This window comes from Gymnoscopelus braueri (genome assembly GCF_963280865.1).
Source record: "Gymnoscopelus braueri genome assembly, chromosome: 9".
In the NCBI taxonomy this organism is placed as follows: Eukaryota; Metazoa; Chordata; class Actinopteri; order Myctophiformes; family Myctophidae; genus Gymnoscopelus; species Gymnoscopelus braueri.
In genome coordinates, this window is record NC_137610.1 from 39,934,896 (window position 1) to 40,006,984 (window position 72,089).

A 72,089-nucleotide genomic window follows, 5' to 3' on the forward strand; every position below is an offset into this window, starting at 1 on the left:
GAAAAATGTCACTTCTAACCCTTTAGCAGCCCAGCCTAAGTAGAGTAAAGGAATAAACACACTCCACAGCAGGGCCACTGTCATCTATATAAGGCCTACCGGCCACTGCAACTGTTGCTTACGGCCATACCACCCTGAACACGCCCGATCTCGTCCGATCTCGGAAGCTAAGCAGGGTCAGGCCTGGTTAGTACTTGGATGGGAGACCGCCTGGGAATACCAGGTGCTGTAAGCTTTTTTTCATTTGGCAGACTGAATGAGCAATCGTCATGTTTATTATGAATGCAGCACTAACTAACAAAATGTCACTGCTGAAAAATGTCACTTCTAACCCTTTAGCAGCCCAGCCTAAGTAGAGTAAAGGAATAAACACACTCCACAGCAGGGCCACTGTCATCTATATAAGGCCTACCGGCCACTGCAACTGTTGCTTACGGCCATACCACCCTGAACACGCCCGATCTCGTCCGATCTCGGAAGCTAAGCAGGGTCGGGCCTGGTTAGTACTTGGATGGGAGACCGCCTGGGAATACCAGGTGCTGTAAGCTTTTTTTCATTTGGCAGACTGAATGAGCAATCGTCATGTTTATTATGAATGCAGCACTAACTAACAAAATGTCACTGCTGAAAAATGTCACTTCTAACCCTTTAGCAGCCCAGCCTAAGTAGAGTAAAGGAATAAACACACTCCACAGCAGGGCCACTGTCATCTATATAAGGCCTACCGGTCACTTGGCAGGAGGTATAGACTCGGGCAGCAAAATCATATCCAACATATTAGCCAGGTTATTGACAGACCGGGGATGCAGGTGTAGGGTGGCTCACAGCCTCTGCACAAAAAGAGCCTAACATCCCCTTTATGCTAGTGGTTGACGTTTGGCTTTAGTGTCCCTTCCCATGCAGGAGACACAGGTTAGAATCCCAGGTGTTACACAAGGGTCGACACGGTTCATTTATTTAGCAAAATGTAAACATAGAACATATGAAGCCAGGTCATGCGACACTACTGTACATTTACTATCGACTTCACTCTGTACTAACAGGCTACTGAGATGATAGTCATCACATGCACACTCTGAACTACAACTCTTGGTGGGTACAGAATGACAGACCAGAACCTAATGAACCGGTGAAATTCATTCAGAAACAATGTTTTGTTTTTCAAATGACGGACTCAAACCCGGACGACTCGAGAAATTGGTTCCGAGATCCGAGTGGACCCGACATAATGGTGGCACCATCTGGTATTACATTTACCAACTGACTGTTACATTCTTCTCACCTCGTTGTCTTAGTTCATTTCTGCTGTCTGTTTTGGAGACTTCAGTGTTGTCCGGTTCTTGTGTACGGTTTTGAAAGAGACACATTGTATCATGCTGAGTGAAACAGCTCCAGGTATAAGACTGAGAAATAACTCAACTTAATAAAGAGTTTCTTACCTCATGGTCTCTGTTAATGTCTGTGTTTTGTCCTCTGTTCTAACCAAGGCCACAGGAAATAGGAGTACTGAGGGTACCCCCTGGTGGACGATATAAGACCTGCATATTCACAACTCTAAATAAAAGAATAAATGATTATTATTTTTTTGCCATTGTTCATATTGCAATTATATTTTTATTTCAGCAAGTGGTTAATAGTGCATCTTAGGTTCCACATTTGCAGACCGGTTGTTGGAGAAGTCACTATGTTTAGGCCTTCTGTAGGTATCACGTGATGCTGTTGCAAACAGGCACGGAGCAGCATGAGAGAGTCCATGGCCTCGCAAAAGCAAATGTCTTATTTCTTTATGAATCCATTAAAAAGAACAAGACATAGACATAGGCTCACATTCAGAACTGAACTGACAGCACAGGTATGATAGCAAAGGTTTGTAAATAATGTCTATTTGCACACCTATTTTCACTGGCCAGGTGTGTAGGAGAGGAACAGTTAATGCTAAAAAAGTAGTCTCGCACATTGAAAAATGAGGGCCAGTGTCTGATGATGAAAAGTTGCAGAACACTTGGGAGTGGAGGTACTTTCCATGCGTTGCCACAGTACAGAAGGCCTAAATTCATATTAATTAACAATTAGTTTGTTTATCCATGGTCTAATTCCAGTGGTTCCAAAACTGGGGGTCACCGAATTATTTTGGGGGGTCCCCAGATGATTAGCTTAATGTGCTTTTGTTTTCTCACTCAACAGTAAACAAACCAACATACAGTATACCGGTACATGTATAGAGAGTATCTGCACATTTCTAATGTTAACAACTTTAAGACCTTGTTAATACCAAATTGACAAATATTACATAAGAAAGAGGCAAACATTGTGAAAACAGCCGATCTACAAGCTTGTAGGCTATTTTCAAAATCTTCGGCTATTTTCATAATATTTATCTGTGGAAGCGAGTCAAACTAAATGTAATGCTTACAATTCCAAGTGCTTGTCAGGGTGGGGGGGTCCCCAGTTCAATTAGGATTATTTTGGGGGGTCGCAGCCTGAAAAGTTTGGATACCCTTGGTCAAATAAACAAGATATTTTGGAAAGCTGACTTTCAGAGCAGCCAATTCATAGCTGTTGTATGATGTTTGTCTATAATTTGTTCTACCCTTAGAATGGCTGATATTACCCATCATTTATTTTTGCAATTTTCCAGTTTACATTTAGACAACAGACTACAACAACAACAGACTACAACAACAGACTAAAACAGACTCAGACCTACATACAAAACAGAAAGGGGGACCATACCTCCAAAAACACCTCTGCCTTATCCTGCATTTCATATTTAAGCCTCTCCAGAGGTAACAGAGACATTATTTGGGTCATCCACAAATGTTCATTTGGGATATTATCGGTCTTCCATAAGATTAGAATACATTTCTTTGCCAAAAATCTAAACACATCACACAATTTCCTATGTGGAGAGCTCATGATTACGTTTAGGTCAACTCCTAAAAGATACAAAAGAGGAGATTTCCTCAATGGCTGATATTACATACATTGCAGACCTTAATATCAGCTCAGTTTGTGCCTGCTAACAGATCATTGTCTGCTTTGAGAGTAAATAATAGTGTCCGAGGTTTTATCATTGTTAATTGTGTCAATCTGGCTTTCCTGCTAGCCAGTGCCCAGCCACTGTTGTGTGCGGCCTATATTTTGTGTAGGTTGCCTTACATGATTACTATTCCGTTCATAGACAAATATTATATTCCCATCACACTATACTTCTTTGTTCAGGTTATTAATCCCCCCCCCCCCCACCCCCTCATACCCGAAATATGGTCCTACAGCAAGGGTTTTGGGGACTTCAGCGTTGTGCAGGCAGAGCGGACTGCTTTGAAAGAGAGACAAATTGTATCATGCAGAGTGAAAGACGTTCAGGTATTAACACCGACTGTGAAATAACGTGAGGTGCAGTAAGTGATGTGTTTTGGTCGTTTATTTGTATTTGTTAAAAAGGTTAAAGCTCTATATTGTGATGCTAGTCATCGCTATTGAGCGTTTGTTCAGTAACAGGGGTCACCCCATCTGTCCAGCTCTTACTAGTAAACAGAAAATACATGGGAACCCATTCTTCAGCTTCAATTGTAGTGTAATTCTAAATGTGTCTGTTCATTTTGTGTAGTTGTTGCTCCACCACTTGTACATGTTTATTCTATATCCTGTATGAGTTCTCTCTCCTGATTGGATGAGACATGTTCGACTTAATAAAGAGATGGACTGTTGTATATAACCCTCACACTGAACAAACTCCACTGTATAACAATGGTTACTATGGGAATAGAGCTTCTTTAATTAAAACAGTTAAAACAAAAAAAATACTTATGTAAAAGTATCAATACTGCAATATACAAATACTCTGTTACAATTAGAAGTCCCGTATTCAAAATGTACTTGAGTACCGTAGTATACAAAAGTATTGACATCATTATGCAGAATGTCCCATTTCAAGTTCTCAAATGTATAAAAATCTTTTGAAAATAGCCGATCTACAAGCTCACAAGGCATCACGATGCAACTCATTGTGAGCTTGTAGATCGGCTATATACAAATGGCCAAAATGTATCGGGCTGAAGTGGTTAATGTATGTTTTGTAATAATAATCACAATCTTCAAAGTAACCAGCAACTGTTGATTACGGCCATACCACCCTGAACACGCCCGATCTCGTCCGATCTCGGAAGCTAAGCAGGGTCGGGCCTGGTTAGTACTTGGATGGGAGACCGCCTGGGAATACCAGGTGCTGTAAGCTTTTTTTCATTTGGCAGACTGAATGAGCAATCGTCATGTTTATTATGAATGCAGCACTAACTAACAAAATGTCACTGCTGAAAAATGTCACTTCTAACCCTTTAGCAGCCCAGCCTAAGTAGAGTAAAGGAATAAACACACTCCACAGCAGGGCCACTGTCATCTATATAAGGCCTACCGGCCACTGCAACTGTTGCTTACGGCCATACCACCCTGAACACGCCCGATCTCGTCCGATCTCGGAAGCTAAGCAGGGTCGGGCCTGGTTAGTACTTGGATGGGAGACCGCCTGGGAATACCAGGTGCTGTAAGCTTTTTTTCATTTGGCAGACTGAATGAGCAATCGTCATGTTTATTATGAATGCAGCACTAACTAACAAAATGTCACTGCTGAAAAATGTCACTTCTAACCCTTTAGCAGCCCAGCCTAAGTAGAGTAAAGGAATAAACACACTCCACAGCAGGGCCACTGTCATCTATATAAGGCGTACCGGCCACTGCAACTGTTGCTTACGGCCATACCACCCTGAACACGCCCGATCTCGTCCGATCTCGGAAGCTTAGCAGGGTCGGGCCTGGTTAGTACTTGGATGGGAGACCGCCTGGGAATACCAGGTGCTGTAAGCTTTTTTTCATTTGACTGAATGAGCAATCGTCATGTTTATTATGAATGCAGCACTAACTAACAAAATGTCACTGCTGAAAAATGTCACTTCTAACCCTTTAGCAGCCCAGCCTAAGTAGAGTAAAGGAATAAACACACTCCACAGCAGGGCCACTGTCATCTATATAAGGCCTACCGGCCACTGCAACTGTTGCTTACGGCCATACCACCCTGAACACGCCCGATCTCGTCCGATCTCGGAAGCTAAGCAGGGTCGGGCCTGGTTAGTACTTGGATGGGAGACCGCCTGGGAATACCAGGTGCTGTAAGCTTTTTTTCATTTGACTGAATGAGCAATCGTCATTAGCAGCCCAGCCTAAGTAGAGTAAAGGAATAAACACACTCCACAGCAGGGCCACTGTCATCTATATAAGGCCTACCGGCCACTGCAACTGTTGCTTACGGCCATACCACCCTGAACACGCCCGATCTCGTCCGATCTCGGAAGCTAAGCAGGGTCAGGCCTGGTTAGTACTTGGATGGGAGACCGCCTGGGAATACCAGGTGCTGTAAGCTTTTTTTCATTTGGCAGACTGAATGAGCAATCGTCATGTTTATTATGAATGCAGCACTAACTAACAAAATGTCACTGCTGAAAAATGTCACTTCTAACCCTTTAGCAGCCCAGCCTAAGTAGAGTAAAGGAATAAACACACTCCACAGCAGGGCCACTGTCATCTATATAAGGCCTACCGGCCACTGCAACTGTTGCTTACGGCCATACCACCCTGAACACGCCCGATCTCGTCCGATCTCGGAAGCTAAGCAGGGTCGGGCCTGGTTAGTACTTGGATGGGAGACCGCCTGGGAATACCAGGTGCTGTAAGCTTTTTTTCATTTGGCAGACTGAATGAGCAATCGTCATGTTTATTATGAATGCAGCACTAACTAACAAAATGTCACTGCTGAAAAATGTCACTTCTAACCCTTTAGCAGCCCAGCCTAAGTAGAGTAAAGGAATAAACACACTCCACAGCAGGGCCACTGTCATCTATATAAGGCCTACCGGCCACTTGGCAGGAGGTATAGACTCGGGCAGCAAAATCATATCCAACATATTAGCCAGGTTATTGACAGACCGGGGATGCAGGTGTAGGGTGGCTCACAGCCTCTGCACAAAAAGAGCCTAACATCCCCTTTATGCTAGTGGTTGACGTTTGGCTTTAGTGTCCCTTCCCATGCAGGAGACACAGGTTAGAATCCCAGGTGTTACACAAGGGTCGACACGGTTCATTTATTTAGCAAAATGTAAACATAGAACATATGAAGCCAGGTCATGCGACACTACTGTACATTTACTATCGACTTCACTCTGTACTAACAGGCTACTGAGATGATAGTCATCACATGCACACTCTGAACTACAACTCTTGGTGGGTACAGAATGACAGACCAGAACCTAATGAACCGGTGAAATTCATTCAGAAACAATGTTTTGTTTTTCAAATGACGGACTCAAACCCGGACGACTCGAGAAATTGGTTCCGAGATCCGAGTGGACCCGACATAATGGTGGCACCATCTGGTATTACATTTACCAACTGACTGTTACATTCTTCTCACCTCGTTGTCTTAGTTCATTTCTGCTGTCTGTTTTGGAGACTTCAGTGTTGTCCGGTTCTTGTGTACGGTTTTGAAAGAGACACATTGTATCATGCTGAGTGAAACAGCTCCAGGTATAAGACTGAGAAATAACTCAACTTAATAAAGAGTTTCTTACCTCATGGTCTCTGTTAATGTCTGTGTTTTGTCCTCTGTTCTAACCAAGGCCACAGGAAATAGGAGTACTGAGGGTACCCCCTGGTGGACGATATAAGACCTGCATATTCACAACTCTAAATAAAAGAATAAATGATTATTATTTTTTTGCCATTGTTCATATTGCAATTATATTTTTATTTCAGCAAGTGGTTAATAGTGCATCTTAGGTTCCACATTTGCAGACCGGTTGTTGGAGAAGTCACTATGTTTAGGCCTTCTGTAGGTATCACGTGATGCTGTTGCAAACAGGCACGGAGCAGCATGAGAGAGTCCATGGCCTCGCAAAAGCAAATGTCTTATTTCTTTATGAATCCATTAAAAAGAACAAGACATAGACATAGGCTCACATTCAGAACTGAACTGACAGCACAGGTATGATAGCAAAGGTTTGTAAATAATGTCTATTTGCACACCTATTTTCACTGGCCAGGTGTGTAGGAGAGGAACAGTTAATGCTAAAAAAGTAGTCTCGCACATTGAAAAATGAGGGCCAGTGTCTGATGATGAAAAGTTGCAGAACACTTGGGAGTGGAGGTACTTTCCATGCGTTGCCACAGTACAGAAGGCCTAAATTCATATTAATTAACAATTAGTTTGTTTATCCATGGTCTAATTCCAGTGGTTCCAAAACTGGGGGTCACCGAATTATTTTGGGGGGTCCCCAGATGATTAGCTTAATGTGCTTTTGTTTTCTCACTCAACAGTAAACAAACCAACATACAGTATACCGGTACATGTATAGAGAGTATCTGCACATTTCTAATGTTAACAACTTTAAGACCTTGTTAATACCAAATTGACAAATATTACATAAGAAAGAGGCAAACATTGTGAAAACAGCCGATCTACAAGCTTGTAGGCTATTTTCAAAATCTTCGGCTATTTTCATAATATTTATCTGTGGAAGCGAGTCAAACTAAATGTAATGCTTACAATTCCAAGTGCTTGTCAGGGTGGGGGGGTCCCCAGTTCAATTAGGATTATTTTGGGGGGTCGCAGCCTGAAAAGTTTGGATACCCTTGGTCAAATAAACAAGATATTTTGGAAAGCTGACTTTCAGAGCAGCCAATTCATAGCTGTTGTATGATGTTTGTCTATAATTTGTTCTACCCTTAGAATGGCTGATATTACCCATCATTTATTTTTGCAATTTTCCAGTTTACATTTAGACAACAGACTACAACAACAACAGACTACAACAACAGACTAAAACAGACTCAGACCTACATACAAAACAGAAAGGGGGACCATACCTCCAAAAACACCTCTGCCTTATCCTGCATTTCATATTTAAGCCTCTCCAGAGGTAACAGAGACATTATTTGGGTCATCCACAAATGTTCATTTGGGATATTATCGGTCTTCCATAAGATTAGAATACATTTCTTTGCCAAAAATCTAAACACATCACACAATTTCCTATGTGGAGAGCTCATGATTACGTTTAGGTCAACTCCTAAAAGATACAAAAGAGGAGATTTCCTCAATGGCTGATATTACATACATTGCAGACCTTAATATCAGCTCAGTTTGTGCCTGCTAACAGATCATTGTCTGCTTTGAGAGTAAATAATAGTGTCCGAGGTTTTATCATTGTTAATTGTGTCAATCTGGCTTTCCTGCTAGCCAGTGCCCAGCCACTGTTGTGTGCGGCCTATATTTTGTGTAGGTTGCCTTACATGATTACTATTCCGTTCATAGACAAATATTATATTCCCATCACACTATACTTCTTTGTTCAGGTTATTAATCCCCCCCCCCCCCCACCCCCTCATACCCGAAATATGGTCCTACAGCAAGGGTTTTGGGGACTTCAGCGTTGTGCAGGCAGAGCGGACTGCTTTGAAAGAGAGACAAATTGTATCATGCAGAGTGAAAGACGTTCAGGTATTAACACCGACTGTGAAATAACGTGAGGTGCAGTAAGTGATGTGTTTTGGTCGTTTATTTGTATTTGTTAAAAAGGTTAAAGCTCTATATTGTGATGCTAGTCATCGCTATTGAGCGTTTGTTCAGTAACAGGGGTCACCCCATCTGTCCAGCTCTTACTAGTAAACAGAAAATACATGGGAACCCATTCTTCAGCTTCAATTGTAGTGTAATTCTAAATGTGTCTGTTCATTTTGTGTAGTTGTTGCTCCACCACTTGTACATGTTTATTCTATATCCTGTATGAGTTCTCTCTCCTGATTGGATGAGACATGTTCGACTTAATAAAGAGATGGACTGTTGTATATAACCCTCACACTGAACAAACTCCACTGTATAACAATGGTTACTATGGGAATAGAGCTTCTTTAATTAAAACAGTTAAAACAAAAAAAATACTTATGTAAAAGTATCAATACTGCAATATACAAATACTCTGTTACAATTAGAAGTCCCGTATTCAAAATGTACTTGAGTACCGTAGTATACAAAAGTATTGACATCATTATGCAGAATGTCCCATTTCAAGTTCTCAAATGTATAAAAATCTTTTGAAAATAGCCGATCTACAAGCTCACAAGGCATCACGATGCAACTCATTGTGAGCTTGTAGATCGGCTATATACAAATGGCCAAAATGTATCGGGCTGAAGTGGTTAATGTATGTTTTGTAATAATAATCACAATCTTCAAAGTAACCAGTAAGACAGGTTTTCAAATAATTGTAGTCGAGTAAAAGTACAATATTTGCCTGATTGAGATGTAGTGGAGTAGAAGTAAAAAATACCTCAAAATTGTACTTAAGTACAGCACTTGAGTAAATATACTTAGTTACTTTACACACCACTTGTTAGAACACCTTTAGGAAGAGCTTCAGTTCAGTCTCACCTTATTGTCTCAAACTATTTGTCTCCTTACTGTGTTTCTCTCCTCTGTTTGGACTGTGAAATACATAATAACACATAATAATACATTATCTTCTGTCACGTCTCAAACTGTTGCTTACTTAAAGTAACAAGTAGCGTATCTAAGTTACTAGTAATGTGTTTTGATTGATTGATGTACTTTATTTAGTAAATAAGACATGAGAACAACAGTACAAATTCACAATACAAGGTCTACTAAACTGGAAGACTCATTAAGCACTGAGCTTGTTTAAATAGTGTCGAGATAGTTATTAGATAAAGTATTTATTTATCTAAGTAACGTTTTGAAGTAGTTTGATGTTAAAACGCTCTAGAATCACAAGGGGGATTATTTGAATGTTGCTCACATTCCGTTCACAACTGTCACTTGTCCTGTCCGACTTCAACCCGCGTCACCAGGCTTAAAGGGCAAGACCACTTTGGTAGAGGTTTGGGTTGTGTAGTTACCTTGCCATGATGTAACTCCAAAGGTGGGCAAGAAATAAAAAATAACTGCTCCATTGATTAGAAATTGATAATTCAAAATATGCTACTCATTGACTTACATTGTACGGTAAAACTGCTCTCAAAGTCACTCTTTTAGCACATAAATGAACCCAAACATAGCTGATTCAGACAATATAGAGCATCACCAAACCCAGTACTGTTTGTTTTTTTAATAAAAATGTCAACTTCCTGTTGATTTTACTATTTGAAGATCTGGATCCGGATCCGCCGATCCAGTCCGGGTTTTCTACTTATTAAAAATGGCAAAATCAACAGGAAGTTGACATTTTTATTTAAAAAGAAAACAGTACTGGGTTTGGTGATGTTCTATATTGTCTGAATCAACTTTGTTTGCGTTCGTTTTTGTGCTAAAAGAGTGACTTTGAGAGCTGTTTTACCGTACAATGTAAGTCAATGAGGAGCATAATTTGAATTATCAATTTCTAATCAATGGAGCAATTATTTTTTATTTCTTGCCCACCTTTGGAGTTACATCATGGCAAGGTAACTACACAACCCAAACCTCTACTAAAGTGGTCTTGCCCTTTAAGCTCCGAGTTCCAACCCAGTTTTAAAAAACTACCGCACGCACGCACGCACGCACGCACGCACGCACACACGCACGCACACACGCACACACGCACACACGCACACACGCACACACGCACACACACACACACACACACACACACACACACACACACACACACACACACACACACACACACACACACACTCGCGCATACACATTTCCGTATCCGCTGCAGACCGGATCAGCCATTCAAACGGCTAACTGAGCCAGTACAACACCGCCCATCTTAACAGTGTATAACCTGTATATCACTAGAGTAATTCAAATACATTTATGTTACCCAGTGTTCAGTATTGGCATCATACTTTATCAGTAGCTAATAGAAAGTTACCCAGTGATACAGTATTGGCATCATACTATACTTATAGGTAATATAATGTGAAGGGTTGTGATATTATAGTTATGCATTTTTTCATTAGTTTTTATTATTTTGATTGCATTTAAACTATATATATATTTATTTAAACTATATATATATATATATATATATACCTATAAGCATAGACTGTAATGGTATAAGTTATTTGAATGCTTTATACATATAAATAATGTACTATGATTATTTCTATAAAGCATTCTGAGTAGTATGTTTTCTTATAAATATAATTTCAGTGTTAAAATAATATTATAATTGTACGAATTCTGAGAGTGCATTATAGATTATTACTAATATATAATAATTAATTAATAATGAATAATTATTACTAACATATAATAGTAATAATAATAATAATTATTACCTCAATTATATAATAATAATAATTATTATTATTATTATTATTATTATTATTATTATTATTATTATTGTTATTAAAACATAGCAAGGGTCGGAATGGATATTATCAACATACTCTATAGATTATAGTGTCAGATAGCGCCCCCACCTGGCCGTTACGACGTGGCTAGACAGAAAACAGAAGTTAGTTGCTAACATATTAAATTATTCCGTATTGGACATGTTTACCTTAGTCTAAAATAAATATTACAACTTCATGAAGTGTCACTTTGATAGCAAGAGAATTGACAGTTTGTGAGGATCTCAACGTCTTGAGGGGAAAACAAGCCCAAAAGAAGCAATATGGCACTCTAGTCCATTATGAGCACTTTAATTAATCCCTTTGTGAATTGCACGTCAGTTTTAGCTTAGAGAAAATACACCTTCCTATAGTAACTTTATTTACACCTTATTTATGACCAGCTTAGTGAATCGGGGCCATGTTTCTACATTGCATTATTATTATTGATACTTTTACTGAAATAAAGAAATGTAGTAGCCTACTTCTTTCCACCACTAGAGTGTAACCTCGCGTCACCAGTCTTTCCACTGGAAGAGACTGCATGAACGTGATTACCTATTGATTACTCCTGTGTCTTTCTGCTGTTGCGGTTGGTTAACCCGTGTAACCTCTGCTCCTAAATCCTTCCTTGTCCTTCCTTTTGTCAACAGTAAGCTAACCTTTATATTCTTTCTGTTATACTAATTTGTTTGACAAAAGTCATAAAGTTGTATCACTTTACTGTTTATCCTTAGTATGATGTTTATTGACAATATGTGGTACTTTGTGTGCAGTGGTGGAAAAAGTCCCAAATGTTTTACTTCAGTAAAAGTATCAATACTGCAATGTAGAAATAGCTAGTAAAAGTCCGGAATTCAAAATGTACTTGATTAAAAGTACAAAAGTATTGGTATTAAAATGTACTTAAAGTACCAAAAGTAAAAGTACTGCTTAAGGTCCCATTTCACAGGCCATTTCACAAGTTATAAAAATTATACAACTTTTGAAAATAGCCGATCTACAAGCTCACAATGCATGCCGAATCTTGGCTGAAGTGGGTAATGTAAGTTGTATAATAATACTCAACATCTACAAAATAACTAGTAACTTAAGTTTTCAAAATTCTGTGGAGTAAAAGTATTTGACTCTGTAGTGGAGTAAAAGTAATAGAAAATCTGAAATACTCCAGTAAAGTAATACATACCTCAAAACTGTACTTAAGTACTGTACTTGAGTAAATATACTGAGTTACTTTACACCACTGATCATTGTTCTGTGTAACACATGTTGTTGTGTGTTGTTGTAGCCCTGATACATGACTGATGAACTTCAACATAGTGTTTGCACTTTCTCCATTTACGGTCCGTACATCTACATAAACATTCAGATTTCAAATATAAAGTGCCTACCTCATGGCCACGGATGTTACAACTATGTATGGGCCCTCAGAAGTACCCGTTTATTCCGTATTGTAAAATAAAAAGCATTTTAATCCAATCGGTGGCCATTTTCTCCGTATTTTCTTATGCTTTCAACGAGGTTAGGAGGTGTACTGCACTCTGATACATTATAACTATGAGGAAAATGGCCACCGATCGGATGCTTTTCATTGAACAATACGGAATATACGGGTACTTCTGAGGGTCCATACACAATTGTAACATCCGTGGCCATGAGGTAAGCACTTTATATTTTAAATGTGAACGTTAATGTAGATGTACGGGCCAAAAAGGGAGAGCAAATTAACACTGATGTTTAAGTCTATCCATGACGGTCATGAAAGACGACCGTCGTTTGGCCATTTGAAAATAGCAGATCTACAAGCTCACAATTGAGCTTGTAGAATTGCTATTTTCAAAGGGGTTTTCTACATTTTTTATGTATTTTGTAGAATTGTAGAATTGCTATTTTCAAAATGTTTTTCTACATTTTGTTATGTATTATGCAGAACTTTTTCAAAATGTATAAAAATCTTTTGAAAATAGCAGATCTACAAGCTCACAATGCGTGAGTTACTTTATACCACTGGGTAGGCCTATATGTTTCATTAGATGTATTGATGTCAATGTCAGTATCCGTGGTGTTGTGATATAGTAGTTGATATACTGTAATATTATCCTTCATTAATGTGTGTTGGCTCTGGTCTCGCATACAGGCTATATATTTATACTGTCTGTTAGTGAGCTTGTAGATTGCTAGGTTCTTTGTTTACCTGGTTCTCAAACTTTTTCATGTCAAGGACCCCCAAATTAATATATTTGCTATTTGGCCAGGGACCCCCATCTGAACAGATTTTGTGCCAGGAACCCCCCTAAAAGATTTGTGTTAAATAAGTGTTTTTTTTCCCCCCCAGATTTATTTAGCAGATCTACAAGCTCACATCGCGACATGTTGTGAACTTGTAGATCGTCTATTTTCCGATGCACTGTATATATAGTATAGGTTTAAAGTGGTTATAACAGATTGTGATGCTATATTAACTCATTTAGCTGGGGACATCCTGGAAACCCCTCAACGACCCCTGGTGGTCCCCGGACCCCACTTTGAGAACCAGTGTCTTATCTTATCAAATGTCCAGAATGTTTTTTAGATAGCATGTTGTTTAGGCCAGGGTTTTTCAACGTTTTACAGGCCAAGGACCCCCTAGCTGAAAGAGATGAAGCAGGGACCCCCATTACAATGTATACAACTGTGTTGCAGATTAAACTTTTTCATAGATTGCATAGATAGCTTTATAGACTTGTTTGACACACATTATCTTTTTTGTACGTGTTTCAGACAGTTAACCTTTTAAACCCTCAATACTTTGTCAACTTGACCGTTGGCTCTGCACTTGGTCTTTTTCCCTCTACACCAACTCTCTTCGCAGCTGGCGGAGGCAGATTTAGAGTTTCAAAAGACATCCTTGTGGTTGGGTGAGCTCCATAGTTTTTTGACCTGTTAATACTGTCTCATAATGTGATTGTGTCTACTGTATTTGATGTCATTTTGACATTTCTCTCCATGAATATTCTGATCATTAAAGATGACATACAAACAATCATTACCATTTATTCCATCCCCTCCTACTGTCATACAGGCTGCACTACATTCAGGAGAGATGGCTGGAACTATTCATGCCAGTGACATCGTACCACTATCGAGCGGTGAGGTTTTTATGGACCCCAACCATTACTGCGCCTTAACCGTGCCAGGTGTGACGTAATTCTGTGCTGCGGGGAACTGGAATTGCCCTGCCATCGATACGTCCTGGCCTCCTTTAGCACATACTTTGAGGTAAATACATACATTTATTGATCTGGTGTTGTTGAGAGTGACATTCAAATCTGCCATGGCTTTCACGTGAGCCGAACATCATGTGATATCATTTAATTGTTGACACAATGTAAATAAGAAAGGCCTAAGTCATGATCACTAAGCCAACCATTCACCTTTTCAACTTGCACAGCGTATGTTTACATCTCCCACGGTGAAACTCACATCAAAAAGGGTGACATTAACAGACGTGGATTCTGAGATGCTCACCCTTTTGATCAATTATGGCTACACTTCAAAGGTTTCCATCTCGAAGGAAAATGTGCAGGTAATGTATTCTCTTCATAAACTATTCTCTGTTTTTGTCCTATGTTGGTGCTTAACCTGTTAAAACCGGGAAAGCATCTGTCATTTAAAAAAATTTCGTTGGCTATTCAAAAATAGCAGATATACAAGCTTGCAGCGCGGCACAAAGCGATGCACTGCAAGCTTGAACATCTGCTGTTTTTGAACATTTGAACATTTTTGAAAGAGATCTACTACTGAGATCTACTGATTTAGAAGGCATTTGTAGAATCAGCCTCAGGTCTTAAAGCAGCACTATGTAGTTTGGGGTGTCAGTGACCACTTTGGACACAAATAACATGGCAGCCAACGTCTTTGACTTCATTACCCAGGAGTCTCTGCAAGCATGTCCGGCAAGGACGCGCTGTGATTGGCCAGTCTTCACTTTAACTGGCAGTTGGTGCCTTGGCATATGCCAGGATGAAACTCATTGACTTTATACATAGTAATACAGTCAAGCCCTTAGCAGGGACCCCCCCCCCTCTATACATTTATGGAAGGATGATTGTTATTGCTTAAACATGTAACTTTATAATTTTGTGGGACATAATATGCTATATATTTAAAAAAGTTACATAGTGCTGCTTTAATGGGCTAACAAACATTTTGTTTGTTTGGTCTAGGCCCTGCTAGCAGCATCACAGTTGTTGATGCCTGCTGGTGGTACTTGGTTCAGCACACTGATGAGCAGAACTGTGTGGGGATGTACTGCCTTGCTGAGGCCAACCCCTCTGGGCTGTTGGAACAGAACAGCAGGCAGTACATCCTAGACCACTTCCCTCAAATATACCCGCAGGTCAGTGACTAAGGCAGTGTACATTTCCCTGTGTTGTTTGTCTGCTGTTGGCTTTTCTTTGTTTTGTTTCTATTCAATCTGTCACAGGGTTGGGTGGTATGATTTCAAATTAATATCTTGTTTCTTTTTTTCAAACTTTTGCCTCACTTATAATTATTTTATACACTTTTTTTTACACAGCCATCATAGTGTAAATAGTATGATTTTTGTACGCCACCACTGTACAATGAAGTATACTAGATAAAGTGGTTAATCCGAGTAATTCACACAGACACACAGACACACACACACACACACACACACACACACACACTCTAAAGCTACAGTTAAGTTAAAAGTTCATTTCACCTCATCTTGACACTTTTTTTTTTTTTTTTTTTTTTACCAATATAGGACCAGTTAATCTCTCTCCCTTTGGAGAGATTCATACAGATTATTTCCCATGACCATCTTAATGTGACCACGGAGGAGATGGTATTTGAGACTGCCACACTGTGGTTGAACCACTGTTCTACCCGCAGAAAGAACTTTGAAAAGGTCAGTCATTTCTTAGTATCACATTGCAAGACGATCAAAGGTCTCTGCCTCCAATCCCACATTTCTTAAAAAACTAAACTAAAATCTAATTGAGGGCAGTTTTCCACCCATTAAATGTATGTAGCTCTAACTCAAACCAAGTAAATCCATGCAATTGATTATATTGTGTTAGTTAAATAGTTAATTTTGTTCATGAAACACGGCTAAAATATAATCGTTACTTTACTTGAGTGACGACGCGACCCCCCCCCCCATACGCATATTTGAACTGGGGACCCCCACCTTGACCAGCACTTGGAATTGTAGGAATTGAGGCATTACGTTTAGTTTGTCTCTGCACAGATCTCTTCCACAGATACATGTTGTGAAACAGCCGATGTACAAGCTCACAGCGCATTGTGAGCTTATAGATCGGCTATTTTCACTATTTGTCTCTTTCTTATGTAATATCTGACATTCGGCCAATATGGTATTAAAAAGGTCTTAAGTCATTACATTGTAAATGTAGATATGTACAGATACCCTGTATTCACTTATACTGTATGTTGGTTTGTTTACTGTTGAGTGAGAAATCATCTGGGGACCCCCCAAAATTTGGGGACCCCCCTGTATCCTGACCCCCAGTTTGGGAAACACTGTTTTAGAGGATACTGGTAACTGATGTAGTAGTGTTTGAGATGGTAGGAGAGCAGTTATGTGTAAGTCCTTATGTTTTTGGGCGGTGAAACCGCCCCTATATGTGAGGGTTGGATTTTGCACCCCCCCAACCCTGCGCTGTGATTGGCCACCAATGTACCCCCCTAACCCTGCACCGTGATTGGCCAATCACAGTCTATTCAGGACTGTGATTGGCTAGTGAAACATGACACATGTGCATAGTACATAGGACTATGCACTTAAAAAAAACACATTTATGTTTTTTTTTAAGTTAGGGGTGTACAATGGTTGGTCCACAATAGTACTTTTCTTTAAGTGAACTTCCATCACTGTGATGACCACTGTGACCACACCGCCCACTTCACACTGGGTGTGATTTTTAGTTTTATTGTTGTGCTTTGAAGACCCCCTTGAAAACAAGATACTGTATCTCAAGGCTGATCCTCTAGTTACATTTCTAAATAAAGTAAAACAAAAATAGGTTAAATTGAGTTACACTTGTCCAACTCAGACTCGTATTCAAATATTTTTTCATTACACACACATACAAACGAAATACATAAGACAAAACCTGGTTGAGAGAAGTTCAGAATGGTGTAAAGTAAACCCATCCCTCCATGACACTAGGGCTGCATTCTTTTGTAGATAACTGTATTTAATTTGTTGTTTTAAAGATATCATAAACAAACAGATGTATCAGAACATTTTGAACAAAACAAGTAAATATCAAAATGGAAATAATTTATGCGGTCAGTGATGGTCTCATTTCTCTCTCCATTTCTTCTTTAAGGTGCTACAGCATGTCCGGCTTCCTTTCATCACCCCCTCCTACCTCCGTGATGTGATTGAGGCTCTGGATGTGGTGAAAGAATCTCCGGCCTGTCAGAGGCTCATCTCATCGGCCAAGAAGCAGCATCTCCTGCCGCACAGCCAACGAGTACAACCACGCCAGACCAACGGTACCCTGCCTCACACATGCATGTTGCAACTGATGGTGGAAAAAATAAACATTCTAGTTGGGCTTTCGAGTGCAGAGACAAGTTTCTCACATGTGCAAACATACCTGGCAATAAAAAAAAATCAGATTTATGTTTGTTTCGGCGTGGCTTTTGGGGATTTTCAAGAGGTTGGCTTGCTATTTGTTCTGCATAAAAGGTTTGATTTAGATTTTTTGCACTTTTATGTGTAGTTGTAGTTAACTATAACTTTCAAATGTATACCAATTCTCTCCTGTATTCATTCAGTGAATGCAAATGTGTGCAATCACAACATTTCACATGCTCACACATTACTCTGCTGTGAGTACCCAGCCTCATTCCAGTGCCTGCTTCTGTTTTTATAAGAGATTCTGATGGTGGGGAGATTCAACGGCAAAAACGGGCTTGAAACATTTGAAAGCTTCGATCCCCTGACCAGTCAATGGAAGAATCTGGCAAGTCTGCCAATCACTGGAGTTGATTTTAGTCTGGTTATATCAGGTGAGGAGTACAATCAGATCAACTGGGTCAATCAATTTAGGATCTGTAATTAATTATGTTTTGTCCTTTAATTGAGCTGAAGCAGTATTATGGCTGGAAAGGCAATTCATGTTCTTGAAGGTTATTATTGTGGTGGTTCATTTATTTGGCCTTTAAAACTACTTTTTAAAGGTGCGGTAGGCAACTTTGGGGTAATAAGCAACAGTAACTCTAGTTTAACTATTGTTGCTTCGGTAGTCGGTACTGTCTTGATGCAAACATGCCATGTTTAGCTCTGTTTTTACAGGGTTCAGAAGTTTGGTTGAAACGCTGCTATCGTAAACAAAGGGGAAGCATTACTCTGAAGTCCAAACCAGTGGTTCTCAAACATGTTCGTGCCAACTGCCAAGGACCGCCAAATTGATATCTGTGCTGTCTGGCAGCAACCAGCTAACTCCAAAATGTTCATTTTTCAGGAAATGAAAAAAAAAAGAAAAAAAAGTAGAGTTAGGATGTTTTGTTCATCATTGATAAGAACAGTTAAATGGACCTCCAAGCTCACAATGAGGTTGGAGGTCAAAGGGGGGTGGAGCCTGGAGTCAGAAAAACCAGCTAACTCCACCTCCCTTAGTTAGCTGGTTTTGTCGGAAGCGCTTTTTAATGCTTTTCATTGGTTCAATATTTGTTTTACCAACACACAGACGTAAAGGGTGTTCAATGGCCCTGATTTATGGGAAAAAATGCAAAAGCGTTAAAATGGAGTCTGCCGGACATCAATGATATGTATTTGGCTGCAGACCACCATCTGTTGCAGGGACCCCCACAAGAGAAGATGTTTAAAAATATACTGTAAGAAGAAAAAAAGGTACAATTAAACAGATCTACAAGCCCCCAATGCATCACGATGCATTGTGATATTGTAGATATTTTCAAAGTCTAAAATAGGGTTATCGTGGTTATGTTTCCTCATTTTATTGAGGACCCCCTGGAAACCCGAGGGGTCCCTGGACCCCACTTTGAAAACCACTAGCCTAAATACTACAGCCAGTGATGAGCATGTGCAAATGATTGGCCAGCAGTCAACACTCACAGAACAATGTGATTGGTCGAGGGTTACTGGGAGCTGTGACATTTAGACATTTGAATTACTGATAGAAAACCAGACTGCACCTATTTGGTGAATTTCTGTGCATATTTTGGCTTGACAGGTGAACCATCACAATAAAATAAAAATACAGGCAAAACATTTTTTTTTATGAATGGTAGGTTGTGGCATCACTTCACACCTGTGAAGATCTTTCAAGTTGTTTATGCATAATATGCAATATTTATTTTCAGAGCTCAAGATACATCGTCATATTATGACGATGTATCTTGAGCTCTGAAAATAAATATTTCTTTAACAATCAAGGCATATCTTGTTTTAATTCTGCTCCTGTCCCACCATAGGTTCTTATCTGTACTTGGCTGGAGGACTCTTAACTGATCAGTCAGTAAGGATATGTGGCGTTATGACCCTTCACACAACTCATGGGTGAAGATGGCTTCCATGATTGAGGCACGCTGTTCAATCGGTAAGACTGTCAAACTATCAATTCAATTTACAGTAAATTTGTTTTGGAATAACCGCTATGGGTTGTTGCCTTTTAGTTTTTACCTAAGGCGAGGCTGTATATGGCCAAGGGCATCCGTTCTAATCACTTCCTTTCTTTCTTTCTTTCTCCCTGCACAATCCTACATGTTCCCTAGGCCTTGTGGCGCTGGGGGAGTATGTGTTTGCAGTGGGTAGCCAGGGGGTGGACATCCCAGTGAGCTCCGTGCAGCGATACGACCCGAACAGAGACACCTGGCAGCTGATGGATTCGGTCAAAATGCCACATGACCTGTCCAAACCTACTGTGCTCGCATTAGACGGACTGATCTATTATATTGGTATGGAACATGTTTGTTTCTGCAGTTTCAACCTGCTGGGTTTCGTCTGGATATTTCTTTTATGTAATATATATAAAGCAGGGGTCCTCAACGTTTTTCAGGCCAAGGACCCCTTTGCTGAGAGAGAGATGAAGCAGGGACCCCGACTACATATTGAATAAAATTGTATCGCTGATAAAATATTTTCGTACATTTCATTTCGTTACACATATTTTCTAGTAATATGTTAGATTAATTTATTTAATTTAACCACTTAAACTGTCAATACAAAACTTGACCATTGGCTCTGTGCTTGGATACTCTGGTCTTTTTTCCCTCTACACTAAACTATGTCACTGCATTTTTATTGAATGTTCCCCCCACAATAGGGATGCTATGTTAAGTAAAAAAATAAATAGAAATAAAGTTCTTATCATACAAAGATTTGGCGAACTCTGAGGACCCCCTAGGGGTCATGGACCCCCTGTTGAAGACCCCTGATTTAAAGCATAACTAACTGAAAATGTCAAGCCTTTGTTATGTCATGATCATCCATCTCCTGTTGACAATGAATGTTTTGTAATGTGTCCTCATGTTAGGTTGGGTCCATACATTCAAGTACAACCCTGACACATCTGAATGTACAGCAGTCGCTCCTAACCTGGTTCCACGACTAGATAAAGCTGCCTGTACATACAAGGGAAAGCTCTATGTTATAGGTACCATACCTGTGTTAATGGCTCTTAGTTCCATAATACACTCACTTCAGTTTCACTGTATCAGTCACTATCCTGTTAATTCCTGTTTATCACCTACAGGTGGTGTGTGTGTGGACAGTGGGCCCACAGACCAGGTGGAGCATTATGATCCCAAGACCAACCAGTGGACACTGTGTGCCCCCATGAAGAAAAGACGCGGCCAGCCTGGTGTGGCTGTGGTCCGTGGAAAGGTCTACGCTCTCGGAGGAGACGATGACGGGTAGGAGACTGCTATGATAGCCTAGAAAAAGGTGTCTGCTTGTTAACACTAGACGTTCTCTGATGGCTATTGCTCTCTCTTCATGTAGTAATGGCCACCTTTCCATCGAACGCTATGATGTGAAGACTGGTACGTGGGAAATAGTGGGGCAGATGCCCACCGGTCGCCACCTTTCCAGCTGTGTGTCTCTCTGGCTGCGGAAGGATACACAAGCACAGGTAGACATTAGTAATGAGTAAAATCCTGCCTGTAAATTTAACTCTGAGAGCCAAATGGACCCATACCGCTCTGTGGACCTACTGTACCATATGTAACCGCTTTCACACCTTATACTTAACTTGTGGTCGATGTAATGGTTCACAGAACCAACGGCTCAAAAAGGAATGCTGCAGGGTCCTAGCGCCCGAGGATATTTTACATAAGTACATAAATAAATGTGGTACATTTCCGGTGCCTCCTTCATTTTAGTGTTGGTGTGTAGGGGGCGGACACATTTTATGTGCAGTGGTTAAAGGAAAAAATATACCAGTGAAATATTGTATAAAAAACATTTATATCACTTTATTTCCAAACCTTTTTCAATTGTATTCATGCCAGACAACCTGACATTTATAAATAATACAATATTTATCAGAAATGCTTGTGATTGGTAGTGTATGTACTGTACACCATGGATATACAGTAAACTCCTTACGGGTCCATTTGGTTCCATTTGTGCACAGTTGGATTTGACTGTGTATACAGGTTTTCACTAGCCAAACACTAAAAGTATAGTAGTGATGTCACCACACTGGATCTGTAAAGTGTTTGAGTCCTTTAGGTTGTCTAAAATCATGCTGTTGAATAAGCCTTTTTTTCTTCTTTTAGGCATCGAATGTAGAGGAATCATCTGAGAAAATCACAATATCCTCTGGACCAGAGTCGTCATCATCTTCAGAATCATCATCAACGGCATCCTCAGAAACAGAGGAAGAGGTATGGGATGGAATCTCTATGATATGTACATTTCCAAAATATATAAATGGAATTATACATTCGCAACACTAACAAAATTATAAACACAACAATGAAGATGAAAAAAACAAGACAAGCAAACAAAAAAAGACAACTGTGTGTATTTGTGTGTGATTATATAGGTTTAAGAGGAATAAGGGTTATGGATGATGACCAGGCAAAGAGAATCACTGGGTTATGACATTACGATTGTAGATAAAGGAATCCGGACCAGATGGGGTGTGGATCTATTGTGTTAGTGTCCAGGGATATGTAGTCTGTTTGGTTTTTCCAGTTAGCAGTGTTTATGTTCCCTTTGATTTCCAGTTCATGAGGATAGTTTTCTTGCCGACAGTTAGGGCCACAAGGAATAGTCTATGTGTGCATTGTTTGGATCCATGTTTGATATATCACAGAGTAAGCATATTGACTGAGTTAGCGGGATGTGGCAGCCCAGGAAACGTGATAGAGATTGAATGACACTTTCCAAAACCGTGCTACTGGTGTGCAGTCCCAAGTGGCGTGAATGTAATTATCAGCTTTATGTTGCATGCACTGAGAACAGATTGGTGATGATGTGAATCCCATGGTGAACATTCTTTGGCCGGTGTAGTGAAATCTGTGGATTACTTTATACTGAATGAGTTGTAGATTTGCATTGTTAGTCATAGAATATATATTTTTGCATATTTGGGTCCAGTAGCTGGCATCAGGGGTGATAAGTAGCTCTTCTTGCCATTTTAGTGATGGTATGGATAATGATGCGTTTGATAATGATATTATTTTATACATTTTGGATAGATGTTTTACTGGAGAAGAGATGCTGATTAATTGTGTGGCTGGAGAAGGAAGTTTTAGGTTGACTGTTTGGATGTTTAGTTTTTTCTTAAGGTTAGATTTAAGTTTGAAATATATTTAAAAGTCTGCATCCCTGATGACATACTTCTGGACCAGGTGGGGAAGCGATTTCAGGGTGTTATTATAAAAGATGTTGAAGATGTGTGATGTCCTTTTCAGTCCATGTGCTGATGTGAAGTGTTTTCTTGTTAATTGTAAAGTCAGGGTTATTCAAAATTGGTGTGAATCGCCACGGTATGTTAAAAGAGGGTACGGTCATCTATCATCATCCAGTTTGCCTCCACTGCCTCCAATGTGTCAAACACTTCTGCCTTCAAGCGTCTTGGCGGCCCTTACTACTTTATCATTGCCCCAAAATGCACTCTGCAGTCAGGGCTGATGGAGGGGAAAGGAACTGGTTGGAATAACGTGTTCCTTCCACGCGCTACGTCCTGCCGGGGGAAACTCCCCCCTGCCAGGTGATAAGGTGGTCAGTTGGCTCTCATGCATTGAAGGAGGCATGAGCTCGGCTCTGGGCTCCCTAGGCTGGCGGGGGTAGTGTAGCGCCCAGGATCACTTAGACAATTGGCACTGGGTGAAAAGGGGTTGCAAAATTGTGGGATAAAATAAAAGGTAAATAAAAAATAATTGCGACTATCCGTTTTAGAACATTATTTAGTATTTTTTTCTTCTTCTTTTTCCTTATCAGACTGCACCTCGCCAAAAAGCCGCACAAGCAGCTAACAAGTCAGAGAGTGAAGATGAAGACTCAGATTCTGGTAAATAATTCTTCTTGTTTGAAAACATGTCTAACTGAAGCTGCTGTTCTTATGTGAATGGGTTAATGACTTTATCGTTGAGACTTTGTTGTTTATTATTATAGCCCAGGGTCCCTATTTTGGACTAAAATTAGGGGTGTTCGATATTGTGATAACTATCGTCGAGGCGATAGAATGTCCTCACGATATGCGTTTTCAGAGATATCATACATATCGTCAAAAAAAAAAAAACGAATTTCAGACATACAGGGAGTCACTTAGTCATAGAACGTGCAATCACTGTATATTTTATTAAGGCAAAATACTTGTCTAAAAGGTAAAAGAAAAGTCCTTGCGGTCTTGTTTCCATTGAGATCCTGTGAGTGCACAGTCTATGATTTGCAGTTCTATTCCTTCATTTATACTTCTGTAGTACGACGGTTTCGTTCGCCAAAAATAGCAGATCTACAAGCTAACAACGCGTCTCGACCGCACGTCCGGACCGCATAGATTGCTTGAAGATCTGTTGTGTTCATCACACACGCTCCCAAAGTCCCCGCCCCTTTCTTCTTGGCAGCGAGGCGATCGTCGCTCTTGTCTTGTCAGTCAGTCTGCACAACAGCAGTAATGGACGGAGAGTCAGGCTCATTTGGACATTCCAAAACCGACACGGTGCAAACTAAAGTTAATTGCAAAGTTTGCAATGTTCGAAAGTCACTCGATATAACTTTTAACCAAACGCGGGTGAAACAGCGAAGGTGTCCCGTCCCCGCATAAAGAGTGCACGCACGCACATGGACGGACTTCGCGTATCGATTAAAAACTATTCGTACCTCGCTTACAAAAGCTTATCAACACCATGAATTAACATAGGAATGACCGACCTGGCTGGATGCATATGCATATCAATGATCCATTGTGTGACCTGCTAGTCTACTGTTAGTAGTTAGGTAGGTGTAATACTAGGCTACTGTCAGCAGTGGTGGAAAAAGTACTTGAGTAAAAGTATCAGTACTGCAATGCAGAAATACTCACAAGCTCACAACGGGTCGCAAAGCGACGCGTTGTGAGCTTGTAGATCGGCTATTTTCAAATAGCCGAAGTATATAGGGATAAAGTGGTTAATGCGTGTTTTGTAATAACTTTGTAGTAACTAAATTGTAGTGGAGTAAAAGAACAATATTTGCCTCTGAGATGTAGTGGAGTAGAAGTAAAAGTACTGAAAATTTAAGATAATCCAGTAAAGTGAAAATTCCTCAATTTTGTACTTAAGTACATGTACTTAGTTACATTCCACCACTGACTGTCAGATGTTCTGTCTGAAGCAGTCTGTTACACTACTAACTCACCATCAAGCAGCCTACACTGAATGTCACATGATGCAACAGCTGGATAAAAAGGAATAGATATCTATCTATCAGCAGCATAAAAACTAATATTATCTATCTATCTATCAGCAGCATAAAAAACTAATATTATATCTACATCTATATCTATCAGCAGCATAAAAACTAATATTATATCTATATATCTATCTATCTATCAGCAGCATAAAAACGAATATTATATCTATCTATATCTATCTATCAGCAGCATAAAAACGAATATTATATCTATATCTATCTATCTATCAGCAGCATAAAAACGAATATTATATCCATCTATCTATCTATCTGTATGTAGCCTGTCTGTCTGTGAACACATTCATTAATAAGATATGATGATTCATTATATTATATAATATAATGATTGTACGTGCCCCATGATCATATCTTATAAAATGTTATAATCATATAATATAATTAATCATCATATATGTTATTAATAATCATAAAATAATAATAATCATAAAAACGAACAAACAAATTATGGTGATATATATCTTCTATCGTGATATTTCTTGAAAAATATCGTGATAGTATATTTTTCAATATCGAACACCCCTAGCTAAAATATGTATTTATATATTTTTAAATGTATGAATTATATCTACAACGGTGTTGCACAGCGAAAATAGCAGATCTACTGATCTGCAACAGTGAGTTGCAATGTGGTGTGTTTAGGAACCATCTTATCCACCTTATTCTGTAGAATTGTTGAGTGTTCAGGTTGTAGGTCATCAATGCTATGAGAAATTACCCTCCACCTGAGGTTAGACCTGACCCAGCTGGTTGCAAATTATTATTCAGATTCAGATTAAATAGAAGATTTTCAGAAAAAAACACATAACATATCATTTTACACACATTTGTTTGGATGTGTTGGATTATATTGAGGTCATTCTAACATGCAATTTGATAACATTCCTAAAAACTGTGCTTTAAGACCTAGTGTTCATGATATGAACTAGAAAAGTGTGCTCCTTGGAGCGAAAACCTCTGTCAGGTCGGGTTGCCTACCCAGGGCCTGCAAACTTTGGAAGTCAGTCACAGCCAACTGGAATGGAATATAAAAAATCTGACTGATATACCTTGACCACAAAACTCCTTTTACAAAGGGTTTAACCTGAGCCAGGCCATACAAGGAATCTGTATCAGGAAGGAAAAAACATTTCTACTGAAAACGTCAAAACAAACTTGGGTTGAAACACAACCATGTGACTCAACACTTGGGTTTCTTTGTTCATAGAACCTCCTGTTGCCCCTGCAAAGAGGAAGGCGGAGGCAAAGAAGGAAACACCCCCTGCCAAGAAGACTAAATTGGATGGTGCGCGTAAGACTGGATACAGGCTTCTCATTTTGTTAGCGCATACATATATTTGCACCAACAAACCATGCCACGTTTAAAGTCACTTAAATCGCCTTTCTTAACAGGTTTGTTAACAGAGTTAACAGGTCTGATGCTTGTTTAACTGCAGCAGATCGTCTTGAACACATATACTGGCCTAAATGCATTAATTTGCTGCCATGTGAGTGGCTGATTAGAACTTTGTGTTAACGTGCATTTGTCTAAAGTGGTCTGTCAGTCTACCTGTCTGTCCGTCCGTCCCACATTTTTCTCCCTCAATGGGTTGAGCAATTGATCTGAACTTCCACACAGGCATTCATCATTAGCATATGAACATAGTGACGTGCATGCGCAGCCGCTATGGGATCTGTTGTCATGGTTACAGTCCCCGCAGGCTATAGGATCTCTAACCGCTGGGTGGACTTGGCTGCGGGGCTACAGTATACACACACAGACAATGACCATGTTATAAAGGAGTTTGATTTAGCCGTGTTCACAGACATCCTTTTATGAGCTGAGGGCCACTTCGGATGTCATGTCCATAGAGCACTCACGCAGATTGACACACTTTGATGCCACACAGGATGACATGAGCACTGCTCCTCTCCAAAAGTGTAACTTTGCATACCGAGAAGAACCCAAAAGCCTGCATATGGTTTAGGTGTGCACAATCCCCAGGTATCATCCTTTCAGTTACTGTATTTTCTTTTTGAGCTAGCTGGGCTCAAAACTGGGTCTATAATCAATGTCATTTCCATGAGTAAATGCATGGACACATCTCACACAACTTCATTTAATTAATGACAATATGTGTCGTCTTAATCCAGAGTTTGAGTATTTATTCTTGTTTTGGCCAACAGGTCTTCCAAAACAGCTGTATGTCAAGGGTCTCTGTGAGGAAACAACAGATAGGAACCTCATGGATGCATTTGAAGGTGCCATTGGAGCCAACATAATCACAGACAGACAGACGGGCACCTCTAAAGGGTAAAGCTTAACTCTTCACTAGCCTGTTCTGCTATTCTTCTCATGAGCTCTATGCCGTCACACTCATTCCCCCCGACACGGTCAAGGCAGATGGCCGCCCACCCTGGAAAGAGGAAAGCTTGCTCATATCAGGGCAGGAGGAATAACATCAGGTCTCTGCTCTATATGTAAAGTGTCTTGAGACAACTTGTTGTGATTTGGCACTATGATAAAATAGAATTGAAGTGATCAGTGATGCATATTGATTTGCATGAGATTGGAACCAACCTCTCAGCTTCTGTTCTCTGATGTGAAACAAAGCCTGAATGTAATGGCACGTTATTTGATAATTAACAATTATTAATTATTGCCTTCATACAGATATTTTTATAGTTGTTTTTTGTTTGTTTGTTTTAGTTTTTATAGTTATTTATTTTGTGTTGTACATGTTGTAGTTTTCATTGAACCAAAGCATCTATGGTCATTGTGAATGCCCCCACTCCTCTGTGTTGTAGCTTTGGCTTTGTGGACTTTGAGAACGAGCAGGCCTGTCAGGCTGCCAAAGAGGCCATGAAGGACGGTATGATCAATGGCAACAGGGTGACAGTCGACTACGCCAGGGGAAGTGCTTTCAGCAGAGGCAGAGGACGTGGTGGATTTGGTGGCCGGGGAGGAAGTGGACATGGTGGAGGTCAGTGTTTTAATATCATTGTCCAGAGGATACACTGGCGTTTTAGCCCCAAAACAATAATATTTCCTAATAGAAAAAGTAATCAAACCATCTACTGTGAACTAAAGAAATGTATGTATTTCTGATAATACAACTTGAAACCACACAGAGGATAGAACCAAGTTCAAGTGAATTTGAACATTTGTTTCCATTGTCTTGCCATAATGCCTCTTTTGTCTATTTTAGCACAAAGACCCTCCCAAAAACCAGTGCTTAAAACCAATTGTTTTTGTTGTCGTTCTAGGAGGAAGAGGAGGTGGTTTTTAAGTTTGTGTACAAAATCCTATATCTGTTTTATTGAAATATTTTGTACGTAAATAAAAAAAGAGTATATCCTTTTATATTTGTTTGCCATTATTTGGGGGAAAGAATAGTTTTGATGACCACAAATGACCACCGATAAGGATCATTGTACTGTCTTTAATTCCACTGTCCTCATCAACTGAAAACTATATGCTATAATGCCCTGCTATAATGAAGAGACAGCTCCTCTGGCCTCCTTTCCAGCATCATGATACAGAGAGTTGGTGACTTCCCTGCAGCCTTATTGACTGACTGAGCCAAATATGTTTTGATCCTGTAAAATCACAGCATTTTCTTTTTTTTACTGCACGTACAGAACAAAAGGACACGCTCTCCTTTCAGTAAATGGATAACATGCCACAGTTGGAGCAGAGAGAGAGAGAGAGAGAGAGAGAGATTGGTTGAGCAGAGCATTCTACTTAAGTTGTGCAGCTACAAAGTGATCAGCTTTTTCTCCATGTTGGTCTCTGCATGTTTTGATTAAACTCTAGGACAATTCCATACATTTGCTCTCATCTAAAGGTTAAAACTCGTCTACAGGCAAGGCTGAGCTTGGTACATCTCAGTGGAATGAATGTTTGTGGCATTAATATTGTTTAAATCCTGTGAGAGCACTAAATGTTTTTGACATTTCAAACCAGCTAAACTGTAGTCTTTACTGACATAAGCTCTGATTTTAGCCACAAGAGGGCAGAGTTGTACAGTGTATGAACTAAAAAAATAGTTATTTCCAGGTGAAAATGTGGAGCCATGTATCATAGGGGGTGTAATCGCCATGGTTTAGTGAAAACTAAGTGGGAAGTCACGTTTCTGCTCTGTGTGCAATAACAAAATGATGGGGAAAAAGTGGTTTTCCGCGATGATATGCATGTCAAATGTAAAGGTGTTGAAGGGAAACATAGAAAAAGGGCGATGATTGACAGGCAAAATCCCTCACCAGCGACACCCGCAGGCAAAGATTTCTTTTTTCATTGCAGTTGAAAAGGCTTTAGAAATGTGAGAGAAAAACACCTGCCATGGATCACTGGAATGGAATTTTCACTTAAAACTTTTTGTACACTTTTGAAGGACCAGGACAAAGACTTTGAATGTGGTGTAAAAGTCATTAAAATGTCATTAAACCTTTAAAAGCGATGGTTAAAGTCTCAAAATGCAGGCTGTGAGTTATTTTTCTTTCTTTTTCCTTTATTTATTCAGGGAAGCCCATTGAGAGCAAGCTCTCTCTTTCAAGGACGCCCTGATAACAACATAAAATACATATATAATGAGAAACAATGACAAACATTTGAATCACATTACAATGTCACAGATGCAAATAAACATAGTGTTTCATGAAACTGGTGCAGTCACTATGTAGTGTGTCCTCAAGACCAACAGGACCATACGTTCACTGCAATTATACCAAAGCATCATCTTACATCTTGTCCTAATTGTTTAGGAGACCGAGAACTAGTGTGTTGGGTTCATTTCGTGCTGCTTCTCAAATCGTAGATTAGGACTGTTTTTTTTTTCTTTTTTGCTCGAATCACTGTTTACTGCAGGCGTGGCGCCATCATATTTGTCCACAGTTTTCATATTTTCAAACCATTTATTGTTAATGTTCATTAATGATGCCCCATGTTATGTTTTTTTTTTTACATTTTAGTGGTTCATACAGCTCACCAGAAATGGTATGTTGTTGCCAGTAAGCGACACTCTCTCTTGACATAGCATTGAATTACTCATTTTATTCTGATCAGGTGAGCTAGTGTAGCAATAGTCTCTCAAGGAGCATGGACAGGGCACTTAACAGGGCAGATCCTTCTTATACCCAAGCTCTTCATGACTTGAATTCCTGACAAGATGAGGCAGGACTTCCATACAAACACAATGAAGGTATTATATGAGCTCTGCCCAGGGTATGTTTAACATCCAAAGCGCATTAAGCGAGTGCAGCTTTAGTAATAATGCAGGGCGCCTACAGTACATATTCTGGAAATCACAGCAAATATAGGTCATTAATTAATTGTAGAACATTAGGCTTTGCACCCAAATTAACATCAGTCTACTGAGATCTGTTGGACAAAGAAATCTTGCAGGCTAACAGGCCACACAAACCGTCTGTTATCTATAAATCTATCCTGAACAGTATGTATGTGCATAACCACCACTTAACTCACTCTGAGTCTAAACATTGTTAACATTTCACAGCATTATGATAACAGATGAGGTCGTCCTCTGTGTAATTCAAGGCCACTCCGTTGCAAGCAAAAGCAGGATTTCAGTAACCTGTATGGGAATAGGTTTATGTCTTATATAGGCTAATTATGCACAATACTGTACATCACACAATGAAGTGCTGCCATTAGATCCACGTTTAACCCCTGGCCTGTTAACTTGCAACCGCACCTGTTCCCTCAAATTGCATTGTAGCATGTTAATCACCTGTGCAGGACTCTTCTCCCATGAACTTTCCTCTCATATCACCATTAGGCCAAAAAGTACGCTTGTAAACATGGAATCTCAAAATCTACTGGGTGGATTGCTATAAAACATGCTGAGCACATTCGTTCTCCCCAGAGGAAGAGCCCTAGTGCATTATGGTCACCCCATGGCTTTTCCCCCAGCGCCACCCTTTGGCCTAAATGTCCACTTCAGATGTCAGATGTATTGAAAGGATAGCCCCTTGAGATGCAGCATTTCATTTTCGGGGGGGGGGGGGTCCCATAAAAACATGAACTACATAGACTTGCAGACAAAATGTAAAGGGTGGATAGTTTTCAGAGGTTGCTATCAAATCCCTAAAGCCAATACAGAGTCTATGAAGAGCACGGTGCTGTATAGAGCCATGGCTGCATGGAACACACTGCCAGATCCGATTTCTAAAGAAAAAACAAAATCAAGTTTCAAAAGACAATTGAAAAGGCATCTAGAAACCCAAAGATTGTAATTACACAAGCTGCAGACATGTTATGGTAAACACAGCAGCAGCACATCCATTCATATAGGTAGGAGTTTTTAAACACATGCAGGAACATGGCACTTTGGCTCACACAGACACACACACATCCTTTCACAGTTATGCTAATGGAGATCCTAATAAACTCAAACACACACACACACACACACACACACACACACACACACACACACACACACACACACACACACACACACACACACACACACACAGACAGACAGACAGACAGACAGACAGACAGACAGACAGACAGACAGAGTTTTAAAGTTATAATGAGTGGCAGGTATAAATTGGTCATGGAGTTGTTATAGTATAATAACTGGTTATTACATTTGTCATATTGACATATTATACTGTGTGTGTGTGTGTGTGTGTGTGTGTGTGTGTGTGTGTGTGTGTGTGTGTGTGTGTGTGTGTGTGTGTGTGTTCCACTGGACGGACGGAAAGACAGACAGACAGAGGAGTGATTCTCCAGTGATTTTCCGCTGGAATGTAAGTGTTGCCAGATTCTGTGAGTGAAACAAGCGACCAGGTCTATGAAAACGAGCCCAACAGAAGCAACCAAATAAGCCCAAAATAGCTTATAATAAGCAGACCTGGCAACACTGATTCTACCAGGTTCCATAGATCTATACGTCACGATTTTTGCAAAACAGATCTACAAGCTATTGCATTGTGAGCAGAGAAACAAAAACAAGGCTGGATCAAATCATTGGATCAAATCAATGGCAGTTTATGGTCTAATGTCAAACATATGGTGGACAACTGGACATGGAACAATAACATCACATCTCTGTTGTTCTCTAAACAACCAGCCATAGGACCAGCTAAACAATGTCCACAAAGCAACAGGTAATCATTTCATTCTGTCGCCTTATTTCCTTTACTTTTTATTGAAGTTGCTAACAAATTGCGTCATTACAGCCTGTTGCATCTGTGTGTGTGTGTGTGTGTGTGTGTGTGTGTGTGTGTGTGTGTGTGTGTGTGTGTGTGTGTGTGTGTGTGTGTGTGTGTGCGTGCGTGCGTGCGTGCGTGCACGCGTGCGCGCGCGAGAGAGAGACAGAGACGTGTGTTAGGCCTATAATAGCTGTGAAGTGTGATGATGATCCTGTGGGTTAATGGTCTGGTGACTCTGATAAACTGTAACTGAACTGACACAAGGTATTTTTAAACATACAGGTGTGGACAATGGACACATTTCTGTGCACTAATGTTGTCTGTTGAGGATCTCTCTCTCTCTCTCTCTCTCTCTCTCTCTCTCTCTCTCTCTCTCTCTCTCTCTCTCTCTCTCTCTCTCTCTCTCTCTCTCTCTTTGTTTATGGTGAAGGTCACTGTGTAGCCTAATCACACAATTGACAACTAACCTGTTAGTTTAGAACAAAACAAACCATTGCTTGTCCTAAAAACAATGATTTCTGTATACCATTATGTGTTTTGATAAAAATAATCAGACAGTTAGTTAAAGGAGAATTTTGGACTAAAGTTTTCTTACCTTTTCTATGACGTTATGATATCTTCTGATGAATGGTACAGTAGAAAAATTTCATAACTCCACCCCTGAGCCGCCACAGCTTAAAAGGTGCGCGGATAGGCCTTAGGTTAGATCACATATTTTAATAGCTTTTTTTTTTCTGAGATCTGACGTTCAAAACACTGTCCCAAAAAAAAAAAAAAAAACAGAAGTCTCACTAGACGAGATTGAAATCTCGAGATTTCAATCTCGTCTAGCGAGACTTCTGTTTTTTTTCTTTTTTTTCTTTTTTTGGTTGCATAGTGTTCTGTCACTATGAACGTCAGATCTCACCAAAAAAATATTTTAAAAAAAGCTATTAAAATACCATTCATCCTAAGATATCATAACGTCATAGAAAAGGTAAGAAAACTTTAGTCCAAAATTCTCCTTTAACCCTAACATGTCATTAAAGCAATGAGGCACAAGAGGTTTACAGTGATTTTAGTAGAGCTAAGGGCCAATGTTAGGCCCAGCATGGAGCGGAGACAGACAGACAGGCACACAGACAGACAGACAGGCACACAGACAGACAGACAGTGTGTGTGTGTGTGTGTGTGTGTGTGTGTGTGTGTGTGTGTGTGTGTGTGTGTGTGTGTGTGTGTGTGTGTGTGTGTGTGTGTGTGTGTGTTCCACTGGACGGACGGAAAGACAGACAGACAGAGGAGTGATTCTCCAGTGATTTTCCGCTGGAATGTAAGTGTTGCCAGATTCTGTGAGTGAAACAAGCGACCAGGTCTATGAAAACGAGCCCAACAGAAGCAACCAAATAAGCCCAAAATAGCTTATAATAAGCAGACCTGGCAACACTGATTCTACCAGGTTCCATAGATCTATACGTCACGATTTTTGCAAAACAGATCTACAAGCTATTGCATTGTGAGCAGAGAAACAAAAACAAGGCTGGATCAAATCATTGGATCAAATCAATGGCAGTTTATGGTCTAATGTCAAACATATGGTGGACAACTGGACATGGAACAATAACATCACATCTCTGTTGTTCTCTAAAGCTAACTCCAGACCAATCCTAGTCGGCCCGATTTTGGGCCGACTTGGCGTCGGGAAGCGTCGTCCAGTCGGTTAGGGGTCCGTCGGGGGGTCCGTCGGGACCTTTTCGGCCGACCCAGAGCCGACCGAACATGTTCAGCTTTTTAGCCGACTGGCAGAGCAGTGGCAGTGACAACAGAGGGCTGTCGGTGTTGCCAGATTATGTGAGAGAAACAAGCGACCATGTCTATGAAAACCTACATTCACTGTTTCTCGTTGTTGCTCCCAGAGAGAGAGAGAGATTGATTGATTTGACCTACTTTCGCGCAGTTTTGGTGCGCAACACAACCCTCGTTTAAGTGAATTGCTTTCACCTGCTGCTGCTGTGTGGAGCGCAGTGGTGGAAAAAGTACTCAAATGTTTTACTTAAGTAAAAGTATCAATACTGCAATGTAGAAGTACTTGAGTAAAAGTACAAAAGTATTGGTATCAAAATGTACTTAAAGTACCAAAAGTAAAAGTACTCAAATGTTTGAAAATAGCAGATCTACAAGCTCACAACGCGTCGCTTCGCGACGTGTTGTGAGCTTGTAGATCGGCTATTTTCAAATAGCCTAGGTATAAAATAGAGCTAAAGTGGTTACTGTATGTTTTATAATGTAATAATTTATATCTGCAAAGTAACTAATAACTAAAGTTTTCAAATAATTGTAGTGGTGTAAAAGTAGAATATTTTCCTCAGAGATGTATGGAGTAGAAGTAAAAGTACTGAAAATTAGAAATACTCCAGTAAAGTAAAAAATCCTCAAAAGTGTACTTAAGTACAGTACTTGAGTAAATGTACTTAGTTACTTTACATCACTGGCGGAGTGTGCGCTACAGGGCATATCTCCGCCAAGCCAGGGTGACCTACCCAGGCTCATGAAATTCATATGCAGGCATAGTAGCCAATTAGAATGAAATCTGCAAAAACGGACTCATATACTGATACAGAACCATATATTGGCTATATATTATGGCTGTCGGGTGGAAATCTTGTATGTTCCTTTTTTATTATTATTTAAAAACAATAAAAAATCGTGAAAAAAAAAAGCTGTAATTATTAATAATTAAGAAATACTATATTTTAAAGAGTGAAAAATCAACTAAAGTCATTATTAGTGCAAGTTCATTAACATTTCATTTGAATGAAAATTAATTGTGGGTAAAATACATTATGTGAATCTAATGTGATTAATGTGACCCCTACTTCAGTCAGTGAAGTCCAGGGCTGAATGTGACATATTGAGACCTATATAACTAAATATTGGTCATTTGCCAACACATTATTTTGTGAAATAAACGGGTTATATTTCACAGATAGTTATACTATTCTTATAATATATTAAAATACAATGATCCTTAACCTTCAAGTTAAATGCATTATTTCCGTGGACTTAAAAATCATTTTTGGACTTAAAAATCATTATTATTTTTTTGGATGGCCTTCCTGCCCTGGCAGGAAGACCGGGCAGGGCCTTTGTGCCCTCCAAAAAATTACAACACCAAAGGCCAAGTGGCCTTGCCCCTAAAATGACGAAATTCCAGGCTTGAATGCAATAGATGTACTCTGAGTCTGTTACAAGTAAAAGTCCAGAATTCAACATTTACTTGAGTAAAAGTACTAAAGTATTGGTATAAAAATGTACTTAAAGTACCAAAAGTAAAAGTACAAAAATGTTTGAAAATAGCAGATCTACAAGCTCAGAACGCGTGCATCGCAACACGTTGTGAGCTTGTAGATCTGCTATTTTCAAATAGCTTATAGGTATAAAATAGGGCAAAAGAGGTTAATGTATGTTTCATAATGATTTATATCTGCAAAGTAACTAGTAACTAAACATTTCAAATAATTGTTGTGGAGTACAAGTATAGACAATTGAGAATACTCCAGTAAAGTAAAAGTACCTCAAAATTGTACTTAAGTACAGTACTTGAGTAAATGTACTAGTTACTTACACTACTTAGACTAGCGACCACTTTGTGGAAGCTAATGGGGATCCTAATAATTAATAAAGAATAAAGAAGAATAAAGAATACACCACTGCACGTCAGTGAAGAAAAAACGCTGGGAACATCCCTAAGTGGCTTTGCAGGGAAACAAGCCCAAAGTCGCTTATAATAAGCAGACCTGGCAACGCTGGCAGGCTAAAAGTCAAATTAGCACATGAATGGCCAGTCGGCTGACAGACTTAAATGCCAACTTTTGCCAACCGAATACCAGTCTGTTGCAGTCTGGAGTAGTCTGCAATAGTCTGGACGAGTCTGTTTGGTGCGGAGTTACCTTAAACAACCAGCCATAGGACCAGCTAAACAATGTCCATAAAGCAACAGGTAATCATTTCATTCCGTCGCCTTATTTCCTTTACTTTTTATTGAAGTTGCTAACAAATTGCGTCATTACAGCCTGTTGCATCTGTGTGTGTGTGTGTGTGTGTGTGTGTGTGTGTGTGTGTGTGTGTGTGTGTGTGTGTGTGTGTGTGTGTGTGTGCGTGCGTGCGTGCACGCGTGCGCGCGCGAGAGAGAGACAGAGACGTGTGTTAGGCCTATAATAGCTGTGAAGTGTGATGATGATCCTGTGGGTTAATGGTCTGGTGACTCTGATAAACTGTAACTGAACTGACACAAGGTATTTTTAAACATACAGGTGTGGACAATGGACACATTTCTGTGCACTAATGTTGTCTGTTGAGGATCTCTCTCTCTCTCTCTCTCTCTCTCTCTCTCTCTCTCTCTCTCTCTCTCTCTCTCTCTCTCTCTCTCTCTCTCTCTCTCTCTCTCTCTCTCTCTCTCTCTCTCTCTCTCTCTCTCTCTCTCTCTTGTTTATGGTGAAGGTCACTGTGTAGCCTAATCACACAATTGACAACTAACCTGTTAGTTTAGAACAAAACAAACCATTGCTTGTCCTAAAAACAATGATTTCTGTATACCATGTGTTTTGATAAAAATAATCAGACAGTTAGTTAAAGGAGAATTTTGGACTAAAGTTTTCTTACCTTTTCTATGACGTTATGATATCTTCTGATGAATGGTACAGTAGAAAAATTTCATAACTCCACCCCTGAGCCGCCACAGCTTAAAAGGTGCGCGGATAGGCCTTAGGTTAGATCACATATTTTAATAGCTTTTTTTTTTCTTTTTTTTTCTGAGATCTGACGTTCAAAACACTGTCCCAAAAAAAAAAAAAAAAAACAGAAGTCTCACTAGACGAGATTGAAATCTCGAGATTTCAATCTCGTCTAGCGAGACTTCTGTTTTTTTTCTTTTTTTTCTTTTTTTGGTTGCATAGTGTTCTGTCACTATGAACGTCAGATCTCACCAAAAAAATATTTAAAAAAAAGCTATTAAAATACCATTCATCCTAAGATATCATAACGTCATAGAAAAGGTAAGAAAACTTTAGTCCAAAATTCTCCTTTAACCCTAACATGTCATTAAAGCAATGAGGCACAAGAGGTTTACAGTGATTTTAGTAGAGCTAAGGGCCAATGTTAGGCCCAGCATGGAGCGGAGACAGACAGACAGGCACACAGACAGACAGACAGGCACACAGACAGACAGACAGGCACACAGACAGACAGACAGTGTGTGTGTGTGTGTGTGTGTGTGTGTGTGTGTGTGTGTGTGTGTGTGTGTGTGTGTGTGTGTGTGTGTGTGTGTGTGTGTGTGTGTGTGTGTGTGTGTGTGTGAGTGTGTGTGTGTGTGACGTGTGTGTGCGTGCGTGCGTGCGTGCGTGCGTGCGTGCGTGCGTGCGTGCGTGCGTGCGTGCGTGCGTGCGTGCGTTTAAAAACAACACCTCTCAAAACAAACTGGGGCCTGTTCCTCGAAAGGTGAATTAAATAAGCCTGGATTTAAGTCAAATCCAGGCTTGACAAAGTCGGGTCCGTATAGCCTGGTTTATTCGGTTCCTGGAACACCAAGCCAGGCTGAAAAGGAGCGACTTTGTCGAGCTAGGCCTTGTCAAGCCAGGCTGTGTCGAGCCAGGATAATGAAGCCAGGCTTCACTTATTTCTATAAAAGACCATGAAAGTCGATAGCAGAATCCTTGAACTTGACCAATCATGGAGCCCAAAACCAGAGCGGCGTTCTTCTCTGTGGCTGAACAGCAGCACTGCAGCAGCTCATGGAATCTTACAAGGGAGTAACATTTATAATAAGCAAGAAAGGAAACACGGCCGCAATAAATATAGATCCAGGGAGAAAGCGTGGCAAAGTATTGCCGACAAATTAAATGCACAAGTTGTCCAAAAATATGCAATTAATTTATATACAAATCCATAAATATATAATTCAGTTAGGTTTAAACATAAGGAGTTTAAGTGAATGTTGGAATTATAATTATAAACACTTAGAATAATTTTCTAATTTCTAAAATCGAAGATCTACAAGGGAAAAGCTTGCCTTTTGGCGGCCGGGGGTCCACGGTCCACGGGGGTCCGGGAGTACACGGGGGGCCGGGCCCCCGGCCCCCGTGTACTCCCGGACCCCCGTTGACCCCCAACAGAGGTCTGGGGTATACGGGGGTCCACGGGGGTCCGGAGGTCCACGGGGGTCCGGGGGTCCACGGGGGTCCGGAGGTACACGGGGGCCGGGGGTACACGGGGGTCCACGGGGGTCCGGGGGTCCACGGGGGCGGGGGTCCATGGGGGGCCGGGGACCCCCGGCCGCCATAAGACAAAAACATTTCGGGCTTGTAGATCTTTGATTTTCGCATAAGAATTGAATAAGTGTAGAAAAACTCATTGGTTTATGATTGGAGTCATTGGACTAACAGCTATTTCACAAAACTTGAAGAACAAGGCACTGGATTAATAAAGCTTGGCTGTTAGCCTGCTCCTGACCAGGCTAACTTCACAGCTAAATTGCCATGGTAACTAAGCTAGGCTTTCTTCAATTCTCTTTTGAGGAATCGGATAAGGCTAAACTTAGCCAGGGTGAACTGGCTAAACTAATCTTCAAGATAATTCACCTTTTGAGGAACCGACTCAGCTCTAATCCTGGCTAAATTAAGCCAGGATAGGTGGTAAAGCCAGGCTTTAGCTCTAATTCACCTTTTGAGGAACAGGCCCCAGGTAAGACAAAAAGGCATTCTATACTATACTGTGACCAAAATGTGGAATGCCTTACCAACAGCCACAAAACTTGGCCAATTCCAAAAGCAAACTGACTTAAGATATGATATGGATGTCCTCAAAATATAATAACTTGTTCATATAATAACTTGTACAAATGGCCATAACTCAGTGACCATTTCTCTGATCAGCGCAATATAGGACTGGATTTGAAGGTCGCGTATCGGCCTGAAAATCGAGTGTGGTAAAATGGTAAAATGGCATGAATTTGCAAAGAACATTAACAACGTAGTAGTTTAATGTAAAGTACTGGATGTCATGGTCATGTGTGTGTGTGTGTGTGTGTGTGTGTGTGTGTGTGTGTGTGTGTGTGTGTGTGTGTGTGCGTGTGTGCGTGCGTGCGTGCGTGCGTGCGTGCGTGCGTGCGTGCGTGCGTGCGTGCGTGCGTGCGTGCGTGCGTGCCGACAAAACCACAACACCTTATAGTATATATTCACTTCTCAAGGGCCAAGATGATCACATTTGTTTTAATGATAAATGGTGCGATAGGGATCAGGACTTGTGTGACAGAATAAACAGGCAGACAAGTGCTGTGTGTGTAAATGGCAGTTGCTGTATGCGTGAATGGAAACGGCTTCTGTGCGTCAGCCTACTATGATAGTAGTACTATCACAGTCTGTGGAACTGTGTTTCTTTATAGGCTATTATGGGGTCTTCAACGTTTTCAGGCCAATGACCCCTTAGCTGAGAGAGAGATGAAGGAGGGACCCCACTATATTTTATAAAATTGTGTCATCATAGATTAAACCTTTTCATAGATTTCATAGATTCATATAGACTTGTTTGACAACACTATCATCAGTGTTGTGTAAATTAATGTTGTGTTTTTGTTTTGTTTTTAGTTTATACATTATCTTCTATATTAATATGTTGGGTTTATGTGTATTTTCAGACATTTAAACCCTTGACACCTCTTCGCTGAAAATACTGTAGAAGATCTACATGCTCACAACGCATTACAGCATGTGTTGTGAGCTTGTAGATCTGCTATTTTTTTTTTGGCTTTCAGGGCAACTCTGAGGATCCTATAGGGGTCCTCAGAGTTGCCCTGATGAAGTCTGAGTGCCCGGATGTCCCATTTTTTATCTGATGTCTTATCCTGTTTGATCCAGGAGCACTTTTTCCAATTTTAACTTTGTTAACTTTTGCGTCTCTGGTGAGCATAGCTCTGGTCCATAGCGTTAGAAGGAGTTCTCCTTAACACTATGGTACTTACGGGCTGTTGCCCTCTCACCCCAGGCTGCGCAGCCTCTCGTCTTCAGTAAAAAGAAAATAAAATATTTCACCGTAAGGAAAAAAATGTTTTGGCTACTCCACTGCGCCCTCTACAGATCCGGTCAATGGAATTTTTCTATTGACCAGATTTATCCTTCCGGTGAAACGTTTTCTTTTCTGGACAAAAAGTGTATTTTAGACGTGAGGTGGGGGGCTCAGAGTGTTCCCATTAGGGAAAGTATGCTTTCAACTCTATAAAACCATCTTTGCTAATCGAAAATACACTTTCGGTGAATGTGTAGCGAATGTGTTTTTGTATTTTTACTTAAGACTGTGCGGGCAACGGCTTGAAAGTCCCATAGCGTTAAGGAGAACTCCTTCTAACTCCTTCTACGGTGAGCACCTGGTTGTCTCGTTCTCTCTGTTTAAAAAATAGTTAGATATTTCATGGAACTCAGACAGCGAGGATCAGTCTCTCTCCCATGTACTTTACCCACAGTGTGTGGGTATGTTCGTGGGACGAGCACAACAAGTTTCACAGGATTGCGTTTACTTGTCACTCCGCCTGTCAGATTGACCCCACCTCTCACCTCTCATTGAACATGAATATAGCCTACTAGGCACATCACTCACCCCCTGGTCTGAACTCAGGCCCAAGACAGAGGCCCACTGTGTGTGGAACACACATACTTTGGAAGTGAGCTGTAAGCTGCACACCCAATCAGAAGTTAGAAACAGCACTCTTTATTTTCTCTGCCATTATTATTATTTTCTTAACTTTTCATTAGGTCGGATGGACATTAATGGGCTGGGTAGGATGTTCTTCCTTGCCCTACTGGGAGTGTGGGTTCAAAGTTTGATTCTGACAAGTCGGCTAGTGTCTGAGATTAGCTGTACACAGACGGACAGATGGACATAATATCCGCCTCCCAACCTGTCAGAAACAATAGCATAAATCATAATTCAGAATGCCCCATTTCACAAGCATGTTATTGGACCCATGAGATTGTGAATTCAGAACGTTGGTCCAAAGTAGTTGACAGCACTGGAGCCCATGGATATAAGGCAATCAAGTAAATTGTATTCACAACAGACGTTTGGACACATCAGAGTCAAACATAACGGAAACATTCTCTATTATATATATCTTACATAATATAGGAGCTAAAACACAACCGGCAAATAATATATACAAATTTAAACCTGTGCTCAAATTTGAGCACAGGTCTCCGCCAGGTCAGGTAGGTTATTGTGGCCTCCTGGTGGCATTATAACAGGCCAATGTGAAAAGGGTGGCATTTCTTCTAGTCTGGGCGTTTCGGGCCATATTTTGATGGAATCGTGCACTTTACAATAAAAGCATCAAATTTGGTACACAGTTAGGGCATGCCATAAGGAACATTTTTGGCTATAGGGCCATCGCAGATTTGTCCTGCCATGGCAGCCATTTTCCAAAATGGCCTCCATCTGCTGTTATTTTACCAATAACTCAGGTTATAGACCACCTAGGATCTTGATTCTGGTGACTAATCAATTTTCAAGGATGAGGAATACAGTGGTACTATTTCGATTTGTCCTGTGGTAACCATGGCAGCCATTTTCCAAAATGGCCACCACCTGCTGTCATTTTACCAATAACTCAGGTGCTAGACCACCTAGGTCCTAGGATCTTCATTCTGGTGACTAATCCTACATAATACAGTGGTACTATTTACAACATGCTACTACCTAACTACATATATCTGGCATTTAGTTAATGAAATAATAGTAAACCCATCAAAATATGTAATGATGTAGTACTGTACATGTTTTCAAACTGTGCCACGTGAGAGTCAAGAATGCAGTACTTCACTGTTTCTTTTATTAGTAGTAGTATTGCACAATTATTTTCAATGGACTATAAGACACAACAAAGGCAGAGTACTCATGAGTCATAGCCTAATGGCATATTCATTAAAGCCAGATAATCTACACAATGTTAGTTGCACAGTCCACCACAGTAGCAAAGGGCAGTACACTGAAGTGGGGGTGGGAGTTCAGGTGCTGCAACCATCGCCTGTCCCCAGCAGTGTCCAGCTTGGTAGGCTGCCCTCTTTGTATGTTGAATCAGTGCAGCTCGTGTTGGGGGGAGTCCATCAATTGTTCTGCCTTTCTGGGTGAATAGCTGCTTACGTGCCTGATTCACTGATGCCTGGCCGCTAGTGCGGTCATATATAGAGCAATACCACAAATCGCTCCAGAGGCTCCATCCAGTCATCTATTTTGTCTGGGGTGGCAGCTAAGGAACTGAAGGCACTTCTGACGTCACCATAGGTTTTCCAGGTCTCCCATGCCGTCTTCTTGCCTCTGCCTCCAAAAGATGACACTGTGTCACATCCAGTAAATGCATGGAACATGGGTAAGGCTAAGCATCGATCTGGGCTTAATGCCCTTGCCATCTCATGAGCTGCTAAGTTACGGAAGCTTTTCCCAGTTCCAAAAGCAACCCACAGCTCAGTCAAGTGGAGGCGTTGGGCTGCCGTTACTGCCAGGACCAGCACATCCGTGTCTACTGTGCGTATTGTCACCTTGCTATACCCTTCCTTCACAGCATCTTCTAGGTGTAATATGACGCGAGTATCAGCCTCCTCATGTAATGTAGTTAGTTAGGTAGTTACTAGCATGTTGTAAATAGTACCACTGTATTCCTCATCCTTGAAAATGTAGGATTAGTCACCTGAGTTATTGGTAAAATAACAGCAGATGGAGGCCATTTTGGAAAATGGCTGCCATGGTTACCACAGGACAAATCTGCGATGGCCCTATAGCCAAAAATGTTCCTTATGGCATGCCCTAACTGTGTGCCAAATTTCATGCTTTTATCGTAAAGTGCACGATTTTTGCCCGAAAAGGCCGGACTAGTCGCCCCATAGATACAATCTTTGTACTCTCTTTTGCTTCATTATTTGAGATGGTGTCATAACGTGTGTTTATAAGCAAGCTTCAATTTCTCTTCCATTTATATTTCATAGAACTGGCTGCCACCTGGAACTTAACGAGTGGTTTCAAGACGCGCTGCACCCCTGTGACATGGAGGGTCAAGTCCCCCAGATCAGGAACAGGCAAAAGGGTTATCTACAAGGTAATGAACCATACAGCTGTGCCTACCTATACACAATAAGCGCTGAAAAAGAATAGAAACCACACCACAATTTATTCATATTTTGAGTTCATTTGCATTGCCGTATGGCACAAAATAATTTCATATTTATTTTGGTATGACAGCCTTAATGTAAACACAATTATAGAAATGTACAGGTATTTGAAAAAAACTGCTCTGAACTTGCTTACAGAATAGGGATGATTGGGATCAGTTGGTTAAATGATACATTTTTTTTTACCAAAATTTTTATCCCGCGATTTTTGTAACCCATTTTTTTCACCCGGTGCCAATTTCCTAAGTGATCCTGGGCACTACACCAGCCCTACACCAGTATTACACCTGTCACCCCACAGTAGGGAGGCCAGGGCCGAGCTCATGCTTCCTTCAGGCATGAGAGCCAACTGACCTTCTTGTCACCTGACAGGGGGGAGTTTCCCTGGTTGGACGTAGCGCGTGGAAGGAACACGTTATTCCAACCAGTTCCCTTCCCCTCCATCAGGCGCCCCGGCTGTCATGGGGGAGGCGGTATAGTGACCAGGATTACTACATGTTTTTGTGAGGGTATTAACTACCCTAGGAGACACGGGGAGAACATGCAAACTCCACACAGAGTAGTCCCTTTCGCCAACCCCACCTAGGGTATGGGCGCTGATGACGCGGAGGAGAAGACACGCCCCCAGTGCCCACAGCGTCCCCGGCGGGAATCGAACCCAGGACCTTCTAGCTGTGAGGCGTTGGTTAAATGATACATTTGATGAAGTAAGCTGCAAGCAAATTATTTTCAGATGGATTACAAATGTCAGCACAATGTACAGTACACGTGAGGTCGGACACAGCAAACAGAAGCAAGCAGAAAGACATCCAAAAACACCAATTGTCCAGCAAAAGTCATTGTGATACTAAAGCAATTTCGTTGGAGAGGGTGGTAAAAGCATGCAGTGAGTTTAAAAATAAATAAAGAGCCTTTCAAACCAAGCACGATAACTATAACGATAATTCTGTGAGCATCCACACTGATGAACGCTAACGTTCTGGGGCACCAAACACACGCAGTCTAGCTGTGTCAGAGCCCACATGGAGGCAGAAAGAGAGAGAGAGAGAGAGAGATCTCTGCCTCTGTGGCGCTGAAAGACACATGCAGTTGGTTACGGATAATCTGACTCTGATTATGAATTATAAATAGGTCCGATGTACAAGCTCAAAACGCATCGCTTTGCTAGCTTGTAGATCTGCTATAGAGCTTCCATATTCACAATATACTTCCAAATTATCATAGTAGCGACAATCTACAAGCTTGTAGATGGCCAATTTTAGGTAGCTGCCCAACTGCTCCTAATAACTAAGTGGTACTGCATACATACTGCATCACAGTACAAGCTGCTTTGTGTTATTGCAATTATACTGCAGTTTAACTGCAGTTTGTTAGTACATCTGGTGGCGTGTGTTGGTAAGATAACAGATTAGATAAACCAGGTGGGTTTGGAGAGTTATCGGCAGATATCATCACTCCGAATGCCTCTTAGCCAATCATCAAGGTTGTAACTCGCTGTGGTATAACAAATATTACACACTGTGTGTGTGTGTGTGTGTGTGGGTGTGTGTGTGTGTGTGTGTGTGTGTGTGTGTGTGTGTGTGTGTGTGTGTGTGTGTGTGTGTGTGTGTGTGTGTGTGTGTGTGTGTGTGTGTGCGCGCACACGTCCGCTGAAAACGTTTAAAACGAGGCAGGTCACGCTGTCAGAAGTGGACTAGAGTCCCCCCGAGCGAGCCGTTAGTCAACTTCTGATGACTCGCCACTGTTCGAGTTGCATGCCGATAGGCAGAGAATCATAAAATATTATTATATCCTCGTCAACATGTGACGTGCCAGGATATCCTGTCATGTCGTCTGACGCAATGGACTCCCGGGCGAGTCAAAGCGGGTGACGCATGGTCAAATCCTATCCCAACCCGTCACCTGTTTGAGGCAACGGCTGTGAGAATGTGTTGGTTTATTGGGGGAAGTTAACATGGGCAGGTTGACAATAAGCATGGGTTATCAAAGCTTCATTTATGACTGGGGTGATCTCTGGAGAGTGAACATGTTTCAAGCACAATATTAATTTTGGCATGTTTAGTTCACTGTCTAGAAGTGTGTATACTTTACATTACTGCTGACAATGTTTTTTCTTTCCCAAGAAGCCGTTCATATCCATTCATTTCACTGTGGTATGAAAATCAATTTGCAGAGACTTATACAGAGACTTTATTGAGAGGATTTGTGGAACAGTTCCCAGTAATATTTCACTGCTCTTGAGATAGGTCACTATCTGTCACTATTAACTTTATTTTGTGTCAAAAGTTGTGTATTTCTTTCGTCACATAGCTTAGTCACATCTACAAACACTGCACGATTAACCACTTAAATCCTACTTTGTTGGCCAGGGTCCCCCAGGGGTCTATTCTTAGTCACGTCCCTTTTCCCCTTCAAAAACGACTTCTCTACTCCAAAACCCTTCTTCGATTATAGCCGATCTACAAGCTAGCCTGAGTAGCGTCGCAATGCAGCTTTGTGAGTTTGTAAATTGGCTATTGTTTGTCCCACTAGAATAAGGACACTAGGTTTCATGTGTATGTCCCATAGGTGAACATTCTCAAAAATAGATTGTTTAAAAACATGCCTGGGTTCTGTCATAACAGGCGAACCTTTGGCAAAAATAGTGCCACGTTGTGAGGTTGTAGATCTACTACGCCTGTCGTTGGCTCGGACGGCTGGCGTAGAGGCCCGGCACCTAGGCAGCTAATGCAGCCTGACAGCATGTCACAGGTTTGAATCCCGATCCCGACAACCTGTGCTGCATGTCACTCCCCATCTCTCTCTCCCCATTTCCTGTCAGTCTACTGTATACTATAAATAAAGGCAGAAAAAGACAAAAAAAAAACATTCTTAAAAGAAAAAAAAAACTATTTTTGCCAAACCTTTGCCCCAGAATAGGGCTCTAGGGTTCATGTGGTTAATCGATAGAATAATCTCTGAGAAGATAATCGATTGTTGCAGCCCTAATTCACACAGTTGAGTAGGACCAGGATGCGTGTTGGATGTTTTAAATAATGAGTGCTTTTGTCTCCATCTTCTTCAGACTTAATGCAAGGTCAAAGTTCACAGCAGAAGCAGCCCACTCCATGTGAAAGCCAAGGAGACCCCAGTACCACTCTAGAGGAATGGGAAGCTGAAAGTGCTGCTGACTTTCTGTGACTAGTGACCATGAAGAGGGTGAGAATAAGAACTTTGTCACATCTACTAAAACATATCCACTTAAGCCACTTAACACTAGTAGCCTAGCCACTTAACTGCCAGGGTTTTTCTAAAACAGTTTGCAGCCTCTGCCAACAGTTTACATGGTAAAACATAGGAACAATTTTATTTATTTCTCTGTTTATTTTTTAACATTGAAGTGAATGGAGCAGCAACGTTTTGGAAAATGTTATCTCCTGGTTCTTTGTGAAGAACGAAAAAAAAAAAAAGAAAAAAAAAAAGGATTTTTATTTTGTATTCTATTATTATTATTTCAAACGTTTATAAACGTTTTTGGCAGGCAGAGAGTTAAATCCTATATATTTAACATATGATGTGATTGGTCAAAAGTGGTGTAGGCGTGATTTCTTTAGTTTTCTTTCTGCATTCAGCCCAGGATTCATTCTGCCAGCAGTGAAATCAGTGATTTTAGGTACCTCTGTAATCCCTCTCTAGTGACCATGTATACCCATTAAAACCGGGAAAGCGTCTGTGTCATTTTAGGTTTTAACCACTTTAACCACTCTAACCTTCAAATTCAACCTTCAGAGATGGCTTAAAGCTAACCAAATTTGTAATCATGGGTAATTATCAGCTCAACTAATCACTGGTGTGTCTTCTCATATTTTACTGTATTTGTTTTGTCTTTTGTACTATGTCTTGTCTTGTATTGTTGATGATGATGTCTGTTTTTGTATGGATAGCTATATCACCATTTTTAACAGCCTGCTCAGGGACTACAGAGGAAAATTAGCCAACTCTGGCTAACTCTGGCTCATTTACGTGGACGTGATAAACTGACATGTTGATTAATGTGCACTGTCCCTGGTAAATAAATAAATAAATAAATGAATGAATGAATGAATGAATGAATGAATGAATGAATGAATGAATGAATAAATAAATAAATAAATAAATAAATAAATAAATAAATAAATAAATAAATAAATAAATAAATAAATAAATAAATAAATAAACAAACAAACAAACAAACAAACAAACAAACAAACAAACAAACAAACAAACAAATAAATAAATAAATAAATAAATAAATAAATAAATAAATAAATAAATAAATAAATAAAACCATTACGTTATACTTTGGCTATTCAAAAATAGCAGATATCAGATATACAAGCTCATAGTGCATCACATGAAGTGATGTGCTATGAGCTTGTAGATCTGCTATTTTTGAAAATTCCTGAGAATTTGCGCAAGCAAAATTTTTTAACTAAAATCTTTGCTTCTGGGGGGTCCGTGGAACAACATATTTTGAGATGGGGGTCGGCGGCCAAATACATATGATTTTGGGGGTACTTGACATTTTTGAGCACCACTGACATCGCAACAAATGTTTTTCAGAGAACTGTAGAATCGGCCTCAGGTCTTCATGGGATAAACAACCTGTCGCAAGAAAAGGCAAAACCTCCATACCTGAGTGACAAATTTCCCACAGTGCATCGGAAGGATATAATCCAGGTATTAAAATCACTGCTTCCAGCGCTGGCTGTACACAGGTGCAGTGGCTCAAGGCCGACGGAGGGAGCTGCAGTGTTGCTAGTCGGATTAATTGATCAGATTACTGAGTGGGCGGGGTCTGGCATTCAGAACACAGAAGAATTTGGTGGCAGTATGTATTGGCGTTTGTTTGTCCAAAGTTCTTATTTTTTTATTTTTTCGGACAGGCCAACCGGAAAAAGTTTGGATGTCGGCCTGACTATTTTGTAGCATGTAGAACCCTTTACACAGTATATTTAGGCCCAAATAGAACACGCTTTTGAGCAAAATAAATCCTAAACACACAAAAAATTGTGGGATTCCTAAGTGTTTGTGTTGTAAAGTTGAACAATGTGTTTGAACAGACACAATGGACCGGGTGAAGAGCATGATCAGAGACATCCTGACAAAGGACCCCAACTACAGTCAGGCCATTGCTGCGATGGCCAAGCAGTTTCATCAAATCAAACCCATCAAGGATGTTGTCTGTCTATATGGTAAGGAACGCCCCACTTCCAGAAGAACTGCAGTGGTCCGACGAGCAACGAGACGACTAATCTCTTATCAGCCAACGGCAAGTTCCTGTCCTGTTACTAAACGTGGGACCAAGATGTCGTCTGGTCGCCCGCATACACACAGCAGCCCCGTCAACAGACAGCAAATGATTCAGCATCACAAATAAGCTTCCTGTAGAAAATAATGAACTGGTCAAAAGAAAAAAAATGATTGAGTACCACAAATTAGCCAGAGTAGCAGAAGAATGAATTATGTTATTTACTCTCTCACACCAAAAAAGGTGAGGTGGTGAGGTTACTTTGTCCACAAAATACTAAGGGAGGTTGTAATCTGCTATTGTTTCGCATATAGTCCTTTTTAAACGAACCAAGCTCAGTCCGTTTTAAAAGTGAAAATAAATAAATATATATATAGTTATTTTTGCGTTCACAGTTCATGTGAATGAGGACTCTTTTTGCCTGAACTAATATCTACTGTACATTAGGAAGTACAGCAAGGTACAGGAACCGCCATATTGTTTCAGGTGGAAACTCGCCCATTATAAATCAAAGGTACATGTCTGAGCTCCACTGGAATTACATAGTGTGAACAGAAAGAGGACTGAGGCCCCATCAGAACTGAGGTGGACCAGACCAGACCTTGCTCTAAGAGGACTCAGTTTGGTTCGTTATGTGTTCACATATGCACAAGAGTGTACAAATGGAACCAAATGGACCCATTTCACTGAGGATTTTCTAGTGCTGATTGGGTTACCAGAGATATACAATGGTATCGAATAGGGAACTGTTGCCTAATGCATATCAAATGTGGGGTCCTGGAAATGAAAAGGCTTGAGAATCACTGAACTAAACTATACTTGGAACCCCAATCTACACTCTATAAACCTCAGTGTTAATTTAACTCAGAGTTACAGAACCATAAGGGTCCGTTTGGAGTTGGACCCCTAGTGGTCCCCAGACCCGACATTGGAAACCATTGATAGTAAACATATACACTTAAGCTAACCATAATAATTACATTTCTATTGATCTACTGTATTGCTATATCAACACGTATAACCATTGTTTTGCACATAGCAATTGTTACTTTTTCTATCACATTTTTGTTATGTCATTTGCAATTTGTACTTGTTTCTTTTTCAAAGGCCAGTTTGAGGTTTTATAGAATGTTCCGTTGAGTTAAGATAACATAAAGAGATGTGTTTTTGTGCAGGAACAGGAAAGAACAGGAAACAGGGATGCCACCTTCCAGAAACCCAGGACTACAGTTATGTACAAAGCTTTATGAAGGATGTGTTAACCTATAAGGCATTGTTCCCACTTTAGACCAGGTAGATGCACAACAAATCGTATAGTTAAACTGTTAATAGTACATAGTTACTGTAACAGTAGCTACTACATGCTTAATAAACTGTTGTAATGTTAAAGCAACAAAACAGCTTAGTAAAGGTTGAGTTGGTGTTTGTAATTGATTGAGTGAATACTTTATTAGACATTTACAAACAATTATAAGAAACTCATAAGGCTTTTAGCCTATCAGTGTTCTTAAGCAGTCTACTTAACCATTTTAATTTAAGAATTTAATGTATAAGTGCTCATGAATGTTATTATCTAACACACATGTTTACAGTGCTATTAACACAGTCGTATGAACACATGAGCATCTTATAAGGACTTATAACTGCCTTATTAACTGTTAATCAATGCTTATTACAACAACCTTAGTGTAAGGTTCTCCAACATCCACAACCAGGTGATATGGCAATGGAAGACGAGGGCTTCCCAATTCACATTTTGCCAGAAGGAGTTTTGCTGAACATCCTGTCTTTCCTTGTCAATGGACAATTCACACAGGAAGAAGTGAACAAAAATAAACTAATCTCCTGTGCTAGGGTACACGTGGAGTGTTCCATTCAGAGGCTGAAATTGTTTAACATTTTGGACCATATCCCATATCAGTATAGAACAAATGTGTTTACAACCACCAGCTCAGTGGCCTTGTGGTTAGTGTCCGCTCTGAGACTGGGAGGTCGGGGTTCACACAAGTACAGTGTTGATTTACAACTCTGACAGAAGGTTTGGTAGGAAACAATCTTTTTAATGTTTCCAGAGTGTCAGTGTTTACAGCCCAAGTGTTGGCTCCGGTCAGGTGTAGGTTGCCCTGGATCTGATGCCAGTAGTGATGAGTTTGTTTTAGTGTCAGAAAGAAGTCTCTACTCTCTGCTGCCTGCAGGATAGTCTTGGTTTTGGCCTACCAGGGACATTTCACCTTGGGGTAGGTGTGGGTGTTCAAGTAAATACTGAATTGGCTCCATAGGATTTTAGGTAATACTTCATAATTGCTGGAAACTAACAGACATATTTTAGCAAGGATCATAGTGTATTATAATAATCGTACATTATAATAATTTTATAACATTATAATCACTGTTGTACTGCATTATTGTGTGATTAAGTCCCCTATAAGTGGTCATTGGGTGCTTTAAGTGAAGTAATTACCTTCCTCAAGGGGAAGCCAGAAACATTTGTGGTTTTCTTTTATACATTGGTGGTGTGGTTTGTCCCAGGCCAGGCAGAACCATCATGAAGGTCGATTCTGGCCCACGGCCCGCATATTGCCCAGGTCTATCTGACAGAGTTGAAACAAAACTGACTCTCTAGTTTATTTTCAAAGTTTCTGAGAATTCAAGCAGTTTAGTATTGCATTGTTACCATAATGCACAATTGCCTGGCCGACTGTGGCTTCCTCAACCTGCTGTTTCTCCTGATCAGTGACAGCAAGCGATGGCAACACAAAAAGTCCTCACCCTCGGCATAACCTGGACTGCTCACCAGCCCGTCCCATGTCTTGATAGGGAGAGTCTAGATTTAAAGTTAAGCACACAGTGTCAGAGATTTGATATTTATCAGTACAAAATACATTTTAATTAAAGCAGACAATCATATCTTTGTGAATGGCAAGGGTTTACATACTGTGCATCTGTGTCGTTTACATCATGTTTGTCAACCAAATTGGTCATGGGCCTACAGTATACTACTTAATGTTTGTTTTAATGACACATTACACCAATTTAGACCTGGTTCAAAATATGAGACATGAAACCTTTTAACATTGTACAAAATTATTGAGTGTGGTGGGATGATTTCAACCTAGGTGAATTGTCACTGGTTTTATGTTGTGTAATTGTAATGTGTCTGGTAACATGGAGGCCAAAACAAAGTACAAAAGACAGATAACTACTACCTGAGGTGTTTCTGGACTCAACCCATTCCATATAATATATACCAGAACATGACATATGAAAGGCCAGGGAACGTGGCATATAACGTTATAACCCAGAACATGACAAGCCAGCCTTTGATCAAGACTTTCTTGATATAGAGGTCACATTCACTCAAACCAAGGTTATCATCACAGCTATTAGATCAGCCTGTTAACCACTTAAGCTCTATATTAGTTTAATGACGAATAGCGAAAATAGCCGATAACGCTATAAGGGTCTTGAGGTCTACTGACCAGTCACTCCTTAAGGTCCCAGCAACAAAGTTGAAAACACGGGGAGATAGATCATTTTCCTCCATAGCGCCCACACTGTGGAACGAGCCCTGCCTGTGTTTAAATCACGTTTGAAAACTCACTTGTTCTCTTTGGCGTTTGAAAATTCAGATTGATAAGCTGCTGCTTCCTCCAGGCATTGTGTCAAATGGTGTCTTGTTTATTGTGTGTGTTCTCTTGTTTATTTTTGTATTTTACTGAGTATACAGCACTTTGGTTCAACACTGTTGTTTTAAATGTGCTCTATAAATAAAGTGGATTGGATTGGATTGGATATACAAGCTCACAATGTGTCAGCTTGTAGATCAGCTGTTTGTTGATCAGCTGCAATGTTTGGCATCTACCTGAAAGTGTATATAGAATCAGAGTCATTGAGATATAAAGAGTTGCATCATCTCACTTCTTTCCATACAGCAATGGTGGATCATGTAAATTAAGATTATTCATATAATATTCAATACTTTATTGCCCAAACTAACCTACAGTTGATTTGGAAATTGTTAATAACAAAAAGAATGTGGAAGTAACGCTTGCCATCGGGCGACCAACATTTACAAACACTCTCTCCCACATTGACACAACACTTTCTTTCAATGGCTCTGGCTAGAATGTGATCCCAGGTTGTGTCCGTCTGTCTCATCGAAAACAGACAGACTTAACTATCAATCTATTTGTCTGTTGACTTGGTCCCCATAAGACCTCCACAGTGGACTCTTTGTAGCTCTGTCAGTCCATGTGCATATGAACTGGGTAAAAAAGTTCAGTTTCATTTATTCCTGTGGGTAAATTCTCTTCTGCATTCGACCCATCCTCCTGTGGGCAGCCACTGAACAGCACACAGGTGCAATTGGTTTGGGAGAGCAATACATGTATTTTCAACTTGTGGTGACATTTCACTTCTTAGACTGATAAGAAACTCACAGGAACCTCTGACAGGAAAGAGTAGCAATGTAAAAAAGCAACAACACTATCTGAGGAAACAAGGCACTTGGTAACAGCAACTGGACTGGCTATCGATTAAGTAACTTCCATCACACATGGCATATGTATGTATTGTAATTTATTGTTGCTATTAAAATAGAACCAAGTACCAAGTGTGTTCTTTATAAATAATTAAAGATGGCCATATATGAGCGGATAGCCTATAGAGCCCTTAACAGTTCCCCAGATGAACCAATAGGCCTATGTATTCCATTGTCTTAACTGCATAAATAAACATTGATCTCCTACATAATGCGCGGTGCGCTCTGACACACTCCATGCATCAGCAGCACGTTGTGCGTCTCTATGTTGCAACATCAACCATCCGATCCCCACGGTGCGCTCACTGTCCTCTCATTGGCTGCTGATAAGAGCAACTGCTGGTTGCCTCTAAGATGGAGGCATTTTAGAAGCCGAACAGGGTACATAGGGACGGACAATAGGTCCTTTAGCCTATTTTCTAGGTTAAGGTCAAAGTGTGTGTGGGTCTGATTGAACGCTATTGCTCATTCTACACACATTATTGATTACATATTGATGTCATATTATTGTACTCTTAAAATCTTTATAATAAATGTATTGCTAATGGTTTATACAGATGTAATGAAAGCCATCAGTCCAGTTACAACTGTCTTTATAAAGAGACAGACATTAAGAAAGTTTTTTATAATAATACTGAGGACTGAAATATGACACAGTATTCAGAGCCTACAGTCAGTACCTGGTTAAATCATGTTTGGCAGCAATGACAGGCAGTGATTCCAAAGATCACAGGGGGGCGTGAGGCTTTGTCTGTTTGTAGGTATAGTCCAACATTTGACATGCATTTTGGGGTCATTGTCAAAAAATAGTGTACATTTTTCATAGTGAAGCACCTCAGTGTGTGAATGCTTAAATATTTATTTATACCCTACTCTTAATTGTTTATTTTGTTTTTGCTCTTATTGTTGCTACAATGTTGATACATTTTACTCTCATGTACTCTTGAGATCATGTAACAAGGTTTTATTATATATTTTTATTAATTGTTTCATTAAAACAAAAAGCTGGTTAAAAATAAATGATATGTTATAATAATAAACCAGGCACTATCACACATTAGAAGGACAATATCAGTCACCAGAAGCAGGGAGGTGTGTTTTCAGTTAATCTAATGTTCACACAAAAGCCAGACAACAACATGACCACTGAAAAGGGTCAGGGGATCTTAAAGGCTCTACCTTTGAATGTGATGACTACATTGATTGCACCTGTGTCTGCTGCACATTCACTTCCTTGTCAGTTTTTGTCAGCAAGCACTAATCTTTGTCTTTCACCAGTAAGTAACTTGTATATTCTTTATCCTGTTTGTTTGACTATGAGTATGTACAGTCCAACATGTGGTATAAATGCAGCATTAACAAACCTGCTCTGTGTAGTTTGATGTGTGGCTGTAGCATCACCTGCAGCAGTTTGTTTTGTCTCTCCAGCCGATTTTCTTGTGTCTCTATCTCTCTCTGGAAGAGGTTGCACATGAACTCTGCAGCCGCACTGAGGCGCTCCAACACAACCACTCTGACACGCTTCACACAACAAACATCACCATGCTGTTTTTCCAAAACACACAATATATCCTCTCCCACCGACGTCAGCTGTTCATTTATCGACAGCCGTACAGACTCTATTTGACACATTTTACCTCGTTTATCACACATTTTTCACCACGACGTTTCTTCTACACACCATAAAAAAAACAACACACGTACTTCCGGTCGACTCAACGTGTTTCGCGCATGCTCAATCCATGCAATGTCGCGTTTGCCCTCTGGTGGAGGAGGGGTATAACTGTCACTGAAGAAAAAAAGAAAGAAAGAAAGAATAGAATGTCACTGCAGATGGATGGATGGATGGATGGAGGAATAGATAGATAGATATAATTTTATTGATGCCCTTGGGAAAGAGGGGGTTGTAACAGCAAATGCTGAAACTGTGAAGCACAGGATGTACAGGTATTATTTTAACATAAAATTAATAGACTTAAAGTCTGACACTAAACATCACACAGTCAGGAGGTCTGACCTTTCCACTCTAAATATTGTGACAAGAGTTTAACCGAGTCAAATAATCTAAAAGCGTATTCACACCGAGCGAAAACATTTTCCACTCTAAACAGCATCAGAATTGGCTCGGTGTGATGATCAAATTAAACAGCTTCATGTTGGTACGGGAGGTGATTGACACAACATAAAAGCTAAAATAAATAATTTATGTTTTTGAAATGTTCATGACTCCTATGGGTTCCCTGGTGTCACTGTCATTACAAGGAATTTCCTATTTAAAGCATCAAAATGTACACTAAGACAAACACATTTAAAAAGTGCCCGTCCAACGTAAAAGAGAAAAAAATTACTTTCTTGACATCTTAAGCATATTTCACATGTTGTACAACCTGTGAGGAAATGTTATTCATCTGTTGTTATTTTCTGCTTAAATAAAACCATAACATACCATACCATTGTTATACACACTGTTTATGAAGATGCAAGAACAGGAATATCACTTCCTGCGATGTTGGTAGCAGTTGTATCGTGTACAGCAGAGTACCCAGCAGTGCCCGGGTTATTTTGAGGGTGAAATGGGCACAAAGTACTTGGATGCCAGTCTATGACATCACTACTCTGACATCATTACTATGAAAGTCATCTCCATATTTGGGCTCCACATTTTACTTTAAGTTACATTATTTGTGGGTCACCTGTCTCTCCTCTGCAGTGCTGGCAATCCTGTTGATTGGAAGGGTCCAAGCCCTGTAGAGGAGGAGGGGTGTTTGTATTATGTTTTGTCTTATTTAACGCTCTGTGAATGAATTGGTGCCGGGGAAACAGTTGAGTTTGTTTGTAAATTACTTAATTATTAATAGTAATTGTGTGAGATAACTCATGGGCCTTAGTTAGCCATGTTTGAGTTAATTGGGTTACCATTTACTGATTGGGATATGGTTGGCCTCACCTGTTTAATAATAATAATAATAATAATAAACTTTATTTGTATAGCACCTTTCATGACATGTGCTTTACAGAGCAAGAATACAATTACAGTTACAACCAATTTAACAATAAAGCAAAATAAAATAAAATAAAAGCAAAAGCATAAAACAACATTAAAATAGGCAATACAGTGAGGAATTAAAAATCAACCAAAGAATCAGCTTAAAGCAAGAGTGAAGAAATAGGTCTTGAGCTGTGCTTTAAAGCTATCGACAGAGGCTGCCTGTCTTAGGTGTAATGGGAGTTTATTCCACACTGTCGGTCCGTAAAAGCAGAATGCTGCTTCACCGTATTTTTTATATGTCATTGTAGGCACCTCGAGCAGGTCAGCACTTGAAGACCTGAGGGCCCGGTTTGGAACATATCTCTCTAGGCAGTCAGAGAGGTAGGAAGGTGCCAGACCATTTAGAGCTTTATAAACTATTAAAATAATTTTAAAATCAATCCTAAAAACAACCGGGAGCCAGTGTAGTGAAGCTAGAACTGGAGTGATATGTTCTCTCATCCTAGTTTTAGTTAAAATTCTGGCTGCCGCATTTTGAACAAGTTGTAATCTGCCAGTTGTTTTCTTTGGCAGGCCAGAGTAGAGTGCGTTGCAGTAATCAAGCCGAGAGAAAACAAAAGCGTGGATCAACGTTTTTGCATCGTCTAACGACAGATAGTCTCTAATTCGCGCAATATTTCTAAGATGAAAAAAAGCAATCTTGGTGACATGATTAATGTGTGTATTAAAATTCAATTCAGAATCGATAATAACCCCCAGGTTCTTTACTGTGGTGTTACTTTCAACAGCCAGGTTACCAAGTCTACTTATTATTGATTCTCTCTGCTCACTGGAGCCAATAATGAGAACTTCTGTTTTATCCTCATTTAGCTTAAGAAAGTTCTCACTCATCCAGCATTTTATACTGGACAGACAGGTCAACAATGGGTCTAGAGCGCAGGGGTCGTCTGGAGCTACTGAAAGATACAGCTGGGTATCATCAGCATAGAAATGGAAGTTCACTCCGTGATCGGCGATGAGCTCTCCCAGCGGTAGTATATACAGGGAGAACAATAAGGGACCCAGAATTGAGCCCTGTGGAATACCAGAACAGATGTTGTGTTTGTCTGAGTCAAAGTTAGCTAGACTGACAAAATAGCTTCTGCCTGTTAGGTAAGAGTAAAACCAAGACAAGGATGTGCCTGACAAACCAATCCAGTACTCCATGCGTTGTAGTAGAATTGTGTGATCAATCGCATCAAAAGCAGCGGTTAAATCAAGGAGTAGGAGAACAGATACATTTTTGTCGTCAGCGGACACCCTAAGATCATTAATTACTTTTACAAGTGCTGTTTCTGTGCTATGACCTTTCCTGAAGCCAGATTGGAATTTGTTATGAACCTTATTGTTCTGTAGGAACACATCCAGTTGATGAAAGATAGTTTTTTCTAAGACCTTGCCCAGAAATGGCAGATTAGAGATTGGTCTATAATTACCCAGCACCAATGGATCAAGGTTGTGTTTCTTGAGTAACGGCCTGACTACAGCCGTTTTCAATGAGTCTGGAAAGACGCCTGAAAGTAGAGAGCTGTTTACAATTCTTAGGATATCTCCAATCACACTGTCTAAAACCTCTTTGAGAAACGGGGTGGGTATTGCATCCAGTGAACAAGATGATGATGTCATCTGTGATATAGTTTTACGGAGTTCCTCTTCATTAATTGCGCAGAATGATATTAGGCTTCCTCTGGAGTGATCTACATTTTTGCACCATTTGCCGCATTTGCAGTGCTAGCAGCAGCATTCATAATACCAGCTCGAATGCTAAAAATGTTGTTATTTTGCCATAAAAGGCATGCATGCATGCTAGAAGTGAAGGGAGTCCAGTTTGGCTTGAGGCTAAACAGGGACAGCATCAGGGGAGAGCTGCCACGGCCTTTGTGGAAGGTTTTAGCCTGTTAACAGTAATAGTATCTTGACTTCCTGATTAGTTTTTTCTTTAGGTTTAGTTTTCAAGTGTTAATTTCTGTTTCCTATTCTTGGAACTTTGTTTTAACTCACAACTGAGCTTGTAGATCTGCTATTCATGTCAGGGTGCGAGTTCAGAGGACCCAAATGCAGTACGACACGAGGCAGGAATCAAAGTTGAGGAGGTTTATTAACCAAACTTAAACTTCCCATAGAATGGGGCAGACAAAACAAGGACTCAATATACAGATGGCATTCAGCCTACAGAACACACTAACACTAAATGACTCAAAATACACAGTACAACTCACTTGACACTAAACGACGACCTGACCGGCAACTGAACAAACAGGGGAATATATATAGACACAGGGTTAACTGGACACAGGTGAACACAAGACAAATCAGCACAGGGATTGGCTGGGGCAAAACAGGACACAGGTGGAGAACATAACTAATACAGACTGTAGAGACAAGACAGGAAGCGATAACAAGGCAGACAGGAAACAAGACTACAAAATAAGGTACAGATTAAGGTACACAACATCAATGCAAAAGGCAGCAACAGAATGACAGGTACGATTATACAAATGGAACACGCAGTAAGCAGAACATACAAAATGCACATTAGGCCTAACCGGCCTAAAGTGTCCATAACCATATAAGGGCATCTTCAAGGTATAAATAATAAGTCGGCCTAACCGGCCCAAAGTGTCCATGACCATATAAGGGCATTCAAGGTCTAACTAATAAAGTCAAGTCCACGGCCCGAGGCGCGGACCGTGACAGTACCCCCCCTCCAAGGGGCGGATTCCAGACGCCCCACATGACTACCAAACAAGGGTGGGTGGTGGGGGCCAGGAGGAGGGAGCCAGAGGCAGGGAAGTTGGAGCAGCAAAAAGGGCAAAGAACAAAAACAGAACTGACTGGGTCAGGGCAAAAATACTGGGCCAGCAGAACTGTACAGGGCAGGGCAGGACAGGACTGGGTTAGGGAAGGGCAAAAACCACTGACTGGTAAGGGGCAGGGCAACGTAGAACAGGTAGAAGGGGGACAAGCAGGAAAAGACAGAGCAAAATACAGACATTCAAAAGGACAAAGACAAGCACATTCAAACCAGACAAAGAGACACAGGAAACAGACATCACACAGACTAGCCGACGAGCAGACAGCTAGTCGTAATGCTGAAAACCGGACAGAGAACGAGAAAGCACTGACAGACAGAGACAGCAGAACACACAATCATACAACCGGAATCACATAGAAAGACAGGAGGGCAGACACGCAGACATACATACAGACAAGCAGACAGGTAAAAGGTGAGACAGACCGAGAGACATACAGATCAACTGACAGACAGCCATGCAGGCGGACCAACATGAGGTTAGACACAGCAGGCGGGTAAAAGGGTCGAAAGGGAAACTGGTGGACGGGGGACTAGATAGACGGACGAGCAGAGTAGCAGACATACTAGCAGACACACATACGGGGAGACAAGCAGATAAACAAATAGGGAGAGCAGCTATCTGGGTGACGGAAGGAAAAACAGAGTTGGCCTGGGGAACTGGGCTACAGACAGGGCTGGGAATGGGCCTAACAACAGGGTTGGGAATGGGGCTAACAACAGGGCTAGGAACCAACCTGGGGTCGGGGACAGAGACCGGCCTCAGCGGTGCAGAGCAGGGGCCGGGCAACAGAAGAGCAGTCCCGGGGTCCGGCGGCTGGAGTGCAGGCCCTGAATCTGGCAACTGGTGAGCCAGTCCAGGGTCCAACCGCAGGAGTGCAGGCCCGGGATCCAACCGCTGGAGTGCAGGCCCAAGGCCCGCTGACTGGGGTGCGGGCCCTGAGTCCAACGGCTGGAGTGCTGGGTTGGTTTCGGCAGCGACAAACAGTGGCAATACAGAAAGTTCATCAGCAGTGACAGCCGAGGAAACTGACATGGTTCCAGGCGGGGGATTGGCCCAGACAGCTGACGAGGGGAAAGGTGGGACATCGGCGGAGTCAGCCGATGCAGGTTTGGATAGGGTGTCGGCGGGGACGGTTAACGCAGATTGGGGCAGGGTGTCGGTGGGGACAGCCGACCAGAGTCCAGACAGATTGTCGGCAGGATTGGCCGACCCGATTTCAGACAGAACGTCGGCGTGGCTCGCCGGCGCAGGGGAGGACAGAACGTCAGCGTGGCTCACCGGCGCAGGGGAGGACAGAACGTCAGCGTGGCTCGCCGGCGCAGGGGAAAGCAGAACGTCAGCGTGGCTCGCCGGCGCAGGGGAAAACAGAACGTCGGCGTGGCTCGCCGGCGCAGGGGAGGACAGAACGTCGGCGTGGCTCGCCGGCGCAGGGGAAGACAGAACGTCGGCGTGGCTCGCCGGCGCAGGGGAAGACAGAACGTCGGCGTGGCTCACCGGCGCAGGGGAAGACAGAACGTCGGCGTGGCTCGCCAGCGCAGGGGGGGACCGAACATCGCTCGGCACCAGCAGTACCTCGGCGTTGCTGGGCAGCAGCAGCGGAGACTCGCCATCACCGTTGCTGGGCAGCTGAGGAGGTTCACCGTCGCAGGGTAGAGATGAACGCTGGTCGCCGGGCGGTGATGCACGCTGGTCGCCGGGCGGTGGTGCACTCTGGTCGCCGGGCGGTGGTGCACGCTGGTCGCCGGGCGGTGGTGCACGCTGGTCGCCGGGCTGGGGTGCACACTGGTCGCTGGGCTGCAGTAGAGGCTCACCGCCTCCGTCGCTGGGCCGCAGTGGAGACTTGCCGTCTCCGTCGCTGGGCCGCAGTGAAGACTTGCCACCTCCGTCGCTGGGCCGCAGTGGAGGCACGTCGCCTCCGTCGCTGGGCCGCAGTGGAGGCACGTCGCCTCCGTCGCTGGGCCGCAGTGGAGGCACGTCGCCTCCGTCGCTGGGCCGCAGTGGAGGCTCGCCATCTCCGTTGCTCGGCCGCAGTGGAGGCTCGCCGCTTCCGTCGCTGGGCCGCAGTGGAGAGCGTTGGCGTGAGCGGTGACGATGCCGCCCCCTAGCCCGGTTCCCCCTGATGATGGCCAAGCGAGACCCAACCCAAGGATTCGGGGCCGACGCAGTCTCGCTGTAGGGCGGCTCAGGGAACACGGGGTCAACAGAGGCGGGTCCGGAGCACACAGGCAGGAGGCCTACATACCCAAGCCTGATTGACTGGGGTGCAGGCTGGTCGCTAGCAGGCAGAAGGCTGGCATGTAGATGGTTAGCATCAGGCAGGCAGGCTGGTTGAGGAGCGGGTAGGGAAGTAGGCCGGAGGCTAGCAGCTCGTAGTTTAACAGGTGCACTGGACAGAGCAGCCCACAACCCCTTAATTGTCCCCTCAAGTTCATCAGCTAGGCTCGGACGTGAATAAGCCACTCGGAGGGCCCCTTTCAACGCCTCAATTCTTTGTTCAAGGCTGGCGGAGGGCTGCACACTGAGCTCCAAACCTGACTGGATGTATCGCAACACCTTCTTTAATTCCGCTTCCGCAACGTCGTCCGCTGGGTCCATTTCGGGTCAGGTCGTACTGTCAGGGTGCGAGTTCAGAGGACCCAAATGCAGTACGACACGAGGCAGGAATCAAAGTTGAGGAGGTTTATTAACCAAACTTAAACTTCCCATAGAATGGGGCAGACAAAACAAGGACTCAATGTACAGATGGCATTCAGCCTACAGAACACACTAACACTAAATGACTCAAAATACACAGTACAACTCACTTGACACTAAATGACGACCTGACCGGCAACTGAACAAACAGGGGAATATATATAGACACAGGGTTAACTGGACACAGGTGAACACAAGACAAATCAGCACAGGGATTGGCTGGGGCAAAACAGGACACAGGTGGAGAACATAACTAATACAGACTGTAGAGACAAGACAGGAAGCGATAACAAGGCAGACAGGAAACAAGACTACAAAATAAGGTACAGAATAAGGTACACAACATCAATGCAAAAGGCAGCAACAGAATGACAGGTACGATTATACAAATGGAACACGCAGTAAGCAGAACATACAAAATGCACATTAGGCCTAACCGGCCTAAAGTGTCCATAACCATATAAGGGCATCTTCAAGGTATAAATAATAAGTCGGCCTAACCGGCCCAAAGTGTCCATGACCATATAAGGGCATTCAAGGTCTAACTAATAAAGTCAAGTCCACGGCCCGAGGCGCGGACCGTGACAATTCAAGAACAATCTTGATTAATACATGTTTGAAACATTTTGAATACACAAAATATTTTCAGATCTGTGGCCAAATATATAATAATTTGAGGGTCTTTGACTTGAAAATGTTTGAGAACCACTGATTTAAACATTAGGAAACAAGCTCAAATAAGCAACTATACTTTAGAAACAAGCCCAAATAAGCAACTATACTTTAGAAACAAGCCCAAATAAGCATAAACCAATATATTATACTAAAAGGATAAAGATGAAGGGAAAATGTGCCTTTTACAGTACAAAGTTTCATTAATAACTTTGTGCAAAATGTATTGGTCTCTGAGACCTGATGAAGATCCGGCAGGGTCAAAGCGTTGTCCTTCAGTCCTCAACGATGTACACTTCGCTTAAGTGTACATAGTTATGTCCAGCGGGTGGAAACCTTGTATGTCCAAAACCGTTTATTTTTGGGCGGTGAAACCGCCCCTATAAGTGAGGTTTGGATATTTGTACAACAAATCCTGCGCTGTGATTGGCCAAAAATGTACCCCGCCTAACCCTGCACCGTGATTGGCCAATCACAGTCTATTCAGGACTGTGATTGGCCAGTGTCACATGACACATGTGCATAGCCCTATATAAGAAACCATAACTTTAAAAAACCCATAAGTTATGGTTTCTTCCATCATAAAGAGTGTTTCAATAAATGTATTTATTTTTTGTACATGATTGGTTGACTCCATTCAGTATTGTGATTAGCTAGCAAGACACCGCCCACTTCACACAGGGTGTGATTTTTTAAGTATTATTTTAAAAACGAGCAACAATATATTTGTCTCATTGTTTGATAGGGTTCTCTTTAACGATTGTGTGTGTGTGTGTGTGTGTGTGTGTGTGTGTGTGTGTGTGTGTGTGTGTGTGTGTGTGTGTGTGTGTGTGTGTGTGTGTGTGTGTGTGTGTGTGTGTGTGTGTGTGTGTTCACCTCAGTGATAATCCTCTCACAAGACATAAACAGTGTCTCTCCACAAACACATTCAAGCTGACTGTTTGAAGAATTTGCTTCTAGTGATCCAGAACCTCAACAGAACACCATGGTCTTCCTCACAGTGATGAAGGATCTTCTGGTGAAACGTCTGCTTCAAGCCACATCTCTGTGCTCTACACTTCAGTGGACAAACTTCCACTGTTAAAGATGCTTTCACAAACAAATCACCACACTATTGCATTGTGCTTGTGTGCATTGTCATATTTCTTGGTGAGGATTTCCATTTCCCTGTAGCATAGAATATAATGGTTTTAAGTGGTTAATTACAGTTTGCATCAGGTGGGGATATAAGTCCTTGTAAGCTCATTGATTTTCATTCATTTGATGTTTGTCTTCATTAAATGTTTGTGTCTGGACTATTGGCTGAATCAAACACCAGGATGCAAGACAGATTGAAAAGCAAACCCAATAGTGAGTTTTCACAAGAGCACCTCTGAGCCAGTCACACCACTGGACAGCTGGCCAAGTCAACCAGCCACACTTCAACTAACATGGTGACACATAAAATAATATATACAGCTTCCTAACTTCATATACAGGAAAACATATTATATTCATTTAGAGAATATTTCACCAAATGTGCCTGATTCAAATTGAGTGTCATCAAAGTTGTCCTCATTTTGGTTTGGTGGTGTTTTGGATCTATGCCTTCCTAGTGGTAAAGTATTCTGTGTGACAGTTAATGGACACTACCTCATCCCACCATGCATACTAAATTGTTTCTTTATCTTCACTGACTGTTACTGGTCTAAATCTATATACGTAATTTGCAGTATGATTTTGATTTTGTCTGATTGATCACATGTAATATATTGGGTTATGGATGTACAAAGTAATTAATGGGTGATAGATGTATTAATATATTCATTGTCGATAGACTGTACATATGTACTGTATTGATAGACTGTAATTAATTCAGAGGCCTAGTGCCAGAATCTAAACTCAATATATCATTTAATTTTGGTTTGGTTCTTGACTCTTACTCTTACCTATACCTCTGCTGTGTTTCACTCTCTCTGCTGTTGCTGCTATGACACCTGGATTGACCTCCAGGGATCAATAAAGGTTTATCTTATCTTTTCTCATCTGGATGAAATAGGTATTTCAGTAATCATGTACTGTGGTATAATGTTTGTCAATCTCACCTCGTGTTGTGAATCTCACCTCATGTGACAGAGAGTTGTATGAAAACCCAAGCCTCACTTAGAAATGACAAAACTGTTGTGCTGCTTAAATTGCTTTATTGTTGTAAAAACATTGTGGTCACTTATAGCCAAAACCTCAAAGTAAACAATAACAATAACACTTCACACAATGGATTTTCCTCTTTGGGTTCTGGTTGGTTTAAAAAAATATGTGACAGTGACATAAAGTGCCAAAATGTTCAAAAACTGTCTATTGCAAACTATGTTTAGTGCATAAAAACTTTACTGATGAAAAAATAAATCTACGGTAGTCATTCAGCATCATTATAAACTTAAAGTGTGCACTTATACACACATCATAAACTGAGGAAATAAACAGTAAGGGTTGAATATGAACAGAAAACTGGAACTATATCACATATCATAGAACTTTATCACATATCATATTATTAATGTACACTTTCCTATTGTGAAGGTCTGGAGAGAGACTCTCTGACAGTGTAGTGATACATGACTGATATATGACTGGAGGCACTGTCTTCATGTAGATCTGAATATATGAGAGAGAGAGAGAGAGAGAGAGAGAGAGAGAGCAATATCAGGATTTTGGATACCTGCTTTTAATCATTAAATCACTTAAACCTATATACAGTCCTTACTGTATAATCTATGTAATTGTGGGATCGCTAAAGCGATCACACTACTGTTATTGTCAACACCGTTTTTTGGCCCCTAACTAGTCCTTCATACTTTTAGCTACAAACTCCGTTCCAACTCTTCAACGTTCGGCCTACTCAGGACATGTCGGCTACCATTTGAATTTTTGAAATAATTTGTACTTTTAGAGATATTTCACTTTTTACTTCTAAAAAACTCCCATTCATTTCAATGGAGAAATTCATACTTTTAGATAGAAACTCCGTTCCAACTCTATAACGTTCAGCCTACTTAGGACATATTGGCTACCATTAGAATTTTTTGAAATAATTTGTACTTTTAGAGATATTTCACTTTTTAAATAGTAAAAATACTTAAAAGTTGATAAAAAGAGTAAAAATACTTAAAAGTTGTAAAAATTTGTAAAAGCTACTTTAAAGTAAATAAAGTGACTAAAAATACTTTAAAGTAAATACCTTGAGTAAAAATACTTAAGAGTACTTATATTGAGTAAAAATACTTAAAAGTACTCAAAATGAGTAAAAATACTTAAAAGTTGAAAAAAATAGTAAAAATACTTAAAAGTTGATAAAAAGAGTAAAAATACTTAAAAGTTGTAAAAATTAGTAAAAGCTACTTTAAAGTAAATAAAGTGACTAAAAATACTTTAAAGTAAGTACCTTGATTAAAAATACTTAAGAGTACTTATACTGAGTAAAAATACTTAAAAGTACTCAACATGAGTAAAAATACTTGAAAGTTGAAAAAAATAGTAAAAATACTTAAAAGTTGTAAAAATTAGTAAAAAATACTTTAAAGTAAATAAAGTGACTAAAAATAATTTAAAGTAAATACCCTTTAGAACCTTTCAAACCTTTAGAACCTCTTAAACCTTTAGAACCTCTTAAACCTTTCAAACCTTTCAAACCTTTCAAACCTTTCAAACCTTTCAAACCTTTCAAACCTTTCAAACCTTTAGAACCTTTCAAACCTTTAGAACCTCTTAAACCTTTCAAACCTTTAGAACCTCTTAAACCTTTCAAACCTTTCAAACCTTTCAAACCTTTCAAACCTTTAGAACCATTCAAAGCTTTAGAACCTTTAGAACCTCTTAAACCTTTCAAACCTTTCAAACCTCTTAAACCTTTCAAACCTTTAGAACCTTTCAAAACTTTAGAACCTTTAGAACCTTTAGAACCTTTAGAACCTTTAGAACCTTTAAAACCTTTAAAACCTTTAAAACCTTTAAACCTTTCAAACCTTTAACTCTACTAACACTATCAATACTCAATACCATCAACATTCTTAGCGATCCCACACTGTTTCTTCAGGAACAGTACCTTCTAGTTCAATATAATCTCTTTTCCAAAAAAAAATCCAATGTGCAAGCTTACAATAGAGCTTGGAGAGCTGCCAATTGTCACCTATTATGACCAAAATAGGGAAGTTAGGGTCCAGATGGTTAAACGCTATTTTATGTGTTCAAATGTTTTAATTTTAATAATAGATTGTGTCCACATGGCCCAGTCCTCGTGGGGAATTTGTCGGAAAAGGGTTAAATGTTTTTTCTTGTTTTTTGCAATGTCAAGGAGCGAAAACCTAAGAATTCCACTCATTTACATGTGTATAATATGAAAAAAAAAATCTGGAACGGGTTGTCGCAACCTAAATCACTGCATACCTGGAAACAAATGACCTGTGAACAATTTCAATCCGGCTTCCATACGAAACATAGCACAGAGACTGCCCTCTTCAAAGTAACAAATGACCTCCTGCTATCCTCTGACACCGGCTCACTCAACATCCTCATCCTCCTTGACTTCAGTGCTGCTTTTGATACCATACACCATTCCACACTCATCTCACACCTCAAATCCACCATTGGAATCACTGACACCACCCTCTCCTGGTTCAAATCATACCTCACTGACCTCATTTCATCTCCATTAACAACTGCCAATCACTCACGACACTTGTCACCCATGGCATCCCCCAAGGTTCAGTACTGGGCCCTCTCCTCTTCATCCTGTATATGCTCCCCCTTGGACAGATGCTCCACAAACACGGCTTCCGTTTTCACAGTTATGCCTATGATACACAACTCTACCTCCCCTCCACAACCATCAATGCCACCACCCCTCTCCACCCTCACCTCCTGCCTGCCCAACATCAAAACATGGATGCAAACAAACTTCCTAAAACTCAACTGCAATACATCTGAAATCCTAAATAATCATTGGCCCAGACTCCCTCACCCGCTCCACTCATGACTTCTCCCTCAACATTGCCGGCTCCACTCAGTCCACTGTCATCCCCTCCACCCTAGTCCGCAACCTTAGTGTTATCTTGGACCCCACCCTCTCCTTCCAGTCCCATGTCAACCAGATCACTAAAACCGCCTTCTTTCATCATCGCAACATTGGCCTTCTTCGTCCCAGCCTATCACACACTGCTGCTGAGACACTCATTCATGCATTCATTACATCCAGACTCGACTAATGCAATAGCCTACTATATGGTGTCATCACCAAGGTTTCTCAAGAAACTACAGTACGTACAAAATTCTGCCGCCCGCCTGCTCACCAGAACCAGATCCAGGGACCACATCACACCAGTCCTCCACTGGCTCCCAGTCAAGCACAGAATTTACTTCAAAATACTAATCACTACCTACAAAGCCCTAAACAACCAGGCCCCCCGCTACCTCTCAGAACTCATCCAACGCCACGTCCCCTCCCGCTCCCTCAGGTCGGGTGATGCCAACCTCCTGGGCACCCTCAGGACAAATAAGCGAACCTGGGGTGACAGGGCCTTCTCGTGGCCGCCCCTCACTGTGGAACTCACTCCCATCTCAAATCAGAGTTGCCCCCACCCTCACCATGTGTAAAACCACACTCAAAACCCACCTTTTCAGACTTGCATGCCAACATAAAATCACAACCCCCCTTTGTTTACCTTTCTTTTATATCTTTGTTTATCTTTTTTTAACTAGTTCTTCCAAATGAAGTTGTTTTTTCTTGACTTAGAGTACCTAGAAAAGCGCTATATAAATTGTATGTATTATTATTATTATTATTATTATTATTATTATTATTAATGATAAGTAACATTAAAATACAGTACTGTACATATAACATGAAACATCTTGAATCTTGGATATTGAATATCTTGAAACTAATTTTCTGTCTGAGTGACATAGAACTGTATAAAGACATTAGACTTCCAAGGTATGGTATGTAGTTATTATACCACACCTATCAAACCATAGTATAAGTAATTTTAGATGTACCTGAAGTCTTTGTCTTTACTTTTGGAGCTTTTGGGTCGGCCTGCCCCCTTCTCCTTGGACTTGTTGTCACCCTTCACTTCCAGCAATGAATGAACCTCTGTACAGAAAAGTATACACAATGCAATGCAACTCTCCAAATATTAACCTTTAGTTTATGCTTCAATAGTGGTACATTTATGAATGACACTACAAACACCACCATAACATTATCATCCATTAGAAATGGATAGTTTGATGCTAAAATAGTAAATTGGCCAGAAACAAATGCTTGACATCTAAACTCTTTAAAGTAAGTAAGTTCTGATAATCTCTATTATTGTTCTACTCTTTAGTAGAGCAGATATGCTTATATTCAGAAATACACAATACAATAAAAAGAAGAAGGCATATTTTGTCTCCCTTACTGTCACTGGTCGCCTCCTCCAGTTCAGAGGTGGTAGTTCGGCTCTTCTTTTTAACAGGGTCTCCATCAGAGGAGGACTGTCGCTGCTTCTTGTCATCTGCTGGAACACACAAATTATACATTTTTAAATGTCATTATAATATGTATAATGTTGGATTCAAATGAATGATAATATTGTTGCTGTCGAGAAGAAATCTTCCTTCTCATATGTCATACTTTTCCCCCTCATAAATAAATTCCCTATTTTATACTTAATTGTATGAGTTTTGCACAAAAGTAGTAAACATTTACGATTTACAAGCTCACAATGTGATACGTTGTGAGTATATACATGAGATAATTTCACTATTTAAATGTATTAAAATTTCATGTTTTTGCCTTCAATGACTTTCCCAAAAAAGGGACGCCAGGTTTGAAGTCTATTTTTGAGTTTTATAAATAGTAAACCAATGAAAAGTATTAAGAAGAGCTTGTGACTAAATAATAACTACATTGGATCCATTTTCCCATTTCCTGAAAGTAACGGTTTTGGACATACAAGGTTTCTGCCCGACAGCGATAATAAGTTGTTCAGTATTAATGTGTCAGCTCAGACTCCTTATTTGAAAAAAAGAATTACAGTTCAACAAACATTTGTTTTCTCATGTATGAATCAACATGCTTCTTAAGAGGTGCATTTTGACCAAGGCAATACATTTGCTACAAAGTACAAATGGCATTGTTGTTTTACCTGTGTGAGTCCTCATGTGCCTCTTCAGACTTTGATTAAGACTGAAACTCTGTTCACAAACTGTACAAGGAAAAGGCTTTTCTCCAGTGTGAATCCTCATGTGTCCTTTCAGATGTATCATTTGAGCAAAGTCTTTGGCACAAACTGTACACGTGAAGGCATTTTTCCCTGTGTGAGATCTCATGTGTCTCTTCAGATCACACATTTGAGCAAAGCCCTTGGCACAAACTGTACAAGTGAAGGGCTTTTCCCCTGTGTGAGATCTCATGTGTGTCTTCAGATGACCCATATGAGCAAAGCCTTTGGCACAAACTGTACAAGTGAAGGGCTTTTCCCCTGTGTGAGATCTCATGTGTGTCTTCAGATCACCCATATGAGCAAAGCCTTTGGCACAAACTGTACAAGTAAATGGCTTTTCCCCTGTATGGATCCTCATGTGTGTCTTCAGCTCACCCTTTCGAGCAAAGCCTTTGGCACAAACTGTACAAGTGAAGGGCTTTTCCCCTGTGTGAGATCTCATGTGTGTCTTCAGATGACCCATATGAGCAAAGCCTTTGGCACAAACTGTACAAGTGAAGGGCTTTTCCCCTGTGTGAATCCTCATGTGTGTCTTCAGGTTTTCCCTTTTAGCAAAGCCCTTGGCACAAACTGTACAAGTGAAGGGCTTTTCCCCTGTGTGAGATCTCATGTGTGTCTTCAGATGACCCATATGAGCAAAGCCTTTGGCACAAACTGTACAAGTGAAGGGCTTTTCCCCTGTGTGAGATCTCATGTGTGTCTTCAGATCACCCATATGAGCAAAGCCTTTGGCACAAACTGTACAAGTAAATGGCTTTTCTCCTGTATGGATCCTCATGTGTGTCTTCAGCTCACCCTTTCGAGCAAAGCCTTTGGCACAAACTGTACAAGTGAAGGGCTTTTCCCCTGTGTGAGATCTCATGTGTGTCTTCAGATGACCCATATGAGCAAAGCCTTTGGCACAAACTGTACAAGTGAAGGGCTTTTCCCCTGTGTGAATCCTCATGTGTGTCTTCAGGTTTTCCCTTTTAGCAAAGCCTTTGGCACAAACTGTACAAGTAAATGGCCTTTCCCCTGTGTGGGTCCTCATGTGTGCCTTCAGATTATCCTCTCGAGCAAAGCCTTTGGCACAAACTGTACAAGCAAATGCCTTTTCCCCAGTGTGTATCCTCATGTGTCGTTCTAGAAGCATCATTTGACCAAAGCCTGTGCCACACTCTGTACAATTAAAGCTTTTCTTCCCTGTGTGACTCCTCATAGATGTAGTTTGTTTTGATGATTTCAGGTGCTGGGACAACTTGTTGCTCAAAGATGATATTTGTTCTTCCAGATTTTGTGTCTTGTGTGATTTTAGAGTGTTTAAAGCTGACTGATCTTCGCTGGTCTCCTCCCAGGCATCACTGTCTTCAGTGTCAGATTCAGAACAGTGTGAAGAGAGGAGCTGGCCTTCACTAGTTGGTTGTGATGTTCCACAGTCCTCTACATCAACTTGTGTTTTCATGTGTTGAGTTGAGGTGCTGGCTAGAGGATCTGTCTCTCTGTTTTCATCATCATCTTCATATTTCACTGCTGGTAATGTCAGCGTTGACCCAGCAGCCTCCTCTGGTCTTTGAAGTAGCTCCTGCTGTTCCTCTTTGGTCTGTGGAGGCTCTGTTTCCTCCTGGATCAGACTAGGATTCCTCTCCTGCTGTTCAGTGGAAACCTCCTCTTCACACACAGGGCGGTGCAGAAACTCTGGACAAGTGATACATAATAGTGAGTAATAAATATATAGTGAGTAATAAAATGAGAGTTAACTACTAGTTAACTCAGTTACTATAATACCATTAAATATAATGGCTGACATATCAGAATCTACTGATTAGACAGGGTGCATGCATACTTTGGGAAAAAGAAGAGACTGCATGAACAGCTGTGTGCTCCAAATATTCAGAGCATGAAGCTGTTTGTGCGGACTCTTCTATTTCCCTTCTAACACTTTGTCTTGCACCAGCGACTACACGGATATGCATGACACTACCTTTTTTCATGCATACTTTGGGCCATTAAGTATGTGACTGGGCACTCAAATATATTGAGAGAAAAAACACATTGTGTCCACGCAGAAGATAATGAGAAACAGATCGACTCATTGTGTTGATTAAATTTGGTCATGTTGACATCATCAGATTGTGTAATTCCTTTGCTAAGACTTTTTTTTACTGTAATACTGAATTAAAATGAATGATAA